The following is a 72,089-nucleotide window of genomic DNA, read 5'->3' as shown; positions in this document are numbered from 1 at the left end:
TAGAAACTCCTTCTTTGCTTTTGAATTTCCTACAATAGAAATATTCCCAGACCTGCTATACTTGCTGAATCTATTACTGTTCTAGCATCTATGACAACAATATTAGCATTTAAGACACTTATACCTACACATACGATAGATGTACAATCAATCCATGCTATAATTTCATAATTTTTAACAAGAAACTCCTCTTTATCCTCATCCATCATGCCATCTTCATCTTCATAGCATGCTTGTGATAATATATCAGCCACCCCACTGGATTGTTGCTCATTGCTATATGTTATAAATCAGGGTTGAGTGACTTAATATAAGCTATCCAACGCAATGTGGGAATGTCAAGAGTAGCGCAATTGGTTATCATACCGAATAACAATAGACAACATGCCTCCACCACTAGATGAGCACCCATTAAATACTCTATATCACATTTAACGGTTGTAACCACTCCTTGAAGCTTCGTCTGTACTTGCAGATACCTCCATTGCTTCTCATTCAGCAGCTTTGTTCCAAATCTAATTTCTATTCCCTTTAGCATCATCCTATCCCATTGCCCATCCAATACCAATAAAACTCGTATCGGCAATGAGGATGATAGGTCTTCCATTTTAATGATCCGCCTTCTTTCGATTTTAGCTTCTTTAGCTTTCGAATAGCCTTTACATGCTTGTGAAGGATTTTGGCCATATGGGCTACACATGCCCTACAATTAGCACCTCCTCAACACTAAAGATAGACTTTGCACTTGACAGAGTGAGATGCATTTCCTCTAACCAAGTAAAAATCTTCTTGCAATCAGTTATGTGGTCATCAACAAACATTTTGCAACCCCTATCATCCAACTCCTCATTCTTTTCTTGCACTTCACAGCTCTTAATAAGGACATCACCAAGAAAGGACATCATGAGAGCTATGGGATATAGTCTCTCAAGACCTTATGCATCACATTCATCATGTGGGCAACTGAGTTAGTCGCCCCCTATGGAAGGGTACACATGTAAATCAAGCCAAGTGGTGTTTTCATAGTAGTGATATCTCAGCTTTCTAATGCATTTTGGAATTGACCATGGCCAATCCCCCATGGAATAAATAGCCTTACTAGCAAAGGCTTTTGCAAAGTCATCTATAATAGGCTTTGCATCTACATTCCTTATCCCACGACCTTGCTGACTGGTTGCATATCCTATATAAATTGCAATGCCCCATTCTTCTTTGAGAATGTAAATCAACGATTAGAGTATGGAGCTAAAGATGGCTCCAAAATATTTGTCATGATTTTCTCATTTAGCCTCCATTAGCTTAGGCAAGTATGCGTGAGGCACACGAATCTATTTAAGATACCATGGAACATGCAATACTGTAAAGATCACCATTGAAGCCATATAGTTGAATCCACACAACCAATTTCAATTGGTTGAAATGCAAATCCTTTCCATGATTTGCTAACATTTGCATTGAAAAATTCATTTCTACTAGCAAGAGAAACCCATTACATCCAAAATTCAGCTCTTCCAATGTCTCTACAGTAAATTTATGCCCTACACCATTTGGATCACAAAGACTTGGTTGTTTAGACACTGTCATATTTAGCCAATCATTATCAAGGGGGTAAAGGCAAAGCTATGGCCTTAACCTTTTTGTCAACCATTTTATATTTTGTTTCCACCAATGCTTTATCCTTCTTTTGTAGAATTTTACATTCTTGTTTGGAGAATTCACTTATGACCTTAAGCATCTCCAAAGTACATACATGAATGACATGCTTTTCAGCCTTGTTTTCAGCATTAGTTACTGCAGAAATTTCAACCAATGTATTAGTAAAATTTAGCCCTACAAATAGTCATGAAATATAGTCATCTGCACAACCAAGATACTATATTTCTTCAACTCTTTTTCAGTTTAATATATGTGGGAGCTCTCGCTCAACTGCCAAGACCCACGGACCGCTTATTGCTTCAAGTGTTCCAAGCCAAGCACTAATGGCTACCTCTCACATAGCCGACATGCTATCTATCCATGAGTGTAGTGACCTTACCTCCATGCCGATCGAGTTACCTCCTCTCTCGTGCACTCCGATAGCTCCACGATCCAAGTGCAAGCTTCAAGCAAACTCCATCCTCAAGCTCCATGCTCCAAGCTCCATTGCCGCAAGCAAGAGAAGAGAAGAGAAGAGAAGAAGAGAGGAGAAGATGGAGAGCTTCTCCTCCCTGGTCCCTCACCCTCACACACTTACTCCCTCACACTCTCACACACCCTCTCTCAAGCACAAGCTCAAGCAAGCAAGAAGAAGAAGAAGAAGAAGAAGAAGAAGAAGAGAGCCACTTTTGGCCACACACAAGAATGAGCTTCTCATTCACTTTTCAACTTTATGTACAAAACCCTAAATCCCTTTTGGGCGGTCATCCCCTTATCCCCTTTTTTACATGGCCGACCATGGCCTAGGCCCTTTTTCCCATTGTCCTCCTATCTTCCTAGCTTTCTTTCCACCGCTCGTCTACATTTACAAATTTCACGGGTGAGAGCCTGACACTCTTAAAATAAATCATGGTGTGCCTTGTGCTTTTTTACAACAGTATAGACTCGCCCTTTTTCTCATGCACCTTTTTCCTTGATTTAGTGATTTTTTGCACTTCTTCTGTTTCCAGATTCTTATTGGCGTGCCTTTGTCTTCAGTTTCACTTTTTCCTTGGTCTTGTCTTCTACTTTAGATTTTCCAGCTTTTCCACCTTGTTCGTTTGAGGGTTAGCATTACCCCTCTCCTAGACAAGTGCCAGTCCCATGGCACTCACCGTTGTAGGTAGTAGGCTTTAGCATGCACTGAAGACGTGGGTGGCAAGGACGTATGTGGTTTCCTTTTTGGATTCCTGGTGGTGGGCAGATGAAGGTCATTGGGGTCACATTGTTGGCGTGGGTGGCTGGTGGGAGGGTAGTTGGAGTTGGGGGTAGATCTATTCATTGCTGGGAATTGCGCTTGGGATTGGTACAGTTGGTGGTTTGTGGGGATTCTCCATAGGCAGATTGTTTGGTGGGCTTGCATGATAGGAATGGTCAAGAGGTCAGAATTGAGTGATGGTGAAGAGCTGATGATGCATTTGATGGAGTCTTCAGTACCTTCGATTGAAAACCTCTCATATGTGGTCTCTCCCTCGGGGTAGTGCTAGTCTTCTTTATCATGCACAAGACGTAGTTCAATTAGTTTGGGAGACAGGTCAAACTCTAAGCAAGCTGAGAGTATTGTCCTGCACTTGAGGACCCAAACTGTGTATATATTTCGGTGCAGATATTATATGAGTGCTCGTGCATACTTAGATATTACATAGTTAGAAGACCGCGGGCTGGTTTCTCGTAACAACGTGTGGATGAAGCAAAGTTGTCCATGTTGAGAAGAAGTACACATGAAGGTGTATGAGACATCCTTTGCGTTGTGACAGCACAATGTAGCATAATCGAACACATTGACACTGAACTTTTGGTAGCTGGTAGCTACTGGGCTTGCTCGATGAGTATGATGTACTTTTCATGGCCATTCGTGCGGTGCTTACCACGATTGATTACAATGAGTGCAAAAAAGGAATCGTGCAAATGGGTTAGGGTGATAGGTCTAACCATAGGCGAGACAAGCTCCCTAGGTATGTCCTATCCTTGATGTGCCTTAAACAATTGTGAGGAATGTGTAGAGGGCTAGGGCGTACCTAATTTGAGGACCCCTAGGTGTCATGATGTGATTGTGAGTGCTTTTTTCTTTTCTTTTCTTTTCTTTTTTTTCCCTTTTTCTTCTTTCTTTTTCTTTTCCACTTTTTTTTAAAAAAGAATAATATGGGTACAACCATTGCAATACGTTGAGGCTATCAGCCTTTCAATTGGATCGGGAAATGTCGAGATTCAAAGGCTGAAAAACTGGATATTACAGTGATGATTGTGTCCTAGCCTCGTTGCCAAAGGAACAATTGTTGAGATGGGGAGATACACTGGAGATTTTGCAAAACCTCTTTGTAACGTGCGATGTTGGTACACAAGGTAACAGCTGCCATGACTTTGGCATTGAACACTTTTGTACAAAGACCTGTGTCGTCATGCATCCACTTGATACTTTGTGAGAGTATATGCAAGTCACATGCATCAATTATAATGAACAGATGCAAGATAAAAATATATTACTTTATCAAAATCCTATGGTTCTGACTGCGATGCATAACCTCGGCGCTTGTTAAAGACGTGACGTATATTAGTAGTAGGTAAGGGAGGTTTATACAGTTGGGGAGTCTGCCCCTTTAACCACTTAAGGACAAAAAGTCATGACAAAATGACATTTGGCAAACAACTTACACACATAGGGCCTATTCTATTTGTATGAGGCATGTTGAATTTGGGTGATCAGACGACTAGGGCTGTGTCAGTGGTGGGCTCCCGTTAGGCTGGGTAGGGAAGATATCGGCCAGGACCCGAATGGTGTAGTCCCTAGCCGCAGCTGTTCCAAGAATGCTTTTAAACAATTCATCAAATTTCTGCTTGTCTCTAACTGCCTTCTCCTCTTTCAAGCACCTAGTGCCCGAGCATCTGGTGGGGGCCTGCATGACCGGTGTGTTGCCACACCCCCGGTGCTCCCTTGAGTCTTCATCCTCTTGGCTGGGGTGTTGAGGGTAAAGGCGCCTCTACCTAGCCACCTGTGTATTACTACACTGACAGTCACTGCCACTGCACATTGCAAGTGGTGGCTGCCCGTCACTCACCGTCACTTTACTCTTTATTCTTTTAGTGACAGTTTGAATAAAGAAAGGCCCGTCACACATTGTGACTGTTGGAGTTCCCATTTCTAGTCTCTCCCTTTCTTGCTCTTGCTCTCCTGCCATAGCTCTCAAGTCCAACCTTCGATCCGTCGCTCTCTTTCAACTGGTATCAGAGCTTTGCTTTCCGACTCTTGAGCTTGGTTCGTGGCATTCTCAGCATCCCATCGACTCCCTACTTGCATTGGGTCTCCTTCCCCGTAGCCATATTCGACTCCTTCGAGCTCCCGTCACTCCCCGGCTTCCCGAGCACCTTCTCGGCATTGTTGAGCACCTTCAAGGCATTACATCAAATGTATTTGATCATTTTCTTCAGGGTCTACTTCAGTTCTTAAGTCTCACAAGTTGTAAACAAGATTGGGGCAGCCACCATTGAAGCTCCCTTGCTTCATATCTCACTTGCCTTTGAACAAGACTTGCTGGAGCTTGTTTGAGGCCTTCCTTGGCTTTAATCGGACCCCTCCAAAGCTTGGCCACCATTTAGCATTTACAATTGGCAGAATCATGCAGCCCTCCCATATGTGTCTTCAGCATTGACAGTCACAACAACAACTCTCCCCCTCCAATTGCACTTGGAAAGGCTCCATTTCGGGCATATGAACATGCTTTGATGCTTGGTTTTGATAGTTGATGTGTTGGCATAGCATTTGGACCGATTTAACACTATTTTGGAACTGTCATAACAGTCCATAGGCAGTTTATGACAGCGTTACACTGACATTTGATGCTACAGCTTGTTTGGCATTGTCATTTGATGCTCGGATGTTAGGGAAATGTATGCCTATTGTTTGGCAACCACTTGGAGCTGATTTTGGTGCTGAAATTCTCAGTTTTGAGCAGTCACCTAGCCAACGTGCCGTTGATCCTACGAGTGTAGTGAGCTTACCTTGATGCTTGATCGAGTACCCTCCTCTCCCTTGCACTCCGGTAGCTCCACAATTCTTGATGCTAATGTGGGAGCTTTCGCTCAACCGCCAGGACCCACGGACCGCTTATTACTTCAAGCATTCCAAGCGAGCTCTAATGGCTATCTCTCACCTAGCCGACGCGCCGTCGATCCTACGAGTGTAGTGAGCTTACCTTGATGCTTGATCGAGTACCCTCCTCTCCCTTGCACTCCGATAGCTCCACGATTCTTGATGCTAGCTCAAGCATCCTCAAGCCTCCTCCACCTCCAAGCTCCATCCTCCATAGCCATGCTCGCAAGAGAATAGAAGAGAAGAGGAGATGGTGAAGAGCTTCACCCTCTTGATCCCTCACTCCCTCACACTCTTATACTCCCTCTCTCAAGAGCACACACAAGCAAGAAGGAGAGAAGAAGAGAGGAAGAAGAAGACTCTTTTTGCCACACACCAAAGAATAAGCTTCTCATTCACTTTTCAACTTTATATACAAAGCCCTAAATCCTTTTTGGGCAGTCATCCCCTTTTCCCTCTTTTACATGGCCGGCCGTAGCCTAGGCCCTTTTTCCCATTTCCCACCATTCAATTTATCCTATCCCCAACTAATGCGTACACTTTGCACAGGAGCGAGCCTGGCACTCTTTTACAAAGATTCGGAGGTGCTCCCACATTTTAATGGTGCACCCTTTTTCTCTTTTGTTGTCTCGGGACGACACCGAGGCTTTCTGAGAGTCGTGCCCAAACATTTAAATTTTTCAGGGAGACTGGTTACCGGTCAAGGCGCCTTTTTCTGCTTTTATCCTGCACCTTTTTTGCTATTTCCCTTTTTTTTTTCCATTTTCCGCTCCTCTGTGCTGTGGGAAACACGGTAACATTACCCCCTCCTAGCCAAGTGCCAGTCCCATGGCACTGTGGTGGGACGTAGTGGCTAGTTAGGTCGGCTGCTAGGCAGAACAGGTAGGTGGATGGCACTACTTTCGAGGTGGTTGGGTGAATGAAAGGTGATGGAGTTTAAGGACGATGACCAGGAGAGATTCCAGCGTGCTTTATATTCCATGAAGATACGTGGCATCTTTCACACTGTTGTGATGCTTCTTATGTAGCCAGTCGTCCTTTGAGTATCAGAAACGCTTGATGCAATAAGCAATCCCTTAGGAGGATGGTATTGGAGGGATTTATTCTGGAGAAACCCCCCGAACGTTGTTTTCCTTAAAAATCTGTGGCTTTGATTGAAGTTCCTTGTCTTTGAGTTGAAGATCTTCATCTTTGAGTTGAAGGTCTTCAGGCTTGTGGAATCAATAAGCAATCCATAGATCTTGAGGCATTGGGCATGGATCATTGGAAGATGAGGTTCCAAGATCTATGCCAATGGCAGTTCTACCTTGACTTGGTTCAATCATGGTAGCCATCAACAGGCAGATGGCTGGATGCTGGCACATGAAAAGAAGTTTTGGTCATTAAAGGATGCCGTGGGTGATCCTCTTTCGTGGAGTAGCCATTTCTTGAAACTCGAACATAACCTGCAAGAAAATTTGTGCACTCCCTAAGGGGTGTGTCTGTCTCGCCGTGTAGTGTGTGGTGCTCGTGACAGTGGAACTGGGAGATGGGTCTAACCTTGGGCAAGCGCTTGGTAATGTCCCACCCTTGAGACTACTACAGTGGAGTTATAAATAATGGGATGTATGACTACCCCTACCCTTCAAGGGTACGCCATGTAGGTAGGGTTGTTTCGCTCGAATGGGGCAGGGTGTTGCAAAACGCCATCCAGGCGAGCATGCTGATGTCGCATACTCGTCTCCTCCACAGGGGTTGGCTTTTGTAGTTTTGTACAGTGTGTGGGATTTCAAAAACCTTATCTTGCCAGTAGTCGGCCGCTTCTGTGCCCCAAGAGGTCGAGGTCTTTTCCCGCTCTTTCAGTCGTTTTTGCCCCAACCGGCCACCAATTGCGATTACCTCGTCCATCACCTTGAGCGGCAGGACCCTCCACAGACTGTTGGGTAGGAGGAAACTGAAGGGGAATGGATCCTTTCCTAGTTCCTATATCTCCCACACCACCAGTTCTGTGTGGAATCCTACGGGAAGATCATCAGGGCATGGAGGGAGAGGTGCAGATGGTAGCACGGTTGGCTTGGCTCTCAGTTTTTTTCTGGCTTCCTCCACCAGCTTTTTGCGTCTTTCCCTAGCGACGGCTTTTCTTTCCGCAGATGGGTCCTCTTGTGGTGGCTCTTGAGACTGTGGCGAGGGGGGTTGTGGGACTACATCCTCCCTGAATCGATTCATATCAATTTCCAGCTCTACTTCTTCCCCCTGCTGTTCTGCGTGTGCTGCTTCTTCCTCGAATCTGAGGGCGTCGATCTCCTGGGGGGTTAGGCCGGCCATCATTAGGTATTTTCGTTATTCATCCAAGCTCAGCCTAACCTCCACAGGTAATGGTGGCATCTGCAGTCCAACGTGTAGGGCTCTTCGTGCCATGCCGAGCTTTGTTTGCATCGCCTCCAATGGCTCTCCTTGTGCTGCGTGGGTGGCGTCCAGGATGGTGTCGAGGAAGGCCTTCTGTTGAGTGCTGAAGAAAACTTGGGCTGCCTCTGCCTTGCTCTCTACGATGATTTTCTCTTTTTCTGTCAGAGCAAGGCACCGTGCCAGTGTCTTCACCCTCTTTTCATTGTGCGCAGCCCACTCCTCTGCTCTTTTGTTCATTACTTCCAAGCCCTCTCCCTGTCTTAGGGTTAGCATCATGAGTTTTTGCTCATAATCTTCCAATTCCCTGACTAGCCTCTCTTGTTCTCCTCTTTCAGAGGTCAGCTGGTCTGTCAAGCGCTCGAGTTCCTCCTGTTGTTCCTCCATGCCTCGTTTTTTTTCTTCGTCCCTAGCATTCAGCTCTGCCACAAGTGCATCAATCTGAGCAGATTTTGCAGTAAGCTCCTGGTATTGCACTATTAGGAGCTTGTGCTCTCTTTGCATTTTTACTATTTCATGTGTCTCGTTTTCGAGCAGCTGCTTCTAGTGTTCCTTCCTCTCATCCCTAGCCTTCAGTTCTTGTCTGAGATCTGCAATCTCCCGCTGCTGCAAGGCTATCATTCTTGTTTTATCCAGCTGGAAGGCGGCCACTAATTCCTTCTCGGCTGCCAACTCAGCCACGGCTATCTTGCATTCCTCCTTAGCTCTCTCCAATTGGGAGAGCAACTCGGCAACATATTCGTCGTAATTAGCCAATGGCATCATCGTTGTGTGGATGGGCAAGGTTGAGGCTTCGACTTTTTACTTTTTGGGCTCTTGCCTGGACTCCGCATCCATTTTAGCTAGCCTCTTCTGTCCTGTGGTCGTAGTCTCTGTGCTCTGTCCTTGGCCCATATCCTTGTTAATGAAATACTACATCCATGCCACGAAGTTGGACACATCTGCACTGGTCGGGATGCTGGGGGTGATGGTGGTGAGTTCAACGGAAGGCACTAGGAGGGTAGGGATCGGATGGAGCGGGGCCTTGCCCTTGCCTTCAGGGACTAGAGGTGGCACAAACTCTGGCACCTGTGTGCTAGACCCTGGCCCCTCTTCTCTACGTGGGCTCAGGCTCCTTAGTTCATCTGCTCGGCTCTGTTGTTCGATGGACCAGCAGGTGGCTTCCGCCAGGTCCTCTTCCTCCTTTCTTCATAGCTCTTCCTCTTCCTCGTCCGCTTTTCTCTTTCTTTCCTCCTCCGCTTTTCTCTGCTCTTCCTTCTTTTTCCCTTTTGTTCTTTTTCCCTCCTTTTCTTCTCTTCTGCTTCTTGTTTCGATGCCTCCTTTGCTTTCTGTAACTCCTCTTTTTCCCTCTCCTCCTCCTGTCTCTTTGTCCTCTCTATCTCCTTTGCTTCTTTCAGGGATTCTTTCTTCGCCCTTTCCAAGTCTTCCCTCTCCTTCTTCCTACCTTCGTCATTCTTCTTCTTCCTCTGCTTCATCTTCTTCTTGGTTTTCCTGATTGTCTTTTTACTAGTTTGTCCCTCCCCTTCTTCTTCTGTTTCAGTTCTATCGGTGGACCTGTCTTTGTCCTGGTGAGAAGGCGACCTCTCTGGCGTTTCTCCTTCTCCCTCTTCCGCCTCCTGTGCTTCCTTTACTGCCTCCTGGATGAGCGCAGTCAAGACTCCTCCATACCCAATGAAGGAGGCTTTGGAGGAGGCTTTCTTCCTTTCCATAACTTTAGAAGCCGGAGATTCTCCTCATGTTGGTGCACTTCCTAGGGCTAGCGCTTTGGCCGCTTGATCAATCGTTTTCCGCACGTACCCATTCCAATCTACTTCATCTAGGGTGTGGGCTGCTACATACTCCAGCACTGGCATGCTAATTCAATGCATTAAGGAATTGTAATGCTGGCTAGAGAAGAGCACATGCACCAACTTGGCTTGCAACCTGGCTTCTGTGTCAGGGATGTCCTGGATGCTTATGCCGTCATTCGTGAGCACCTCTTCCTTCTTCATTTTCAGCATGGCATAAACATCCCTTTTTTGTTTCCTTTTTGTCCTTGGTACCAATCCCAAAGCCTTCTCCACCAAGGGTGGATCCAACCGGACTTGTACCTGCTTTGCACCCTCTCCTCGGCCCACTGTTACCATACCATCTTCTTGGTCTGGGTTGTATGTTCTGAGGAATTCTACACACTTTAGGTGATCCGGTTCCTGCGAGAATTTTTCAATATACTTTCTGAAATTGCATTGTTCCACCACCCTCATGGCTGCTTCCTCCTTGGCCACCACGACTTCTATGTTGTGGATGGTTCGGAACTTGAGCTGACCGAAGGCACAGTTCTCTAGGTGGATGCGATACTGCTCCCTTTTCTCGTCTGTGAATGGGAGTCGATGGGCGCAGTCTTGCTGTGACATTTTATGTTCCTGCCATAATTCGTAACTTTCGTTAGCATTTTCCACATATCACTTTGCTAGTTACGTGAGAATAAAAACTCTTGAATGAATTTCTTAGGAGGCCATTTTTTCATACTATATGCTTATGCTTTTCAGTATCTTTACTTTACTGTATCCCCTTTTGATTCATTTCCCATCTGATTCCTTTTACCTTCACCACATACCCCCTCCCCTTCCGTCTTAGAAAAGAATCCTTCCTAGGATTGGGGGTCAAAAGGTTAGGGGCTTCGGGCTTGTTGGGGTAGGAGTTACTTGTGAAGGAGCCAAGTGTAGAAATTTGGATTGTATTCCAGTTGAGCGGCACGGTCCAGATCAAAGGGTCAAATTCCTACGTGTGTGATGTATGTGAGGACATCTGTGAGGAAGTCACCAGAGGCGACCCGACTTGCGATGTGGAGCTCTTCCTCTGTTAAGAGGCGGTCAAGATAGGGATGCCCCTTGATATGCTCGTCCATGGGTCGGCTTCAAAGAGTGGTTAACACTCTATACGAGGTAGGCGCGACGTAGGTGGGATCATATTCTGCCATTTTGATGGCTCGGCGTTAGTCATTATGCGACATCCGTCAACCTCCCATTGCAACCTAAGAGCGTACCACTGCCTCAAGAAGGGTGATCCAATATCAACAAGGTGGGACAACCTTGTGATCTCTTGGTCAGTGATAGCAGAAGTGATCCGTGGATCGTATGACGTGATGAGACGTTGCTTGATGGCTTGCTCTTTGGAGACCTTGCTGCCGAGCAACTCAGCAAAGCCGAGTGAGAAGCTTTTGCAAATGCGAATTCAAAAGTCTCCCATGAGCAAGGCATATTGCGCACTTCTATTGCAAAGGGTTCTTCTAATAGACCCAAGTCCAAATGGTCATAGCTGAGGGTGAGCGACACGAAGGTGGCATCGAGTCATTGAATGCAGTCCACCACATCATCGCCGGTGTCCTCGGCAAGATCAGCGGCTAGTGCTAGAAATGATTTTCGCTCATAGGAGGGAGTAAGGCCGACGGGCGATCGAGGTTTGCTAGAACTAGAGGCCTTGACAATGCATAGTTGTGGTTGGGAGTTTCCTTGAGTCTGCAGTCGGGTTGTTTGGAAGATGGGCGGGTTAGGGTCAGTCACAGCAGCTGGGTTGCTGCAGTCAGCTTTGTTGCGGAGAGTCGGATTGACTTGGTCGAATGATGCCACCTGTGATGGTGGCTGTTGCTTGGGCCGATAGGTTTGTGCGACTCTCTTGGGCCGAAGCATAGATGAGTCGGATGGCTAGGGCTCTGGAGAGCACTACAGCCTATGGTCTTGGGGTGTTAGGGGACGTGGGCTGATCAAGCTTGAGGGTGGCGTATGACTAGTGTCTTTGGCCGTGGGGGCCTTAGGGATCCACAGTGAGGCATTTCCCTCATAGTAGCCTTGTGCATGCAAGAGGGCTTTAGGGACCCATCTTTGCTTAATCACGCGGCTCTTCCTGCGATTGCGTCTTGGCCTCCTAGGTTTAGAGTTCTAGGTCTTATGTGGATAGGCACGTCGACTCCTAGGGGGTTATCGCAGGCTGTTTAGGCACCCATTGAAAATGAGGCTGTTGGATCTTTGCTTTGATCGTTGCAGGCTGCGATTTATGGAAGTCGGGGAGTGGCAGTCGCGCACTACCCCCCCTTAGTCTTGCCTACGGATGTTTCTATCGGTGGCCCCGCGGACAGCGATGGTGTCGCGCAGCCCTTGCTGAAAGCTGTGACAATGCGCACATTGCCGATTGCTAGGTGGATGCGCTGGGACTCATAATCAACATTGCAGTGAGTCTACTAATTGAAGGTTCGCCCGAGCAGTGACTCCATGCATGCGTCTGTAGTACTGGGCAACATGTAAAAAAGCATTGGAACAGTCTCAGACTCGATAGAAACGGCGACTCTGCACTTGCCGAGAAGTGCGTATGCTGAGCCCCATATGGGCTTAATTTGGCAGTTGTGGGTTGAAGTAGCGGTTTGCCAAGTTGGATCCAATGCTTGTGGGTTAGGACATTGAAGTCTGCTCCCTTATCGATCAAGGCGTTGAAAGCACATGTTTGCTTGGCAGTGGCCGTGACATGGAGGTAGGCAGGTTCTACAGCTTCCTCATCATTATCGTTGATTTCAGTGATTGTGGCTGCTCGTATTTTGACCGATGGTTCTAACATTGGTGGCTCATGCAAAGGATGAGTGGGAGGGAAGTACTTCTTGACACGACTGCCATTGAAGAAGCCTATTTCTTCACCATCCAGGGTCTCAAGCTCGACATTACCGGTTCGACTGATTGCCCGAACCTTGAAGGGTCCGAGACCTCTGAATTTCATCTTTTACTTATGTCCTTTAGCTGAGTAGAGGAGCACTAAGTCACCCTGTTCAAACTTGCGTTGCTTGACATGCTTGTCAAACCAGCTCTTTCGTCGGGCTTTCTCACAGATAAGCACATGGATGGCTAGAAGACAAGTCTCGGATAGGCGTTCCAACTCGACCAGGCATTGCGTCCATGCTTCCTTCCCTTCCCATCGTTCTTGGAGTGCTATTCTCAGGCTAGGGACGAAGAATTCTAACGATAGAATTGCCTCCGTTCCATAGGTCAGCCTAAAGGGGGTTTGGCCGACGGCCGTTTTATAAGCTGTGCGGTAGGCCCACAAGGCTGCCATCAACTTGTTATCCCAGTCGCTTCGTAAGGCTGAGACTACTTTAGTCAGGACGTTGATAAGAATTTTGTTAGTTGATTCTGCCTGACCATTAGCCTGAGGGTAGTATGGTGAGGATTTGCGATGAATGATAAGAAAGGTGGATAGGAGATGTGCTATCACTTCGTTGATGAAGTGTGTGCCTTGGTCACTAACTAGTTCGATGGGGCAACCGAAGCGCGAGATCACTTGCTCCCATAAAAACTTGGCGGTCGTCCTGGCGTCGTTTTTTCGTGTGGCTCTTGCCTCTACCCATTTTGTGAGGTAATCTATGGCCACTACGATGTAGTTGGCTTGTGAGTACTGCGCCGCAGGACTGATGGGTCCTATGAAGTCAATCCCCCATTTTTCGAAGGGTTGGCGAGCAATGATTGGGGTCAACTCCATTTGATCTTTACGAATCGGGACTTTTGTTTGTTGGCACTCGTCACAGTGCTTGACGAATCGCGTGGCGTCGCGAAAAAGCGTGGGCCACCATAGTTGAGACTGCAGCACCTTCCGTGCTATCATGTCTCCGCTAAAGTGTCCTCCCGCAATGCCGCTGTGCGCCTCCGAGAGCACATTGTGCATCTCATGCTCACACACACACCTACGCAGCAATCCGTCTTGTCCCAGTCTATAGAGTTGGCCTGCAATCAATTGGTAGGGCTGGATCTTCAAGATCGACCACGCTGCGTACCACCCCTTTGACTTGCAACTAGTGTCCGTCCTGTGCCCTCCAGCCAGGGTTCTGACACCCGCCAACTCGGCTGTACTCGTACTTGTACTTGCGCCTGTGCCTGTATCTATGCCTGTGGCTACCAGCTTGTCAACTCGACATTTCTGATGTATTTATGGCATTAGATCAGCCTTAAATAGATCTCTCTCATTGGACAGGTGGAATAAGTGGGCGTCAGGTAGCTCCTCAATGATGCCATGTCCAGCGGCTTCTCCTGTGGATATGTGGGACATGTGATCAACCATGTAATGCTATTTTCCCTTTCGTACCACCACGGAGAAATCGAACTCTAGGAGCAGGAGGAGCCATCGAGCTATGCGCCCTGTAGCGCAAGGTTTGTTCACTAAGTAGAGCAAGCTTGATGGTCCACGAAGAAGATGAAAGGTGTGGCCAATAGATAATGCCGGAATTTCTTCACGGCGAACACCATGGCTAATCCCTCCCTTTCTGTTGTCGAATAATTCATCTCCGTCTTAGTGAGTTGTATGCTAGCAAAGCTCACCGGGTAATCTAAGTTATGCTCACCAGGTTGGCACAACACTGCCCCCACGGCAAACTTAGAAGCATCGATGTGCACGTGGAAGGTAATGGTCCAATCTAGGGCTCGTAGAATTGGTGCTGTTGTTAGAGCCTTTTTCAAATCTTCGTATGCCCGTTGGCATGCCTCGGTCCACTCGAAGACAATCAGCAGCTTGTACAATGGTCTGGCAATCAACGCGTAATTCAATACAAATCGCCGATAGTATCCTGTATGGCCTAAAAAGCATTGAACTCCCTTGTAATTAATCGGGGGTGGAAGGTCAACAATAACCCTGACCGCAGTTAGCACAAGGTCTTGACCAAGGGTTTTGACACTCAGTCGGCAAGTGGTTTCCGCCACAGTACACGCATTGGACGCGCGGGCGCGTTGGTCGTCTCAACATGTCTTGTAGCTTGGCTAATTCCATCTTGACCTCAGCCAAGCCTTGGTCTGTCTCGGTGGCCTTCCCCTTGTCTTGGAATGATAGGATTGACCGCTCACTAGATGTTGATGTTCTCTCTGAGCTTCGCGGGTTGGTCTCTTCTAGATTTGAGCTCCTAGAGCTCCGCTCTTTTAGTTGGTCATCGACTTTGATGGCTTCCTCAAACACTCTAGCCACCACATCCCGCTGCAAGCTTGAATTGCCTACCAATGCCTTATATAACTCCTCGTCTCTAATTCCGCTAATGAATACAGTCGAAACTGCTCTGTCAGTCGGTCGCTCGCCTAGAGGGATTCTCTTAAGGAGACTCCTCACATGGGTTACGTAGTCGCGGATGTCCTCCTTCTCTTTCTGCTTGACATTCATCAAGCGTACTAGCAAGTTATCAGAGTATCCAGGCTCAGCGAACCTCTTGACGAAAAGATCCTTGAGATTATTGAAGTTAGCTCGTTTCACAACATCTAGGCTTGTATACCACATTCTACCCTTGTCGCCGAGGCAGAGCCCGAATGCTTGTGAACGTTGAGTCAGGTCATTGAGGCCGTTGGCTTCGCAGACTTGCTCGAACTGCTCAACAAAGCTGTATGGATCGTCATGCAGTTGGTACTTATCGAGCTACTTGGCAACAATGGGTATTTTGGCATGGCTCTTTGAGCCTTGGTTTGCCCCTAATCCTGCAAGCAAAGACGTCGCTAGTGCGGTGGCACTCTGCTCCACTGCGGTGTTATCGAGCAGTCGTTTCATGAGGAGCTCGCTCAATGTCAGGTCTCCTTTTAGCGCTCTCTCATGATCTGTTCGGTTTCGACAAGCCAAGTTCAGCACTTGTTGCACCTCATGCAGCTCCATGCTTTGCATTTGGCTCCTAGCCTGTTGATCCCTATTATAATCAGCTATGCTCTACAATGCCTTGCGGGCTAGCCTTCTCTCCTCCTCTAGGTCTGCAATGATTACGTCTGCTGTCCTGCCGCGGTGCTCGTACCGGGCGTGCGCGTCGTAACTGCTCACCATCTGCTGTATAGCATCTGGGAATACACTCAAATCGAGCTCCTCATTAGACTGATAGTCTGAGCTTTCTTTCGTCATGGTTGAATTCTTGCGCCTCGCTGCACTGTCGATCAGGCTGAATAGTCTTGACAGATCCTCGCCGTTGGCGCTCCTTGCTTGGTCCTACCCTGCGCTTCAATTGTTTGTCTATGTCTTAGGTCCTCCCCTATTGGTGGATTCCTTGAGTGATTTATCTGAGTGAGTTCCCTTGATTATTGAATACAAACCTTAATTTATGGTCACTCAGTGAGTGTGTCGTTTCTCGTGCACTTGTGCCCAATCAGGCTTTCAACTTTCTTAAGTGTACTTCAAGTGCAAACAGTCCATGCGAGTGCAGCGATCAATTCCCCAGCATCCTACACAGTATCGCTTGTTTCGGGCCTGATAGGCCATTTTCTGGCTATTAAGTTAGGGTTTAAGGTTTCCTTGTATGTTGCCTTGTTCGCTTCTGGTCGATTAGGTTTTACGGTTCAACGGCTCTCGTCCAAGTCTTTGGGTCCCTCAACTATCCACTTCTAACCGCTAAGCGACTGCGCACTACAATTTCTCTTATCACGTGTGCCAAAATCAAGTTCTGAGAGCCCGAAGGGTTTCGACAGGTTGCGCTAATGCATATTTGTTGGGTCGGGTCAAATTTCTGACAGATTTGATAAAAAGTTGCACTCGGACCAACTGGTCCGAATTGCAGGATCCGAGTAGGTCACTCGGACGGGCCGAGGCACGGGGTCGAGGGCCGAATTTCCGGATTTGACTGGGACAATTTTTATTCGGACGGGCCGAATGGCGGGTTTAAATAGGGAAATTCAGACGGGCTGAACGACGCTTGGCCGAGGGCCGAATCCCGGGTCTGGCCGAGGGCCGAATTTGAGACTCGGACGGGTCGATCGGACGGGCCGAGGCCGGATGTGCCACGTAGCAAAGAGCTTTGACTCGGACGGCCGAGTGGGCTGACTCAGACAATTGCCTCGGACGGTGGTCCAAGGGCCGACTAGGGTTTGGCCAAGTGGGCCAAGGGCTGATTCTGGGACTCAGCCCAGGAGAGGCCACTCGGACAGGCCGAATGCGGCGCGCGTAACCCGCGCGAATGCAATTTCGATCGTTTCACCCAATGTAGGCCGGCGCCATGGTCATGCACTTCCAGATCCTATCTAGGGAAGTAGAGGGAGAGGTTTGTATACCTGAACGGGCCGGTAAGTGTATCAGTGATGCGATCTGTTAAAGATACGGGATCTAGGACATGGCAGTGAGTTATGGTGGATGGAAGGAGAAGTGTGAACTCATGATGGTGAAGACAAAGACACTGTTTGTTACACAAGTGAATTAGGTTCCAAGATTAAGACTTGGACTCATAAACATAATCTTGTGTATGTGGACAATGACATTGACACTTCACTGAAAAGAAAAGAGTACTATCATTGCATTAAGAAAAGGAAGCAAGTATAATGCTTTATAGGAAAGTAGGAAACTATAGTAGGCACCACTGTGCATATGGGATAGGTAAGCCTGCATGTCCTTAGCCGTGAAGCTCCATACAAAGAGGCTGTTTAGTGAGTGTGATTGCTGAATCTCAACACCCCTCCTCAATCACAACTAGAAAGGCACAAAGTGTGTAGAGGCTGTAATGAGAACCACCTGCAAAGTGTGGGCACACCACAAACATTGTAGACACCAGAGGCTCGCAGAAAGGGCTAAGTGTGGACACCAAAACATGATGGACATCCAGAGGCTGTAACAGGGGCCTCACAAAGTGTACAGGGACTGTAATGCCAAGTTACATGAGGAGTTTACAGAGCTTATGGCAAGAAGCATTAGGGCAAGGAAGTACAAGGCTTTTTAAAACAGTCTATCAGAGTAATGAGAGTAGAAGGACTGATGAGTCTTGTCCTTCTGATCCTAGTGGTCTTCATCTTCATCTTCATCTTCATCTTTTGGTCCATGGTCTTCTTCTTCTTTCACAGCTGCAAGATAGGCCTTTTGGGACCTCTTCTTAGCATGACAGAACTTCTTAGTGTGTCCGGTCCTTTTGCAGAAGTCACAGAAGAGCGGTTCCTTTTTACCTTTGTATCTGTTGTTTACATATAATATTTGTTCATCCTTTGAAGTGCTAGGCTCTTCTTTGCTTTTGAGTTTCTTTTCTTCCTCTAGCAGAGAGGCTTTAATATCAACAAGTTGAGGAGCAAGCATATTGGTTAGAGTGGTTGATACATTATCATAGGCAGGAGGCAGACTTTTTAACAAGACACCAATACAAACATCTTCATCCATTTTTAGCTTTATTCCTGCAAGTTGAGTAAGCAGGCTTTCCATGTAGTTCAAATGGGATGCCAGGGATGTATGAGGCTTCATATCAAGTCAAAAAAATTCAATTAATAGACCATACTTAGACGACTTTGACTGTGCACCAAATAAGGTATCCAATTTATCCCAAGTGTCATGGGACGTGTCACAAGCATCCACATGATGGATGTAGCTGTCGTCCAATTCCAGTTTGATGATGGCTTATGCCTTGTCATCATTCTTCTGCCAAGTAACTGCAAGGTCCGCATCTCGAGGTTTCTTCTCTTTGCCATTTGTGATGGCCCAAAGACCCTTCTTCATCAGGATGAGCTTGATGCGGGTTTGCGAAGTGTGAAACCCGACTCCTTTGAATCGAGCATTTGGAGAGTCTTTTCCCATGTTGAGGTTGCAAGATCAACAGTAAAACAACACCAGAATTCTGAGATTTTATCAGTAGAAGAGCAGATTACAATGTGTCAAGAGACACAGGTAATGACAGTGTGAAAACACACTATGTCAGTGTTGATGTTGAGCTTGATTCTTCTTGTTCGGGATCGTTTGGTCATTCTTCAATCTTCTCAGGTCCTTCCCCTCCTTGATTTGATGCTGGGTCAATGGATTAGAGTGGGCTTTAGCTTAGTTTAGTGTTAGGAGTGAGAAAAATGAGGAAAAAAGAAGCTTAAGAGATTTTGGCTATGGTGGAATTAGGGTTTCTGAGGCAGGGGCCTGGTTTTTTTCAGATTGCAAGACTTGTAGTTGATCATTTTCAAAAATTTTACATGTCTAGGAAGCTTATGTCAAGGGCTATCAAAACCCCATGGAAATCGTCCAGATCGCGGACAGCACGGTGCACACAGAGGGCTCGAACAGACACGGCATAGATCTGTGTAGCGACGTCGAATTTCTGCAATGCCAGGGCTGTAGATCACCAATGTGCCTCTGTGATGTGCCAGGGAGAAGCACAGGGAGTAGGAGAACAATCCCCTAGAAGGAATCAGGAGCTGAAGTTGCCTGATTGAGGAGTTATGGAAGCTCCAAGTGAGATAGGTCCTGTCTGGCTATGGCAGACACAGGGCAGAGATTGAGAATTTTCACAATGCTAGAGCTATGCTTGCCCAAAGTCAGTGATTGATGTGTCAAGAAAAAGCTTTGGAACCAGGGGAACACTTTCCCAGAAGGAAGCTCCAGGAGGTTTGACCTGTGGAGTGAGATATAAGAGCTTGAAGCAGGTTTGGCTATGGCTGCCAAGCAGGGCAGTGAGAAGAAGGAGTAGGAGATGAGGTCCTAGACTTGGCCTGAGCTGGACTGAGCTCAAACTGAGCTAGATGAGAGTGAACTGGAGTTGGAGGAGCAGTGTCATGCCCGTCTGTGCTCTGATACCATGTTAAAGATACGGGATCTAGGACATGGTAGTGAGTTATGGTGGATGGAAGGAGAAGTGTGGACTCATGATGGAGAAGACAAAGCCACTGTTTGTTACACAAGTGAATTAGGTTCCAAGATTGAGACTTGGACTCATAAACACAATCCTGTGTATGTGGACAATGACATTGACACTTCACTGAAAAGAAAAGAGTACTATCATTGCATTAAGAAAAGGAAGCAAGTACAATAATTTATAGGAAAGTAGGAAACTACAATAGGCACCACTGTGCATATGGGATAGGTAAGCCTGCATGTCCTTAGCCTTGAAGCTCCATACAAAGAGGCTGTTTAGTGAGTGTGATTGCTGAATCTCAACACGATAGAATCAACACCGGCTGGAGCTCTCTCTCTCTCTCTCTCTCTCTCTCTCTCTCTCTCTCTCTCTCTCTCTCTCTCTCTCTCTCTCTCTCTCTCTCTCTCTCTCTCTCTGAAATGGCACAAATGAGCTCTCTTTTAGCCTCCTGGCTCTTATATGCCTTCCCAAATGTGGCATTGACGCCCCCAATCACTCACTTGCCGATCTTAGGCCTCATAGCGAGCATTTTGCACCTTTTGCACGATTTTTTCCCTGTTTTGCCCTGTTTTGAAACAGCAAACCCTACCCTTTTCCGGTTCGATTTCCTAACTCTAACCTATGCTAAATGCAACAAAGATAGAAGGCAAAAAACTGAAATAGATTCTCCATGCTTTCCAATCATCAAACAACCAAAATATCCCAAAATACTTACTTGTTTCGAAGATTAAAAACACCCAACTTCCTACCTATCTCAAGCTCCGTTTCGGGGATGAGTACCCTACTTCGATGCTCGATTTGAGGCGCACAAGCGCTCAAGCTTGAATCCATTGGTCCCGGCAACAATGGAACCAAAATGTGGGAGCTTTCGCTCAACCGCCAAGACCCATGGACCGCTTATTACTTCAAGCGTTCCAAGCGAGCTCTAATGGCTATCTCTCACCTAGCCGACGTGCCGTCGATCCTACGAGTGTAGTGAGCTTACCTTGATGCTTGATCGAGTACCCTCCTCTCCCTTGCACTCCGGTAGCTCCATGATTCTTGATGCTAGCTTAAGCATCCTCAAGCCTCCTCCACCTCCAAGGTCCATCCTCCATAGCCGCGCTCACAAGAGGAGAAGAGAAGAGAAGAAGAGAAGAGGAGATGGTGAAGAGCTTCACCCTCTTGATCCCTCACTCCCACACACACTCACTCCCTCTCTCAAGAGCACACACAAGCAAGAAGGAGAGAAGAAGAGAGGAAGAAGAAGACTCTTTTTGCCACACACCAAAGAATGAGCTTCTCATTCACTTTTCAACTTTATATACAAAGCCCTAAATCCTTTTTGGGTGGTCATCTCCTTTTCCCTCTTTTACATGGCCGGCCGTAGCCTAGGCCCTTTTTCCCATTTCCCACCATTCTAATTTATCCTATCCCCAACTAATGCGTACACTTTGCACAGGAACGAGCCTGGCACTCTTTTACAAAGATTCGGGGGCGCTCCCACATTTTAATGGTGCGCCCTTTTTCTCTTTTGTTGTCTCGGGGTGACACCGAGGCTTTCTGAGGGTCGTGCCTGAACATTTAAATTTTTCAGGGACTGGTTACCAGTCAAGGTATCTTTTTCTGCTTTTATCCTGTGCCTTTTTTGCTATTTCCCCTTTTTTTCCCCCATTTTCCGCTCCTCTGTGCTGCGGGAAACACGGTAACACTAGTACATCTTGTTGATGAAGTGAAGATTGCAGGACCATTGGTCCATACCTAGCAAAAATTCTTTTTAGAGTGCTTCATGAAAACTTTGAAAGGCTTTGTGTGACACTAGGCTCATCCAAAGGGCAGCATGGCTGAAGATCGTGGCTAGTGTTAGAGGTATTGGTGCATATCTCTGAGTGGCTATTGATGATGGATACATACAATAGGATGCTATGGATATTAAAGGATAATAAAAGACTAACTCAAGATGTGGTAGTTGAAAATGGGATAGAGAAGTGGATGGATGAAGCCATGGAGGAGAAGGTGGATTGTTTTTGTATATTACATCATGCATCCATAGACAAAGTGGCTGACTAGGTATAAGGTTGTTAGAAGGCAACAAGAGGCAGCACAATCAAAGTTTTGGCATAGTGCACATTAGCAACTTGTTTGATACCTTGAGAGCCTAGAGGAGTTGCTACAACTCATGCTTGCGAGATGATTTCGTGATGCACTAACAATAGCTTCACACTAAGGGGAGGATGTCACTGGAGAGGTGTGGGAGTTCTTTAGGGGATGCAATCCAAAGATAAGCATGTGCTTTCATTGTTGTTGCATCTAGCAATTGCAAAGAGACAAATAACCCCAAAGTTTCAATGTAGAGTACAATGTATGTAGCACACCCTCGTTACATGGGTGACATTTTCAAGTAGAGTGCATTGATAATTTGTGCTCACTGACAGATTGTGGTTTTGTCGCAAAGTTTAAGCAAGAAAGTTGATGGCAGGTCACAAATCCAAATCTTGTAATAAAAGACGATATGGAGTACTTTGGCAACTTATAAAGCATGATTTCAATAGATTATCGTAGCTTCTTCATGATCATATTTGATGTACAAAGGTTGAAAGTGGTATTGGAAGGAGTAGGGACAATTATTTGAAGAGGGCCATCTAGGTTCTTGGAGGTAGATTATGAGAAAATGTCTAATTATTTGTGAGACATATTTGTCTTGTTGGGTCATTGTGAGCATGTGTATGATCTTTTTTAAATTCTGATTAAACAAAATGAAGGCCACAAATCTATTTTATTTTGCAATACATTCTTAAATTATTCCAAACATGTAATCTTCTATCCTAACCCACAACAATCTAGTTGATGGTATGTTATGCCTGTAACATCTCAACAAAATAAAGGCCACAAATATGTTTTATTTTGCAATAAGTTCTTAATTGATTCCAAAAATTAATATCCCTACTGCAAACGTGGAGAGTGTACAGGTAGGAAAGTCATTGTTGCAAGAACTAAATGATGAGGAGGGTTTGCAGTAAGTGGAGGAGACAAGCACGAGCAATCCAACTAAAGAAACATGCATACAAGAATTCTTTGAGAGTGAAATAGACTCTTCTTTATGTAGAGACCTCTACATAGACCTTTTAGTGTAAGTTGAGCTATGCCAAAAGCTTGTTATGGAATCATAGAATCGATTGTATTTACTTTTGCTTGTTGTTAGAGCCATTGACTATTCGCTTATGTTGGTATAAACTTACTTGTAAATCAATAGATATATATTATTATCGTCTTCACTTTCACCTTTGTATTAAGTGTCATGACATCTAACCATTTTACCTTTGCATGCTCTGCGACACCTCGATCTCCAATAGGTGGAGTCGATGCTCTAGGTTGGCCGTGGAGGGAGGTAGCTTAGGTATGTCTCACTCGACTAGTGGAGATGGATGCTTTGGGGAGCTATGAACTTCCTCTCCTTCTCATTCTAGGGATGTTCCTATAGAGTGTTATGGAGATACAAATGCTATGATCCCATGGCTAGTTGGTACTCCTCGCTCTTTTCATAGTTCTAAAGAGGGTGACTTCCGGTGCTTCTTGTAGAGAGACACCAATTCAATGTCCCGCTCCCATTGATTGAGTGGATGCCCATCACCTGTTGGCATGGCTATACCAATAGGTACTCCACTCTTGTAATGCTAGGGTTTGCTTAGCTATCTATGGGTGCCATTCCTATGGGTCCTATCCCAAGGGGTGCCATTCCTGTACATGGGTCTCCTAGTTATGCTTATGAGAGTGGTCATATGTGGGATTGAACGCACATGGGGTCTCCTAGTTATGCTTATGAGAGTGGTCATATGTGGGATTGAACGCACATGGGGTCTCCTAGTTATGCTTAGGAGTGTGGTCATAGGTGGGAGAGGATGCACATTAGGTTACACGTACTTGATGGAGTAGAGTACTAATGTAGTATACATGCATGATGAGGATAAGAGATTAATTGTGCATATGCATAAGTTGTCCTAATACATTTTTGGCACAACATATATCAAATCACTCGAAAGATGTACCAAAGGATAGCAATGACTATGTAATAGCATCCTTGCATGAGGATTTTCCAATACTTCACAATAGCCGATCATTTCTCCACAAGATGGATGATGGAGCCGATATGTGCCTACATGTCCCATAGATAGTCAAATGCATGAAAGGTAGTGAAAAGTGATGTACGAAAGTTGAAATGGCTAGACCATGAGGATTGGAGGAGATGTAGAGAGGAGGTTGCAGACTCTTTAAGGCGATGGCAGTAACATCAAGAGAGGTGGCAAGGGCATGACTAGAGGTGGGAATCATGCACCACCTTGGGATGTAGCAGTCACAGGATGTACCTGGAGGACTTTGTAAGTTCTCTATTCACTTTCTTATTTTATGTGTTGCTTATAAGAATAACCTAATTCTAACAATATTAATATGTCTTTTTGGTTGTAGCATTCTTACAAATCACAATCCTACAGGCTTGGAGGTATGATGTTCAAAAAGACATGGTCTAACTACATTTATCGAGAAGCTATATGTGCGTGTCAATTTTGTAAGTCATGTCTCTTTAATGTTTCTAATTTTTAAGTCTTGTGATGCATTGTCTACTCTGGATTGATATTTGGTAATGTTATAGACTCCTTTCGATGATCCATTGCATTGGGACAAGCTATCAATTTGTGACTACTTGTAGCCATAGCTTGGATTCATGGAGCACCCTCTTTTTTGGCTTTGTGCTCCATCATACTTTTTTGTGGTCGTAGGTGGGAGATGATGCACATCAGGTTACACCTACTTGATGGAGGAAAGTAGTGATGTTGTATGCATGCATGTTGAGGAGAAGAGACTAATTATGGACATGCATAAGTTGTGGTAATACGTTTCTGGCACAACATATCGGATCACTTGAAGGGGAAGTCATTGTTGCATAACTAAATGATGCGGAGGGCTTGTGGCATGTGGAGGAGACAAGTAGGGAAATCCAACTAAAGAAACATGCATACAATAATTCTTTGAGAGTCAAATAGACTCGTCTTTTTGTAGAAACCTATACATAGACCTTTCAGTGTAAGTTGAGCTAAGCCAAGAGCTTGTTATAGAATCATAGAATCGATTGTATTTACGTTTGCTTGTTGCCAGAGCCATTGACTATTCTCTTATGTTGGTATAAACTTACTTGTAAATCAATAGATATATATTATTATCATCTGCACTTTCACCTTTGTATTTAGTGTCATGACATCTAGGAAATTTTCATTGGCATGCTCCGCGACACCTCGATCTCCAGTAGGTGGAGTCAATGCTCTGGGTTGGTCATGGAGGGAGGTAGCTCAGGTATGTCTCACTCGACTAGTGAAGGTGGATGCTTTGGGGAGATGCGAACTTCCTCTCGTTCTCATTCAAGGGGTGGTTCTATAGAGTGTTGTGGAGATATGGATGCTATGATCCCATGGCTAGTTGGTAATCCTCACTCTCATCATAGTTCTAGAGAGGGTGACTTTTGGTGCTTGTTGTGCAAAGACACCAATTCAATGTCCCCCTCTTGTTGATTGAGTGGATGCCCATCACCCATTGGCATGGCTATACCTATAGGCACTTCAAGTCTTGTAATGCTAGGGTTTACTTAGCTATCTATGAGTGTTATTCCTATGGATGCTATCCCTAGAGGTGCCATTCTTGTACATGGGTCTCTTAGTCATGCTTTATGAGAGTAGTCATATGTGGGATGGAATGCACATGGGGTCTCCTAGTTATGCTTAGAAGTGTGGTCATAGGTGGGAGAGGATGCACATTAGGTTACACATACTTGATGGAGTAGAGTAGTGATGCCGTGTACATGCATGGTGAGGAGAAGAGACTAATTGTGCATATGCATAAGTTGTGCTAATGCATTATTGGCACAACATATATTGGATCACTTGAGGATGTACCAAAGGATAACAAGGACTATGTAATAGAATCCTTGCATGAAGAGTTTCCAATACTCTACAATAGCCGATCGTTTCCCCACAAGATGGACAATGGAGTTGATATGTGCCTACATGTCCCACAGATAGTCTGATGTATGGAAGGTAGTGAAAAGTGACGTAAGGGAGCTTCCTCTCCTTCTCATTGTAGGGGTGGTTCTATGAAGTGTTGTGGAGATACGAATGCTATGATCCCATGGCTAGTTGGTACTCCTCACTCTTGTCATAGTTCTAGAGAGGGTGACTTCCGGTGCTTCTTGTGGAGAGACACCAATTCAATGTCCCCCTCCTGTGGATTGAGTGGATGCCCATCACCCATTGGCATGGCTATACCTATAGGCACTTCCACTCTTGTAATGCCAGGGTTTACTTAGCTATATAGGAGTGCCATTCCTATGGATGCTATCCCAAGAGGTGCCATTCTTGTACATGGGTCTCCTAGTTATGCTTATGAGCGTGGTCATATGTGGGATGGAACGCACATGGGGTCTCCTAGTTATGCTTAGAAGTGTGGTCATGGGTGGGAGAGGACGCACGTCAGGTTACAAGTACTTGATGGAGTAGAGTAGTGATGCCATGTACATGCATGATGAGGAGAAGAGACTAATTGTGCATATGCATAAGTTGTGCTAATATGTTTTTGGGACAACATATATTGGATCACTCGAAGGATGTACCAAAGGATAGCAAGGACTATGTAATAGAATCCTTGCATGAGGAGTTTCCAATACTCTACAACAACCGATCGTTTCTCCACAAGATGGATGATGGAGCTAATATGTGCATACATGTCCCATAGATAGCCAGATGCATGGAAGGTAGTTAAAAGTGATGTAGGGAAGTTGAAGTGGCTAGACCACAAGGACTGGAGAAGATGTAGAGAGGAGGTTGCAGACTCTTTAAGGCAATGGCAGTAACACCAGAGGTGGCAAGGGCATGACTGGAGGTGGGAATCACACACCACCTTGGAAGTGGTAGTCACATGACCTACTTGGAGGACTTTGTAAGTTCTCTATTCACATTCTTATTTTATGTGTTGCGTATAAGAATAACCTAATTCTAACAATATTAATTTGTCTTTTTGGTTGTAGCACTCTTACAAATCACAATCCTATAGGCTTGGAGGTATGATGTACAAAAAGACATGGTCTAACTACACTTATTGACAAGCTATATGTGCATGGTAGTTTGGTAAGTCATGCCTCTTTAACGTTTCGAATTTTTAAGTCTTGTGATGCATTGTCTGCTCTGCATTGATCTTTGGTTATGTTATAGACTCCTTTCAATGATCCGTTGCATTGGGACAAGCTATTGAATTGTGACTAGCTGTAGCCAGAGCTTGGATTCATGGAGCACCCCTCTTTTTTGGCTTTGTGCTCCATACACACTTTTCTTTGTTGATTGAATTTAGCTTTCTTTATACATATTTTTCAGTCATTGTGTGTGTCTCACATTGATTGACTTTTATAGATAGTTTTCCCTATTGTTGTTCCTCTTCCCTATCATTTGATATAGTACTATGGAATGTGATGTTATCATTATACTTATTTGCACATTGAATCAATGAATTACTTGTTCTTTGGAAAATCATGGTGTACAATTTTTGGACATTAGTTGTATACGATGTTGGCAAATGAATCATGAACAATATCTAGCCCATGTGGCTAGAAGGGGGGACAAGGTTGCATGCCTTAGAAGGGTGGCAAGGTTGCATGACTTGCCACCCTTTTTTTTTCTGGGGGGCGGGGGGGGGGGGGGGGCCTTGTAATAGTCGCCATTTGCATTGGAAATTTACCTACAAGCATTGCTATTAGCGTCGAATATTTATTGCAACTATTATTTTGCCTTGGTATTTGCATCATTTCGATGCATATATCAACCTAGATATGGATACAGATAGTGACGATTTTCCAAGTGATGCTAATAGCAACGATGGGGGCAAATTTTTTAGTTGCTTTGAATATCAATATTGGATCTATATATTGTAGTGTCAATTGAGAGAGAGAGAGAGAGAGAGAGAGAGAGAGAGAGAGAGAGAGAGAGAGAGAGAGAGAGAGAGAGAGAGAGAGAGAGAGAGAGAGAGAGAGAGAGAGAGAGAGAGAGAGAGAGAGAGAGAGAGAGAGAGAGAGAGAGAGTGTGTGTGTGTGTGCGTGTGTGTGTGTGTTGAACTAAAAGAGAGAGAGTGTGTATATTTATGTGTGTTTATTTGAGAGAGAAAGAGCGATATAATAGAAGATAAATATAACCCCCACTCATCCTTCAACCCTTTTTTTAAATTGAATAGCAAACTTCGCCTCCTTGTGCCACATAGGCTTGTGAGCCTTTTGATTGGTTTGAGATCCTTAAGGCAAACCTTTAATATATAGAAGAATAAAAATGGATATTTATTAGTATAAAGATAATATAACACAAAATTTACATGTTATGGTATATGTTATATCCTATCAAATAACATTAATATTATATTATATAATGTTAGTGATATTTTATAATGTTACTAATTATAATAAATCTCTCTCTCTATGGGCCACCATAATCAATACACTACATGACTATTATATATAATGTTGATAGTTGCAATGTTCAATATTAATAAAAAAAAATTCAATAATATTTTGAATATCTCATTAAGCATAAACAATATCTTTTGGTGCTTTTCTTGAATTAAACCTAATATTTTTTCCAAAAATTTTATAAACATATAGAACTTCTTATGATCGCTCTTGACATAGATACATGACAATTAAAAGAGGTGAGAGCTTCCTCAGGTTCAAGAAAGCTTTTGGTGGTTTGGAAAGAGAGGTTTGATAAACATTTCTATAATATATAGAATATTTCATTAAGCATATAAAGTACCTTTTGGTATCTTTGGGTAGAGTATATAGGGTCAACAAAACAAAGTGTTACCTAGGGTGTGAGGCGCTTTGCATTTTTGTAATGTTGCACGTTGTGCAGCCTAGGTGTGGAGTGCTTAATATATTAGTTTAATGTGAGTCCAGGATGGGGATGTTTCTTAGTTAGCAAAGCTAACATCTCTTGAGAGCCTTGTACATGGCTTTAAAAGGCCCTACAAGATTGTAAGTATCTCATTTCTAACTAGCGAAAACCAAATGGATTGAATTCCTATTGCCCGTATGATGTTCTAGAGTTGCAAAGAACCATCTCCAAACATTACTATTTTGCCTTGTTTATCATCACAAACTTGTACACAGTCCTACTTGAGAGCGTTTTGAGGGGGTAAGGCCCCAAACACTTTCTAGTAAGTGCCGAGTCGTCCCCCTCAAAAAATCTTTGGCTTTTGTTGATGTAAATACTTACGACAACTAATACATACACTTCTCATTATTTAAAATAAAAGTTTAATGTGAGCCAAATAGTTGGAACTTGGAGTCATGCAAATTCTTAGGATTTTGGACTTTGTAAAACCTTGGAGAGGTGCATCATTAAGGTTATAACTTGTGTGTCACGCTCATGTCGCTCTTTTGTGGACCCTTCGTTTATATTTATAACTAGTTTTAAAGGCTGATGCGGCTTCTGCAAACTGGAAGGTCTGTAACACGTGGCTTCTGCAAACTGGAAGGTCTGTAACACGTGGCATGTGGTGTGTGAAAAGTCCCAACGCATAACTAGATGCCAATTTCCAAAGGCTTTTTAAGCTACGAAGCCTTTGTAATAATCTACACTTTGTAATATTTAATGATATTTCAAAGGGAGAACGGGTCCAACAGTGCAGACTCCAGAGGGAGATCCGCCGAATCAGCTTCCGGCTCTTAGGCTGACAGGCGGTCTTTAGGGGGCGGTGTTTTGTCAAAACATATGATCGCGTGCAGGAGGAAGCTTCTTCCTCCTTCTCCGCTCCTCCATTTCCACTCCATTCGATCACCAGGAAGGCAGGCTTCCCATCACCCTCGTCCATCTCGTGCCTTTTTCACCAGAGCACACCCGCGAAGGCGTCCTCCTCTGGCCATTTCTGCCTTCCCCGGAGGAGATACCATGGGACTCAGCGTCAGAGCTGCCATAGCAGGTAGTGACGACCATAATATTCCCACCTCTGACACCTTCATCGATCCTTCCCTGCCTTCTCCTGACCTCGAGTCTCAAGTCAGGTAAGCAGATGAAGCTTTTCCTCGTACTTGTGACAAAATTTACGCATCTTTGATTGCAACAGTCAACATTCTGGATTTGCACATTCGTGAGCTCAAAACCGGGAGTCTCTGTGCATTTTACTAGGTTTGTTAATTCTGTTTGGATCTTTCACTTGGCCTGCTTGCCAACAAGCAGCCGGTTGCCATAGCGAGCACAGCCCGCAAGGGTTGGCCTTTTGGTGACAGTTGTGGCCTTCCTGCGAATTATTATTGGGAAGGATGCAGCATTGCATGGAAATTATGTAGATGAAATGCTCATTCCGATTGTACAAGGTTCTGTTTTTACTCCAATCAGACATTGTCTAGGATGTGGGATATCGACCAGAGAACTGCGCTTTTGTATTCTTGTATTTTTGGGATATTTTTGTGCGATGGTTTTGTTGGAGTTTTTCTAGTCTCCTTTGTTAGTGTGAAGTTGTATGGTGCATTCAGTAATCAGAACATTGTGTGACTTCTAAGCCAAACTTAGTTTGGCTGGAGACAACTTTACAGCTCACATTTTTATCAATGCAAAGCATGCAATGGATCTCCATGTTGAGGAGCATGGATGTTCTTCTGGATGTGCATAAATAAAAAAAATGCTTGAATGTATCTCTTAATTTGTACACTTGTTGGTACAGAGGAGTTTGTAGAGAGGCAATGGAGGGGTGGGCAAGCCTTAAGGACAACCAGATGGATGTGTCCCATGTGACTGGTGGCATCACAAACTTATGTAAGTAACTGTTTTGGACTTATAAAATCAGTGAGGTTCCCCTACCTCCCCCTCTCTCTTTTGTGTGTGTGTATTGGGGCGGGGAGCAGTCTTACCTTACCATATATTACTAGAAAACCGAGTAGATGACAGCTCTGTAGACAACACAACTCATTGCTTGAGGACATAGAAATTCAGTGTTATGTTCCTGGATGATATTCCTTTGGATGATAGTCATTTGGAATCCATGACATTGAACTTATTTTTTGCTTATGTGAAAGATCCTCTTGTGACTATCCTAGCTAACACTTAATCTCTGGAGTTTCTCCAGAACTTATTAGACTTTCCTAGTCATAACTGCAGCCTCAGGCATCCATACAATTCAGGTCAATTCATTATTTTTGCCGCTATAGTTTTTGTATCATCTGCAGGCTGCTGCTGTAGGGAAGGGGTTATAAAACTGCTTTTTCTGTACAAAAACAGCGCAAGGGTCATCTGTGCATTCAATTGGCTTTTACACCTTATAAAACCTTGTTGCTACAAAGCATAAATTACCCTTCCATTTCCCTCTTGAAATTTAACACTTTGAATGCCTTGACTGTGTTATGAGTGTTTAAAAGCAAAGGCTGCATGAAATAATTCTTCTTTTGAAGTTGTATTTATAAGCAGTACATTTAGAGAATTTGTGTTGGCAGTGTTAAAGGTTTCTGTCAAAGTCGCGGGTTTGGAATGTGAGTCAGTAACAGTCAGAATTTTTGGGCGCAATACGGATGCTGTCATTGACAGAAAACGGGAACTTAAGGTTGGTCTGCTGTAAACCATATTAGATTGCAATTTATTCTATGTGGGTAGGTTGCTCTTCGAGCACCAAAGGTCAAGATTTGCTACATCATTCTAGATGCACATTGAACATTGGAAATAGAAGCAATTACTTTTGAGCAACAAAGGTTTGCATGTATTAGTTGAAGGAATTAACATCTCGCTCTCTATATGTGTACAATGTGTGTACATGTGGATCATATAGATGTGTGGCTGTACATGTGCATTATATACATGTGGTTGTATATGACCGCATGTGTGCATTGCATAGATATGTTCATGGATGCACATATGAATGCGCCTGCATAGAATTATACTCATGCAAAATTATATATGTAATGTATGCATATGTATATTAACACACACGCATACATCTTTATGAAAACTAAATTTTATTTTGGAGAAGTAAAAATTTATGTTTATAATGTCTTCATGTAATAATGCATACATGCACACACATCACACTCAATTAATACCCACATTGGTAGAGAGCATGAAGAGAGATAAAAACAAGAAAGAAGGTTTATGACATGGTTGAAATGCTAGATGTTAGTTGATCACTTTTCACAGAGTGCCTTATAGGTTAATAGTGGCTTATAAGAAAGATATTTATAGGCAAATGATTGGTAGGAAGTTAATGGCAATAGAGACATAGAAGATGAGTGGATAATGAAAAGAGAATGAATGCAAAAAAATGGCAAAGGTGAACAAGGCTCCTAGGTTGTGAACCATAGGTGCAAAAATTACGAAGTGCAAATTGAAGTATACGCAAAGTGTAGCAGCCTACAAAATAGGCAAAAAAAGAGAAACTTGCCAAACTTGGACGACCATGAATGGACAAACCTAAATGCAGTTGCTACTTTGCAAAACTAGATGACCAAACTTTAGTGTGATCATGTTGTTACTGTAGTGTATATCACGTGTGCATTTTGGCTTGTTATCAACTTGTATATGGGTTTGTGAGTGGCCACTTTATGGATGGCTTGGTGGCATTTTAGTGGCTGTCCTTGCGTTCTCTATGTAAAGAAACGCCCTAACACTTGTGCGACAAAGCACAAATCGATAATAAAACATAGTTAGGGTAACTCAAATATGAAATGAATAAATCTGAATAAAATGTGATGCCCAATGCAGCAAACATTCTATGCAATGAATGAAAACTTGCCCTTGAACGCTCATATCTCAAGGACCAGGGCAGAGAGGATGAGTTGGAGAGTGTGTCGTACCTTTCTTGACGGATCTCAAAATGCAACAAGCAGCCTCCAAAGGTGTTTGGCAACAATAGACATAGTTCAAATGTGAGGTTAGTGACAAATAGGCTGAATTAAGGCAGAGTTAGCAAATACAACACAGCTACAGCAACTGCAATATGTGGAAACAAAATTGGGCTGAATGGAGGGCAGCTTGTCTATTTATAGAAATTTTGGGGTCTCCCAAATTAGGATTTGCATGTGGGACATAGAAGCTTTGTAGGACCGTGTTTCTTTTAATAAAGTTCGGTAAACTTTATTAATTAAGCATGTTTTGGATTTGTTGAAAAAAGTTAATGTAATTTTAGCTCAATGTCCCCTCTCAGGGCCAAAACTAGTATGAGGAGGGACTATAAACAAGCCGAAGTCTTTTTCTTTTCTTTTATCCTAAGGTGTTCCACCCTAAAGTAGTAGAGCATTGGGCAAAGGGTGCGCGTCTACTACCTAGTGACCTACCAAGACTACAAAGGTGATAGTAATCTTACCAAGGGAGCCCAAGTGTTCACCCAAATAGGCCAGAGCATTGGACAAAGGGTGCATGTCGGTTGGACTGTTTTTTTTTTTTTGGAGGGCTTTTGTTTTGTTTTTCAAGATGTAGCATTGAGTGAGTGTTTTCAAGCAGTTTTCAGCCGATTGAGTATTTGTGCCCCAAAGGGAGAAGGATAAGAGACGGTCATCCCCAATATTTCACAAAAAAAACAAGCTAGTCCTACCACTATAGGGTGTTGATGACAAGGAAGAGTGGAAAGTGGGGAGCATGTGATAGAGGCAAAGTGGAAGCAAGCTAGGCAAGCAAAGCAAGTAAGGGAGACTGTCCTTGGAGACTGTGAATCCCTTGTTTCCTTTTGTGCTTGGACATGCTTTATTGTGCCTCAAACGTTTGTACCTGCTTATGGAGATATATAAGCCCAATGTTCTAGTAACTGAAGCCATGTGATTGTTTTAAGGCAGTCCTATTCCAGCTAGGTTACCATTCAGTCTGTGTTTTGGATTCACATTTCTGAGTTTATGGAAGCCTTATTAATACTTTCAAAGCTACTGTCAATTTGCTTCTAATGGAGGTGTCTAAAACTGTGCTCAGCTGATGGGGATGGCATTGCTGAAGTTTGAATTTATATGTACTTTAATGGATCCAGGAGCAACTTACACCATTTGTATAGGCGATACGGTTTTTGTCTGATGCAGGCTTTGGTGCAAAACTTCTTGGAGTCTTTCAGAATGGCATGCTGCAATCATTTATTGAAGGAAAGACTTTGTCTACTGATGGTAATATGTTATACAATGCAATGCATTTCATACTTTACTGTGATAAAGCTGGCTTTATTTTCCTAGTATTGGATGTAAACTAATGTACTATTAAAAGAACTAATGAGTTGAAGGGATTTTATATTATTATGTTCGGTAATCTTGGTAGATATCAGGGGTATTTTACTGGCTAGTTATTAAGTCTGTAACAACTTACATTTTAGAAAGTCCAACAAGCAGTAAGGTACTTGTTCACTTTAACTCATCAAGAATTTGTGGAATGTTAAATCACAACTACACTTCTAAGTATGTAAAGTATCTACCCATATGTTTCTATGCTATTAAGTACTTAATGTATCTACCTACATGTTTTTCTAGTAATGAGTTGAAGGGATTTTATATTGTTATGTTCGGTAATCATGGTAGATATCAGGGGTATTTTGCTGGCTAGTTATTAAGCAGTAAAGTACTTGTTCACTCAAGCACATCAAGAATTTGTGGAATGTTAAATCACAACTACACTTCTATGCTTTTAAGTACGTAAAGTATCTAAGTACGTAAAGTATCTACCCATATGTTTCTATGCTATTAAGTACTTAATGTATCTACCTACATGTTTTTCTAGTAATGAGTTGAAGGGATTTTATATTGTTATGTTCGGTAATCTTGGTAGATATCAGGGGTATTTTGCTGGCTAGTTATTAAGTCTGTAACAACTTACATTTTAGAAAATTCCAACAAGCAGTAAGGTACTTGTTCACTTTAACTCATCAAGAATTTGTGGAATGTTAAATCACAACTACACCTCTATGCTTTTAAGTACGTAAATTATCTACCCATACGTTACTATGCTTTTAAGTACTTAATGTATCTACCTACATGTTTTTTTTTTCTTATGTTAGATATGAAAAGCTACAAGATGGCAGCATTGATTGCCAAAGAAGTTCGAAGACTGCATGAGGTAGAAATTCCTGGCTCGAAAGATGCTCAGCTGTGGACAGATCTTTCAAGGATCCTTGATAAAGGTAAAATAATACTGCTCTTATAACCAAAGCGTGGACTGTTTTTTCAGGTTATCTCACCTGACAGTTCACATCTTCATGCAGCATCTGGTCTAACCTTTGAGGACACAGCCAAACAGGAAAGATATGGTACCATATCTTTCAAGCATCTGAGAGAAGAAATACAAGCTTTACAGGTAGGAGGTGAAACAATTGCTTCCTTAATGTCAATTTGGCAGCCAGATCAGTAAGTTGAGATTGCAATGGCTTGTACACATTTTCAAGATTTATTTCAGATTAGTCTGGACAAATTTGAAGATGGAAAATGTGTTGTTCTAATACAGTATTTGATATATTCCTTTCAAAGGATGCCATGCCCCAGTAGATGATGTGGAAGGAATAAGACAGAAAAAGTGGAGGAACCCCCTCTACCCTTTAGTATTTTGGTTTTTAAATCTTACCACATTGGAGATTGAGATAGGAGAGGGCAGAGAGGAATTTGTTATTGCAATGAAGGTCACCTTGATAATTGATTACAATGCTATTTGCCTTGGCAAGAGGCACATCTTTTGTAGTCTAGTTAACTGCCCTTTTGGTAAGTGCTCTGTGGGCCTCTCCAATGAGCCATTGACTACCAGCTGCAAATGCTTTGCTAGATCTAGTGTCTTATATTGTGCAATGCTTGCATCATCCACCAATTGGAATCATCTTGTGTGCCTAGTCACAATGAAGTGCTTGACAATGACCCTTGTGGTGGTTGAGCCATCTTAGCCAAATAATTTCTTACTTGGTCACTTGCACCTGGTCACACATCTACTTCTTGAGGCCTATCTAAGCCGTGTCTCACTATCCCAAGCAGTGGATCACATGCCATGGTCTCCCATATGGTCGTCCTCTTGGCTGCGAGACTGGCTGCCCATCCTCTCGGCTGTCCTCTTGGCTGCTGATCCTCTTGGCTAGTCATATCCTGTGCCAAGGTATGTCATTTTCATGTGACATATTATGGTTTGCATGCAATTATGTTCGCTCAAAAAATAAACACTAATATCTTTAAGATGTGACTCTTCCCCACTAGAATTGTGGTTGCGCTAATCCCATTGCCTCCAAGTAGATGCAAAGTAGGGGCGGGGAACTTTTACTGAACTATGACTCATTCAGCCACACATGTTGTTTATAGAGAAACCCTTGAATTTCAGAAGGTATTGCAGCTCTTCCCTTTTGATACCCACTTTGGACTTGTGCAATTGAGTCTACTCTAGAACCAGTTTCTATGACTCTTTATGCCCAAAATTGCTGTGCACCAATTCATGTGGGTACGTGAGTGTGTAGCAACACTGCCCAGCTTGCAGGGGCAATGTTCTTGCTAAGATTCTCAATAAACTTGGGAATTTTCTTAAGAAATCTGTTGGTTGATTTCTTGATAAAGCTGTCTGGTGCCTCCTAGAAGACTGTTGCTGCTTCCATCTGGAGACTTGCTGAACCTTCAGGAAAGTCAAAGAGTGCTAAACTGGACCAGGTATCCATCTGTGTTCTTGATATTCTTGTGGAAGGACTATGGACAGGCAGGACTAAATCAAAACATGAGTTTTCAGGTTGATTGTAGAAGAGTGGCTGGGAAAGACTGTTGGTGCTGACCTCAGGTAAATGCAGCAAGACAGGTCTGATATATGGAGAGAGGAACTGAATAGAACTGTCAGGCTGGTGTCTTGGGGCAGTGATGCAGCAGGGCAGCTATTATTCAAGCTTGGACTGGGACTGATCTGATGTAAAGTGCAGGGTAGAAGATATTGCTGCCATGGCACCCAAGCTGGGGACTGCAAAAAGACAACCTTTCTAAGACTCAACTCCTTCAAATGCAGGTACAACTGCAATGTGGTAGTTGCTGTCCTGACTGTCTTGACAGTTCCCCTACTCGGACTGATCTGATGTAAAGTGCAGTGTAGAAGGTATTGCTGCCATGGCACCCCGGTTGGGGACTGCAAAAAGACAGCCTTTCTAGGACTCAACTCCTTGAAATGCAGGTACAACTGCAATGTGCTAGTTGATCTCCTGACTGCCTCAACAGTGCCCCTACTCTTGGCCTTACTGATTTACTGTTTTAACTTTTAAGTTAGTTGTGTTTGCAAAGTTTACACTTTGCCGCCCTATAATTTTCTGAAGGCTGTTCCAACAGCTGATACTCATGGTCTGCCTTGTTCTTTGTCATTGAGTAGATGGGGAAAGGGTTCTTGGCTCCTTTTTTGCCTTCAATATCAACATGATGGTGAGAGGGGGTGCTTTCTTTAGTCTACATTTAGGGATTGGTTTTTCTTCTATTGTCTTCAACATCGATATCCTTTTCATCTATACACATGCATTATATATTGTAAAAGGTTGTTTGGGCGAGTGATAATTCCCATATGATTGGCATTGCTCAAGTGGTACCTTGATGCACTAGCATTCATTCCCATCTTGCATTCTCGTATGCATTAGCACTATGCTTATATGATTTGGGCGATTGGAAGGGTGAAACTTTATTGGGTGGCCTTTTAGGCTAAAACCTTTTCATGAGAGAACCCTTTTAGGCGAAAATCCTTGCATACTTGTATGCTTGATCCGAGAAAAAAAGTCGAATGTTTTGGGATGTGACAATTTACACTTTGTTCTCTCGGCAATATATTCGTTGCTAATTTTGGAGCTGATTGCACTAAAATTGGGGTAAAAGTACCACAAACAAAGCAAAATTTGCCATAGACAGCTACAAACTTGAGACCATTTTGAAGTTTGTCAATTTTGTAACGCCTGTGCACTTGTGTAGAAAGGTTTAGGATGTAATTTTGCAATGCTTAGTCCTTAAGTAGTGGAATGTTGAAGCTTAAAAGTTACCTTGTACTTATTCTTGGAGTGAAAAATTATAGGACCATGTATGGTTTAGCTGGGGGCAATGAACCATACTTATTCCATAATTCTATATCTGTAGACGTATGCCATATGGAAATCTATGGAAAAAACTATGTTGTGTAAAATGCTTTCCCTTTTACCTTGTTGAGTAGGGTCTATCTTGGACAAGCTGGTAGTCATTATGCAACATTCCTTCCTTCCCTTACTTTATCTTCATTGACATTCTTGGGGGATGGTCTATCACTACAATTTCCTTTATAAGAGTGAAATTAGCTTGTAGATTTGATCTATGGGGTAGTGAACATAGACTTATAGCACACACACTAATCAATTCAGCAAAGACATTAAATGGCACAAAGAACTTGAGGGCTAAAGCGCTCTTGCACAATAGACAACACCAGATTGGGCTTCAAGGTGAGTGCCCTCTACGGTATTTTAGTAATATTAAAGAAGTGCCTTTAGATGAACCACTTGAGGCTCGCTTGTGTGATCAACATGGCTGTCACAGATCAGCATGCTCTTTGCTAATGGTTCTTCGTGTTCTTGGCTTTGTTAGAAGTCATGTTTGTCATGCCTTGTCATCTCTTGCATGTGAGCCTTAGTTTGAGTCAAATGAGAACTTTAGGAGCTTTGACCTGTTTGTCACTTGTTTTGATGGAGGAGGTAGTTCATTTTAGAGGAGTCGGTTTATTGCCTTTCAATGCATTTTTGGCATTTTTATTACCACATTAAATGCTGGTTGGCCACATTTTTGGCCCCAGATTGCAGTTGGCCAGATTTGGGGTTAGTTGGCTATATATAGCTTGCCCCTCCCATAGTTGGCGTTCTTCTTCCTCCTCCCTTGGCAGGTGTACACTCCTACTCCGTCATCTTCCTTCGTCTTTAGTGCTACCGTCATCATAAGCCTGATTTGGTGCCCTCACTAACATTGTGGGCTGTGTGGCAAGATTGATCAGTCTTCTTTCTGTATTCAGCATTCTTTCCTTGTTTAGTGCAGATTTCTTTCTTCTTTTCTTGCAGTCTCTTTGTGTTCCTTTGTCTTAGTGTTTGTATTCCTTTTTCCGTTGCGCACTCTCACACTTTAATGGACTAGATTTGCTCCAATTGCTATATGTCCTTACTTGCTCTCACAAACCTTGACTAATGAGCATTACACACTCAAATCACTATGTCTTCAAACATACAGAGCTGCAATCACTCCCATGTTGACCAACATGACATTGAAAAATGTATCCATGGTCTCTCACCATTGCCACACTGCAATCAATGGGGAATTCACACAAAACTTAGACCCACAATGGTTCAATTTGTCGAATGAAGCCTTTGCCCTGATTGTCCAACAATTTTAGAACTTTCCCTAACCACCAATGCACCCTTCAATTCACTATCAAATTGAAGTAATTCAGACCTGTCAAGCCTACTGTCCATAAACCTTAATCTTTGGCATGCATTTGCCCCGAGATTGGATGCTGAATTTAACATTTTCAGTGGCTGGAAAATCAGGCCTGCATGGCGAAATGCATTTGCCTTAATGTCTGCCCCAAATCTTTAATGACTTGGTGACCCAATACAAGGGACAAATTGGTGGTTTTAATTATTTTTCCTATGTGTGCCTTTTGGACTGCTAGGGGCTTATCCACTTGCACATGATAGTAATCCTAACACGCATGACGTGCTAGACTTTGGCTTTGAAAAGTGTTAAGCTCCTTGTAATCCAAGTTAAAGCAAGACTGGGGTGCATATATAATAATCATTCCTCATGGTGATAAGATGGTCAACACTTTCATCTTCTCAAGCTTCCTTATAGCTCTCATGGCTTCTTGCCAATTCTCTCACTATTTCCTCTATCGTCTCTTAGTATTCTCTTTCCTCTTTCTCTATTCACAATTTATTTTCTCTCTCTTCTCCATGTTCTCTCCTTATAAGTGGTATTAAAGTACAAGCCGTTCAAAGGATGTGACAGCTATGAGAAGCATGAAGAGTTGAATGAGCATGGATGTAGAAGATTTGTGGTTGATCATATAATTTGTTGATTGTGACAAGATTTTGAGCCATCTTGAAGAAGTAAATTTCACTCTATCAAGAGAAAATTCAGTTTTTTGAGTTGAGGAAGTATTAGTTATTGGACACATGTGTGGACCATATGGGAGAAAGACCTCACTAGTAAAGATTAATGCCATAAGCAGGATGTGGGAGACATGTTGGAATGTATCCACAATGAGTAAATTTTTGGGTGCATGTGTCTTTTACTTGATATGGATTCCACATTTTGCTCATGTGGCTGAAAGTTTATATTAGCTCTTGAGAAAAGGACAAAAGCTTTGGTGGGGTAAACAACATACGAAGGCAGTTCAAAAGTTAAAGAGCTTATTGATTTCATCCCCAACACTAAAGAGAGTAAATTATGAGAATGGAAAGCCTATTATTCTCAGTGTGGATACAAGCCCGATTGGGCACTTGAGATTAAAGATGATGAAGAATTAACTCTTTTTACAAGCTAATCCTACCATTGTACTGATCTTTGAGGTGGATGTTGAAGAAATTCTATCTAAATATAATGTGCTTACAGCAATACCATTGTAGGAAGCAACTTTACTATTGTAAGCAGAGAGGTTACCACTACAGGCAGCAGGTTCATCGTTGTAGGCAAATAGAGACTTGATATAGGAAAATAGTGTCCTGATATAGCAAAACACTAAACTAGATGGAGAAAGCAGTGATTGTCCTAATGGAAGTAAAGAAACTAATGTGGAGACTCTTAGAGAGTAGGAAAACATAAGCTTTCACTTATAATCCAGTTAAGCATGCAAAACCATTAAGAAGATACAATTCTTTATCTAAGTTGTCTTTAAAGGTAGTGCAGAGGCTTCCTCTCGTACAACTCACATTCTACATGCGAATCTGCAAGCTTTCTTGAAAATATCAAGCTTGAAAGTATCTTTCCTTTGGCACCCCCTCTAGAACAGCTGAATAGATGATGATGTATTTCCATTGTGATTATATTTTCCTTTGTAGGTAGTTGGATGTCGTACTCTAACTGTGTTTTCAGAGGCACATTTTTCTTATAATGACCTGTCTCAACATACATACTGAATCTTCGTCAACAGGAGACCAGTGATTTGCTGAAGGCACCCATTGTGTTCGCTCATAACGACTTACTGTCAGGAAACCTAATGTACAATGATACCGAGGGTGAGAGTGTTGATCTGATAGTCCACTTTTAGTTTCATCTGATTTTGCATGCCTGCTGGAAGGTCTAATCAGCCTGTAACTTATATAGGTTGGCATGGAAACTTGTAAATCACTTTTAATTTCCTTGTTCGTGTTTTACAGAGAAGCTTTACTTGATTGACTTTGAGTATGGATCATACAATTATCGTGGGTATGACATTGGCAATCACTTTGCAGAGTATGCTGGCTTTGAGTGTGATTACAACTTGTAAGTATATAATCTTACAAATTTGGAACAATCTGTAAGTTTATGAGTCGAACAGCTTTGCACTTGCTTTTACAAGCCTTTATAAAAGCATCTTATTTACAGATATCCCGACAAAGAAGCTCAATACCACTTTTTCAGGCATTACTTGAATCCTGAAAGGCCCGAGGAGGTAATGGTCTTCTTACTTATTTTTTGTTTTCACTACTGAGTGTTTTGATTTAAATATTCTCAAGTCTTAACATCTGTATACAGTGGGCCTTTGGCCTTGTTGTGGATGATAAAACTACAAATATTCATTCACTTCTTAAAAAAGTCCCAAATCTATAACTAACCAATATGCATGGTTAACATGATTTAAAATTAGAGGGAAAGGTCTTAGTTAATCAAAACACACATCCACGATGTAGGTGATTTGTTTTTCAGCAATTTTGCAGTCACTAAATGATGATTTATCGGAAAAATCAACCCATCCATTCAACAATGTAGCTGATTTATTTGCCAGTAATTCTGCAGTCATTAATGTTGCCTACAGGCTTGGCCTGAGTTGCACTTGATTTTGAGGCAAGTTTCTGGGATAGGTGGTACTCTGTTTGCTCTCCTTTTGGATGTCTTATTGGACATGGATTATCTTGAGCGGCGTGCTTGACAATCAAGATTGGGAATCTAGATCACAGGTTTATGCCCCTTTTGTGTATAATACCAGTTTTAGGGTGTTGCTTTTCTTAGAAGTTTTGGCTTCATGGCTTAGGAGGCACATGCCAAATCCTTGTGCAGATTATTTTGCATTGTGATTGCTGATTTAGGTGTAAAACATCAGTGAGGGTGTATACAATGATGGTCATTCTACAAACTAGAACGTAGAATCATTTGTGTGTTGCCACATCACTCATATGGAGTTCAAAACAAGTGCTACATGGTTTGTCATCAAGCATCGTTTTTGAAAAAACAAGTGCTATATTTCCAAACAAGAAATTAGTTTCAATCTAGAACTCGTTAGTGATAATCATTTTTAAGGTAAGCAATACAAAATTATACATTCAAGACAAAACATCTAATACAAGGGCTATAAATATGTTTAGTGTGTTGGTTTGTAATGCCAAACCTGTTAGAGTCATCACCTGGACAGGCAGGCAGGGCCACGCAGGCGCCACGTGGCAGCTGTCGGACTGCAGCAGTGAGCTGCATTAATTGCAGCCGACCATTAATTGCAGCTGACCTGCATTTTCTGTCCATTATTTTCAGCCTATAAATAGGCTCTGTGGTCAGTTGTCTCGCACAGATTTCAGGCTGCAGACCGCGGAGATTGCTCTCGAGGATGACGGAGATCGAGATCTTCGAGGTGGAGACATATGCAGATATTCTCTTTGCATCTGTGTTTAATTTGCATCCTTGTACAGCATTCTTCACTGCAGATTTTCTGTGTTTCACCGTCTCTTTCTCTCTCTCTCTCTCTCTCTCTCTCTCCTCTCTTGGTTCACTCTTTGTCTCGGTCATTTGCTTCCGCATTGCTTCACTTTGACATGGTATCAGAGCATTGAAGAACTGACCTAGGGTGGACCCATTTGAAGAGGAGATTTCAGCACGATGCAAGACTGTTTTCAGCGTTCAAGTGCGAGTAGGTGGACCGTGCATTAGAATGAGGCTGAGGCGAGCGTGGTCATGCAAGAAAAGAGAAGATTTGCTGAAGCTGCTGCTGTTTTTTTGCTGTCAACTAAGGAAGAAGGCTGAGTTTTGGGCCTTCAACTACAAATTTTACCTTTTCATCGCCTCTGGTGGGTGAAGGAGTGGGACGAGTGAACCATAGCCCTAGCAAGCTGTATTTTCATAGTTAGAGGGGGCTTCTCTTTGTGTTTTGTGTAGGCATTGTAGGTGAAGATGTCTTGTGAGACCAAGACAGAGTTTCAGGTGATCATGGACCGAAAGGTGCCCGTCCTACCGGCTCTTTCTTAAGATCAAAAGCTCGATGATGAGAACTACCACATCTGGCAAGACATGATGCTTGCCATATTGGAGTCCTATGATTTGGCGGAGCTTGTTACGGAGGCTATCAATCATTCTTCGCGTGACGATTCCCGACTCTCTTCCAGTGAGAAGGTGGAGTTGGCAAAGGCTCAGGCATGCTCGCATTCCCTCGTTTTTATTTCTCTCATGTACTACTGTTGTTCTCTCTCGTATAGAGCATTTGATGGTGGCTAGGGAGATATGGCTAGAGTTGGATCAGATGTATAATCGGATGATCGTCATGAAGCGAGTCTTTGGAAGTGCAAATGCAGACCATGAGTTTCAACAAGTCATCATTCATGCAGGAGCATATCAGCAAGCTAAGACAGCTTCAGATGCAGGTTCAAATTGCAGGGAAGGTGATCACTTCTGAAGACAGCGCGATAATGCTCCTTTCATAGTTACCGCCTTGCTTTAGTGGTTTTTATTCTGCCTTGATTGCTTCAGGGCTATCTGAGACTCTTCGGTGGGAAGAGTTGGAACTTGGTTCCTATGGTCTTGGACCAAGAGGAGCAACTGAAAGAAACCGATGCTTTGAAATCTGAGGCTTTGGTTGGTCAATCTTCTTAGAAGAAGGGGAAGGACCAAAAGAAGGAGGACAAATCTAAGAAGGACAAAGACATGTCACATTTGTGGCAAAACAAGTCACTGGAAGAAGAATTGCCTCGACAAGGAGGAGGAGGAGAAGAAGGAGAAATCTTTAAAGGATTTCGGAGCGGTGGCTGCTCCCTCATGAGTTGCTTTTCTCCATTTCGAGGTGGTTGAGGATTCGACCCTAACGGCTTCTAATGCTGCGTCAACGGTCCCATGCAGTCGGGAGTGAATTGTTGACAGTGGTGCCTCTCGGCACATGACTCCTTCCGTAGGTGTTACTCCTTTGCACCTTTTCATGGTCAGATTCTCATTGGTGATAGTTCGTCTATTCCTATTCAGGGACGGGGCAACATGCATCTTATTCCAGATGGGCGTGGTGGTGCCCATGCATCTGAGGTACTTTATGTGCCGACTTTGGGGTATCATCTTCTCTCGGTGCACAAGATTTGTGCCCTCAATCTTTTGGTTGAATTTGATGTGGATTCTTTTCGGATTCTTGATTGAGGATCGAGATAGGTTACTTCTTCAGGTTGTGAGGAGAATGGAGTCTACAAGTTTCGGTATTCTTTTGCCTTGACTTCTCTTCTTTTTACCTCTCAAACTTAGTCTGAGCTTTGGCATGCTCGGTTTGGCCATCTCAATTATGATTACCTTCGGAAGGCGTCTAAGAACCAGTTTGTTCGAGGTTTGCTAGATATTGTGGTGAGTCAGTAGCCTTGTGTATCCCGCATTCATGGAAAGCAGACTCGTGATGTTGTTCCCAACAAGGCTTCGAGTTGGTTTTCAGCATCCTTGGAGCTTGTTTCTACCGATCTTTGTGGACTAACGAGGGCGGAATCTCTTCGAGGGAGCATGTATTTCATGCTCGTTATAGAGGATTCCAACAGGATGACATGGGCCTTTCTTGAAGTTGAAATCGGAGGCTTTCTTCAACTTTAAGGATTGGTTGCTCTTTGAGGAGAACCGATTGGGGCGGAAGCTGAAGACCTTACGATTGGATAAGGGCGGAGAATTTGTTCCTAATGAGTTTACTTGGTTTTGTGCAGATCGTGGTATTCACCAGGAGTTTGCCAATACAAACACCCCTTACGAGAATGGCATCTTGGAGTAGAAGAATCACAGTGTGATCGAGATGGCCTGTACCATGATGGAGCATCGTAAGACCCCTCAGTGTCTGTGGGTTGAGGCTGTGGCTACTGCAGTTCACATCCTTGATCGTTTCCCTTCTTCCACTATTGTTGGTATGACTTCTTATGAGGCGTACTTTGAGTCAAAGCCAGATGTTTCTTATTTCAGGGTTTTTGGGTGTGATGCTTATGTTCAAATCCCAAGACACAACGTGACAAATTTGAAGCGTCTTTTAGAAGATAGGTGTTTGTGGGCTATAGCTCGCAATCTCAAGGCTACCGATTGTATGATATTGTAAAGCGGGATGTCTACACAAGCCGTGATGCTCGGTTCGTGGAGGTTCCAGCCCCAGAGGGGGGCGAGAACCACCGTGTACTTGGAGATCCTAGTGATAGCTGGGCTCCAACAAGTGTTCCTCTTGAGATTGTGTCTCTTGAGGACTCTTCTTCGGATGAGGAGCCTAGTTCCCAGCCATTGGATTTACTGATTGGTCCTCCGTTGTCGGTGGACCTTCCAGAAACTTCAGTAGATGGAGAGTGCCGAGGTGAGATTCGGCCTCCTCCTTGTTGGGCCTGTGACATGCTTCGAGATCCAGGGATCGAGGGGGTCCCTGAGGAATGGCAACTGTAGGATGGACCACGGAGATCACGGAGGCACTATGCACATACTATGGAGCTTGTTTGCTCTAACTACTATTTGATGTCCCGTGTTATGCAGGATAGAGAGCCTACCTCTGTGAAGGAGGCTTTACAGTCTGATCATTGGCGGAAAGCGATGAGAGTTGAGTTGGCGTCTATTGAGCAGAATGGCATTTGGTCCCTTGTGCCTCGTCCCTCTCATAAGAAGGTGATTGGTGTCAAATTGGTCTTCAAGACCAAGTACCATAGCACAAGGCTCGCCTTGTTGCTAAAGGTTTTACTCAATGCCCAGGTGTTGTTTTCCATGATACTTTTGCCCCTACTGCTCGTACGGGGACTATTGGTGCTGTTCTTGGCTCGGTTGGTCATAGGAGATGGCCCTTCTTTTAGTTGAATGTGAAGTCGGCCTACTTGAATGGTGATTTGAAGGAGGAGATCTATGTAGAGCAGCCTTCTGGCTCTGGTTTCTCAGATGGGAAGGTTTACAGGTTGAAAAGGTCATGTATGGCTTGAAGTAGGTTCCCCGTGCTTGGAACGAGAAGATAGATTCATTTCTTCAGGCAAAGTTGGGCTATCGACGCTCTAGTGCCGATCTGTAGCTTTATGCACACACTTCTGAGGGTGGTTGTGTATTGTTTGTTTTGTCTGTTGATGACTTGATTGTTACAGGTGAACCATGCCTAGAAGGTCGAGGAGAAGAAGGTAGCCTTACATTAGAAGTTCGAGATGACGGATTTAGGACTTCTCCATTTCTTTTTGGGCCACGAGATTTATCAGACTCAAAGGGGGATTTTCATCTCTTAGCAGAGATATGTATAGGAGGTTTTTGTGACTTTTGAGATGGCTCGGTCCATTTCTACTCCTATTGATCCGAACTGGAAGGCCACTTTAAACTCAGATTCTCCTTTGGCGGATGCCACTTGTTATTGTCATTTGATTGGATCATTGATTTGGCTCCTCAACACATGAGTTACTCTATGTTTTGTTGTGGGTCTTTTGGCTGGGTTCATGAGTGCACCTCAGTAGGTGTATTGGCAGGTTGCCTAGAGGATACTACGGTTTTTGAGGGCGACCTCCGACCTAGGGATTTCCTATCCAGCAGGTATAGGTTGTTCCGATCTTGTTCTTGTTGGTTGGAGTGATTTGGATTCGGCTAGTGATGTGGACCAAAGACGGTCTACTATAGGTTATTGTTTTACCTTGGGTGCTGGTGCTACTCTTGGAGTAGCAAGAAGTAGTCCACGATAGCCCTATCTTCGACTGAGGTGGAGTATCAGGCCGCGTCTTCTATCACATGTGAGAGTGGTTTTGGTGATTGTTGGAGGAGCTTGGCTGCCCCCCAGACTCGTCCTATTGTTCTGTGGTGTGACAATGAGAGTTGCATTATCTTGGCATGAAATCCCATCTTCCATGCTCGGACAAAGCACATAGAGATCCAGTACCACTTCATCAGGGAGAAGCTTTTGGATGAGACCAATGATGTGGAATACTGTAAGATTGAAGACAACCTTGCAGATTTGTTTACGAAGGCACTTCCCCAGGCTCTACTTCGCCGACATTCCAAATCCCTCTGTCTGTTGCCTTGTCTAGGATTTGAGAGGGAGTGTTAGAGTCATCACTCGGACAGGCAGGCAGAGCCACGTGGCAGGTGCCATGTGGCAGGCAGTTGGCTAGCTGCCACGTGGCAGTAGTCGAACTGCAGTAGTCGGCTGCATTAATTGCAGCCAACCTGGTTTTTCTGGTCATTATTTTCAGCCTATAAATAGGCTTTGTATTCAGCAGCCTTTGTCATTTGTCTTTCACAGATTTCAGGCTGCAGACCATAGAGATTGCTCTCAGGGCTGATGGAGACCGAGATTTTCGAGGTGGAGACATACACAGATATTCTCTTTGCTCTCGTCTCTCTTTCTCTCTTTGAAAGTTTTATCTTGGACACCACCCACACGCTCCCCCCTCCCCCGCCTTGTTTCCCTCCCCTCCAGCCCACCCCCCCCCCCCCCCCCCCCCCCCCCCCCCCCCACCAACACACACACAAGCCTCTTTTCACCCTTTTTATTCATCTCATGTCTAAAATTTTAAAATTATTTCATTGTTCGCTGTTGTTCGGAACACAATCACACACACGTGCGTATGCATGCATGCATATATGCATCTCATGTTCCCTTGTCCTAGGATCCTAACCTGCTCTCGCCCTCAGCTCTGCTCCCACTTTGCACTCCCTACCCTGTCCTTGCCCTACATTCCTTGCCTTTCCCCCAACTTGTACTCCTGCCCCTGCCTCCACCCTGTACTCCATCCTCTTGTATTTGCTGTGCCCTTGGTCTCAACCCATCCTCTTTTTGCTCCCACCTTCAACTCCTTGCCCTGACTTGACCCGACTTGAAAGGCCTTTAACTTCTGGACAGAGAGTTATATAGACACCTACGGATCAAGAGAAGATTAAGATCTATCATAGAGAGAGATGTGGATCTTAACTCGCTGTAAACGATGGGCATACAAGGACACACAGTATTGGGATTTGTACTATTTGTTCATGAGCAAAGATGTAGCTATAGCATGGTGCAAATTGTGAGAGGCACGCTGCTCCACACCCATTAGTGACCTAGAGACATGGTACTCCTATGTAGAGGGAGTATATGATGCACCACACCGGCCACTGATCCCTCACCCACTTGTGCCTCGCCCTACCACATCCAGCTTTTTCATACATGATATGGTGAGGAGAGTGACAGAGCACCTACAACATGGATGATCGATGGATCACAAAGGTATACAAGATGAATACTTCATTTATGCAATTGACATTTTGGCTTTTCTCCTTGCTTTTATGTTCAATAGGGCCCTAGTAGAAGGCTTCCTAGATGAGTGGACCATGCATACCATTGTGCCCATCCACAAGTCTAGAGACCCCCTAGATCTAAGTAACTACCGAACCATCATGGTGGGCCACACACTGGCAAAGATATATGGAGTAGTGATGGAGGCAGAACTTAGTGCATATGCAGAGAGAGGGAGATTGAGAGCAATAGGACAGGTTGGCTTCAAATGAGAAATTTCTACACTCCACCACATCTTCACCTTGAGAAGCATGATTGAGCAAGCAAAAAAAAGGAAGAAGAGACTCTATTGTTGTTTTGTGGATTTCCATAAAGCCTTTGATACGGTTCCACAAGATAGACTATTACAAAGGTTGCAAACCCTCGAGATCTCACTGGACATCTCTGGGGTATCTACACACTATACGAGATAGTGGTGGGTCGAGTAAGATGCCCAAGAGGACTTTTAGACATGATCTCTAGCACCATTGGAGTGAAGCAAGGATGTCGTCTGTTATCTACACTCTTCGGTCTCTACATCGATAAGATAGAAGATCACATCACATGAGGAGGCGGCAATGGAGTGGAGTTAGCAAGAATATTGGTCTCTATTATACTTTATGCTAACGATATTCTTTTGGTTTCTGAATCATAGGAGGGTCTACAACAACATCTCCATGCCCTTCATGACTTTTGTACACAATGTGGATTGATGATTAATCTTGGGAAAATCAAGATCTTGATCTTCCACACATCGGCCCCAGTGAGGAGGAGATTAGTCTTCACTGTAGGAGCTGGACAGGTGGAGGTTGTGGACTTATATGTCTACCTAGAGGTCACTTTCACTACATCCATTGGGAAATTCACCATGGCACAGCAGGCAACTAGAGACGGACTCACATGAGGATGTGTAGCATTGGCCATGATGGAGAGATAGCGCCACTAGGCACACTTCTAGGAGCCTTGCACACGGAGGTGGTAGTTGACACACTGGTCACACCAACCATGATGTATGGTGTACCTATTTGGACCCTTGGCTTGGCTACATACCTATGGGCATAGATCAAGAGACCATAGATCATTAGGCTCTTATGGATGATCCGCAGCAAACCATCAATACTGCATGAGATTATTAGAGCCGAGTTTGCTACACCCCCCATGTTGATGGAGGGCCTTTTTTAGACTATTAGCTTCATACATAGAGTACGTGACATGCACCCGGATAGACTACCTAGGAGGGCCTCTGAGGCCTCTAGGCAGCTAGCTTAGGTAGGACAAGAGACTTCATGGTATGCATAGGTTGAGCAGTGGCTTATAGGATATGGGAGTGAGCTAGTTCCTAGTCGAGTTTCATAGGCTTTGCACATCACTAGTATGGGTTGGCACTACAAAGAGAGGGGGATATCACAACTCATTGATTTCTTCCAGATAGTGGCCACATAGAGAGGGGTAACAATCTAGAGAGATGAGGAGATCAAAAGCAGCATGCCACCCGCTAATACAAGGGTACCAGACACAGATGCTACATTAGAGACAGATGAGGGAGATCCACCAGCGACATGAGCAGTAGCTGATAGAGTTGAGGGTATAGTGCGAATGCTGCCCTCATACTTTTTGATCCAGGATGTATGACATACTCTATCCACCGATCTTGATTGCGTGGAACTAAATATAGGGATACCATTCAGCCACACAGCTTGACATATATTGCTTCATCTCGTTTTATCCCTATATGAGCACAATTTTGTTTTGTACATCACCTTAGCTTCTTTTCATAGTATATCATTGACCATCCTTTAGCATGTCACACTTTGATATCTAGTGATGACTAGCATTGTAGATGGTTTTGTCTCATAGGCCTCCCCCTTCCTTTCCTCAACAAAAAATTATGCTGCTGATTTATCATTTACTTCAAGCTTATGTCTAAAAAGCAATTGAAGATTTGCAATGTCTCTGTCCTTTGATGAAGCATCTTTCTATTATTTGCCTAATAGTGTGCAGATGGAAAGAAAGGATGGAGGAGAATAGGAGTTTGTGGGTAGACGCAAGTACTGGGGAGAAGGATAATACATATGTAAATGTGAGTATTGTCGTCATAATTGGGATGGAGGATGAGAGCATACATCCTTGGACTCGAGGGCTATGGTTTGGACAAATGTGAAAATGAACATGACATGTGAAAGATGCTATGTGAAGGCTACATACAAAGGGTAATGTGCAAAACTTTGCAAAAGAGGTTGATGTGCAGGTGGTTGATTTGGGGACAGCCAGTGTTGATGCATTGCAAGGTGGTACTCAAATCGAGTCTTCACACGAGCCTTTGTAGAAGAAACAGAAGCTTTCGCCAAGGCATTGGGGTCACAGGCATGGAGTGAGGTATACATTGCTCTTTGTTGTAGAGGGCATTCCTTATTGAGAAATGAGGAGTTCGTACTTTGTGGACATGGTGCATGTTAATTGATAAAGCTAGATGTAGCTTTTTTAAGTCCCTATCCTATCATTAGTTGCGTATAAAGGAGTTGAACAAAGAGGTGTGATCAATAAGAATAGATTTGCTACAAGTGTGGGAAAAGTGGAAAAGATACGATTGTAGTATAGTTTGTGATCATTGGTCTGATACTCAATGTTGATTTATTATTCATGTCATTGTATCATGCATCTATGGGTCGATTTTCTTGAGGTGTGGGGATACCTTTGGGTAGTATAAGTTAGGGGAGTTCATCTATGAGATATTGAACGATTCTATTCTTAATGTTGAGTGAGATAGTGCAATATAAGTTTGCATGGACGATGTAGCAAATTGTTTGAGAAAAGGGTAGTTGCTAGAGTAGTAGCAGCCTCATATTTTTTTACACTCCATGCACATGCCATTGTCTTGATTTTTTGTTTGAGGATATTACATAAACAAGGTTTGCTTACATGTTTATCATGTTTGCAAATCTATTGGATGAAAGTACATACAATGGATTGTGCAGGATGGTTGTGAGCAATGAGAATGGCAAAAAGGTGGCCTCATATAGCAGCCATTGTTTTTGGCTTATCATTGTGGCAAGATGCTAAAGATATTGTGAAGATTTGCGCACCCATTTTGAAGATCCTTTGCCTACTTGATAGGAAAGGGGCCACCACAGGGGTTGTGTATGAGCTTACTGATCAAATGATGGACAAAATAGATAGTGTGGGTGGGATTGATCCCTCAATGCTAGTAGATGTCAAAGGGCTATGTGTGGATAGATGGGATATTATGCACCCTCCATTGCATGTAATAGCTTTTGTGCTTCATCCTTATTTTGAGAGAGAAACATTGAGATAGTGATAGAGGTGCATGATGGGTGGATGGATGTGATAGAGTGCATCACTAAGCATGATGTTGAAAAGCAACGACTTTTATGTGATGAATTGGATGTATACAAGTTGATGTCAGGTATATTTGCTCATCCTCTTGCAAAAGATGAGAAGAGAATGCATCAAGGATTGAATTGGTGGGAAACTTTTAGGGCTCACACACCAAATTTGCAGCATTTTCCTATTTGAGTGCTCTCATAAGGCACACATACTTCTCCTTATGAGAGGAATTGGAGCACATTCCCTCTTATCCACACAAAAAGAAGAAACATTAGTATAGATCCATACTAACTTACATCTCCTCTCTAAGCTTAAGGAAAGAGGAATTGAAAAGATGGTGGCTTTGTAGATGATCAACAAGGAGAAAGATGATGAGAGACTTTCTACTTTGCAGCTAATTAGTGAGGGAGAGGAGGCCATTTCAGCTCCTCTAGCTAGAGGAAGATTGAGTGGTGCTATAGCTTAGAGTAGGTCCAATGTTTTGCAATTAGGTAGAGAGGCAAATGAGGATTATAGTGATGATGAAACTGGCCTTCCTTTGGGGAAAGGGTGGTAATGACCTGATTTAACTCTGATTACAACAAGCAAATTAATTCACATAGATTGAAATGCAAATGTTACCACTCTAATCTTGGATATTCGACACCCGATTGGCCCCAAAACCTACCCCCCTTGCTATATTTCTTTAGCTTGAATTGTAAATGGATGGAGTACATTGTGATTCTTCACTCCACTAATCCAATTGCCTCTTACTATCACAAAAGACCAACAAGCCTTCTTGTTAGTTTGCCCCTTGGTTCACCTAGGGTTTGACCTTCGATTGACCATTGGTGTGTCAAATCTAGCCCCAAATCTGATTGGGGATGAGCTGGCTTCTAAAGTCCTTGGCAATTACTTTAATTTTGTTTGCTGATTTTAGTGTACTAAGCCTACAATCTCTCAAGTCCCAAGGTGGTTGCTAAACCCTAATTACTATTGTAAATTAGGGTTTACAGCAATAATCACTTTGTTGTCCATTGAATTTGGCTGAATTTTGCTACCAATAGCTGAGAATTATTAAGATATATTGAGGGGGACTGGCTTCTAAAGTCCTTGGCAATTACTTTAATTTTGTTTACTGATTTTAGTGTACTAAGCCTACAATCTCTCAAGTCCCAAGGTGGTTGCTAAACCCTAATTACTGCTGTAATTTAGGGTTTACAGCAATAATCACTATGCTGTCCACCAAATTTGGCTGAATTTTGCTACCAATGGCTGAGAATTGCTAAGATATATTGAGGAAAGGTTGGGGAATGAGTGAGTGTTGTAGAGATAAATTTTAGAGTTTTATCACGAAAAACTGATTAAATCAGTTGCCGCCTTTATTTAGCTTTTCCATTTGCGATCGCCCATTGCTAGGAAGTGGCAAACTACTCTCACCCAACTCAAAAGCTTGTTGCCTGCTGATGGACACCCTCGTGGAACCCCTAGCCTTGGACAACCTTATGTTGATTGGAATCACCCCCTCCAACTGTTGGTACCTATTGGTACGGTCTCTTCTCCCTCTCTCTCAACGTCCACCCAAATGGGATGACCATTCTCCAGCCTCTCTCAACGTCCACCCAAATGGGATGACCATTCTCCAACCTCCCACATCCTTTTTTCCACTTGCATGGGAAAGTTTTGTCAAGTGGTAGCCTTCCTAATCTATATTTTAGCAATTTTCAATCGCTAAATTAATTTTCGTAATTAATTATTTCAAAAAATTAATCGAGCCCTTTGACTTGCCCATAAAATTGGTTGTGTCTATCCATAATTAATTGGCTAGGCCATTTTGATCCCCAAGTGGTCCTATTCATTATTTGACCCTTCAACAAGTATTAGTTAATCAATCAATGCCTAGTTCCTAGTGTCACCACTAACACTTATTGGCCAAATAATTGCTCTAGTCCCAAAATGAGATCAAGTGCCACCTAGTAACTATCTTAATACAACTTTTGCCTTTGGCACCAACTAACGCCTTGGGACAGTCCTTGGTTCAATATTGTGAAATAACTTATTGGCATACCACATGTGCACCTCACATTTGCATTGACATTTGATTTGAATTAATCAAATGCCAAGCAAAGGAAGAGCAAAGCATCAAAATGTCACGTCCTTGTGACAAACCTTCCCTTGAAATCCCTTCAATCGTCCTTGATTGCATTGCAATGTGCCAAAAGCAAAGTATAATGTATTGGAATTTTCCAAGAGGGGTTTTAATCGAAACAATATTGGCCACTATTGCTTAAATATGCTATTGCCAACGCTTGCTGAAAATTTCCAGACAGCATAAGGAAAACAAGAAATTGAAAAACAATCTGAAACTGTTGCTAGAAACTTATAGGATGTATCCATTACTCGTATTTCTTAGTTGCTCTTGCTAAATAACCGTAGTAACACATAGATGCATCCATTACTCATATTTCTGAATTGTTCTTGCTAAATAACCATAGTAACACATAAATTGAGCATAAACCATGGTTGAACTAACAATGGCATAAATAAAACACACTACTGCCATAAAACTAGGTGAATGGCACTGGTAATTGATGATCATCCATTGAAAACCAGCCAATTAATAATCAATCTCTAATGATCATACACTGATGCAAATGTCCAGTTTTAGAGTTGCAAATGAAAAACCAAACCTTTTGCATACCAGTTGCAGTACCTTAGATGCATGCCCAATACATCCGAGATTCACTCAGGCAATGCTCCAGATCCTTGCTTTGCTGAACTTGAATGAGCCAGATCCAAAGTTGGTTCTAACTAAACATCATTGAGGTAAAGCTGTAAACATTGAGTGGTCTACCAAGCATAGTTGAGGGAAATGGAGAAACGGAAACAAAAATGGGAATGGGAATATCAAATTTTGAGGAGGGGGAAGCGTAAATGCCTTGTCATGTGCCTGTGTGGGGAGTGGGGGGGGGTTCACTTACAGTCTAGATGCTTAGAAGCTAAAACTTTGAATACAAGTTTCTTACTCAGAATCAAAGCTTTCTAATTTCCAAGTTTTAAGAGAGTTCTACAAAAGGTGCAAGCTCAAAGGAGCTTTGTGATGCATAAAGGATTTTGGCACATAATTAATATGCTGATTGCGAAGAAAGAACAATTGTAAATAAGTGCAAAACCATACAAAAGAGTGAGTGATAACTAATTATCATCTCTTAGTTCCGCTTCCTTACTATCTCCCTCTTCCTCATCCATGTCATACTCTTCAGTTGCTATAGGCAAATCCTCTTTATTAACGAAGAAAGTTCAAACGGATAGAAACGACTCTAAGCTTAATCATTTTAAATTGTTTAACATTAAATATTTAATGGTTTGAGCTTAATCAATGAAACATTTAACATTTAAACATTAAATATCAAAGGACTATATAACATTATGAGTTTTAAAGAAAACGCTACATTAAAACATTAAACATTTAACAATTAAACATTAATGATGCTTAAAGAACATGACTTGGGGTTTGGGTCCTTATAAAGGGGCATTTCAGGGCGTTTCCCACTCCTATGCTGCCATGTCACTCTCTTCCATCCATTCAACATTCATTGATGAGTAATTCTGAAACTTCACCAAGTATCTTCCGAGGATTTTACTTGTGATCTTTGTCTCTTTATGTGCTAAAATTTGCTCAGGTACCAATATCTCATCCAACTCCTCAAGCTTTGGCTGAATTTCGACAGACACATCCTTTGGCACATCATCACAAGAAGGCCTCAACAAGCTCACATGAAAGGCATTATGTATTCGCTGGTGTGCAAGCAGCAATCATAGAATTTTCATATGGCAATCATATGCCATACATAGATGGGTGTGAATTTTGAAAGTATGATTGGAGTATGATTTAGGCCCTATGATTGAATCATACATTGCCCTAATTTTAATTTTAAAAAATGTATCTAAATGTAGTGTTTTATACCAAAGTGAGTAATCAAGCTAACAAGCTGAATGAAAATTAGATTTTTTTCCTTTCAATAAATTTAGGTTGTATAAAATAGTCACTACCAATAAGGCATTCAATGATCAAGGCACAACATTGATTTGCCAAAGAACATTCAGATTCTGATTTCCAATCATTTGAGTCAAGAGAGGATTGAAGCATCGATGGCATGTGGCTGTTACTGATCTTATCTATAGGTAAGCGGCTGTTAGCCTGGCTTATTTAGTCTGTCAATTTGTCATCTCTTGGTTGTGAGCCCTAGTTAGAGTTTGGCAGGGACGTTTGGAGTTTTGACTCTGTTTTCTTCTCTGTTTAGTCTGCATTCTCAGTATTTTGCTGCACTGCCAGTTGCTATCCTGTCCTCAGACTGCTGCAACTTTTTCAAGGCCTGCCACATCATCATTTCACTGCATTTATTGCAGTTGGACTGCATTGAATGCAGTTGGCTAGTTTTTTTCAGGTTGGCCAGATCAGCAATCAGCCATATTTCAGGTTTTTTGCCATTTATAGCAGTGGGCATGGCTGGGCAGATCATTGTCCTTTGTCTCTTGCAGGTGCTATGACAGTTTGCTGTAGTCTTCTTTGTCTCCCTTATGGACTTCAGGTTGCACACTCTCCGTCTCCATCTCCGTTTCCATCACCGTCCCAAGTGCTGTCATCATTCTTTAGCCTGATTTGGTGCCCTCATTGACACCTAGGGTTGTGTGCAGGGACTGATTTATTCAGCTTTCCTTCATTGCTCAGTGCAGATTTCTCTTCTATTCGTGCTTTCTTTTCTACTCTCATTTTCTCCATGTTTATGATTCTCTTCCATTGCGCACTCACATGGTATCATCACCTACGTGAGGACACGAAGTTTCCAAGCAAAGAGGAGACCACACTATTGCTGAAAACTCAAATTTCAGCCTGTTGTTCTCTGTTGTAAATGCAAAATTTCTGCGGGTGGATGGGTGCTTTTGACAAAGGTGGGACATCCACAATTCTTCTTTTGTAGGTGTTGCTGATTTTCCCTCAGTTCAGGCTCTCCTACAGCAAAATGCAGCAACCTTTGTGTGTTTGTAGGTTGTACGAAGATATCTTACCACCGGTTCCAAGGCTTTGATGACTTGGACAAGGAGGTTTCCCATCACTCCTTTGAATGGCAGCATGATTATCGTGAAGATTGGAGGTCATTGAGCCCTTCTGTATGGTCTCATCATTCAAAGCAACCTTCTCCTCCCCCCTCTCCACGTTTCCCGTAAATAGTGCTTACACACTGTTTTATGCTCAGATACATAGCATCTCAAGAGATCTATCATTGTGGATTTTGCCTTTCAAATTGACCATCAATCTGTAGATGGAAGGTCGAAGAAAATTTCCGCATGGTACCCATGTTTTCAAATAGCCCCTCCCAAAACAAACTAGTCATCCGAGGGTCTCAATCATTGATGATTGACTTTGGCATGCCATCATACTTGAATACATGATATGGTCAATATCCCATCATTCCCCGTAGGTGTCCTAGGATTATCAAAAATGAAATCCACCACATACCATTTGTACACTCTTCTTAACTTCATTATCCAACCACCGTCCACAATAGGTAATATATTTAGCCATCATTGACTGCCTAGTGGAGATCTTCTTCATGACTCATGAGCATTCAGTTTGGCTTCCACCACTTGTAGCTGCCCCATCTTTAGGCTGCAATTGTCTTCATCTAGAGTAGCTCTTATATTCATCATTGTCCTCTCTATCAAAAGGATTGCATTTCACTCCCTTCATAGGTGTTGCCGCCTAGCTCGTGAAGATAGGTGTCTTTGAGCCTTCTCCAATGTCATTGGCTGGTCTTTGCTCACCTCACTTGGTCTACAAGACACAAGACCTTGAGGCTCCATTGTATAATTCATCATTTTTGCTCTTTGAGCTTCTAACTTCTTTGCTTGTGTGTTTGCTACACACATTGTGTTACTCCCCACAAACCCTAGCTTCTCCACATTGAGGTGAACTATCATTATGTTGGAGAGACTATATAGTTTACTTGATCTATGTGCCTTCATAGGACAACATAGGGGACATTGTTACAAAATCTATCTAGAAAAAATCTATAATCTTTTGCAACAATTTGGGCATGCTACCCCTTGGGGATTGATGAGTTACATCTGTGTCATGTACATATCATTTTATTGAGGGGTTCGTTCAATAGGTTGTATTCTTCTGAATTGTTTTTGTGCATATGCACCCTATTACTTGGCATTTTTGCCCTCTTGCATGGGAGGGTTTACAGTTATTCCCATCTATGTGAACACCCACTTTAGGTGTATGCTCTTTGAAGTTGGTTCTCTCATTTACTTCGGAAGACCATGACTAGTGGTCACTTAAATGTAACTTTTGGTATGCTTGCATAATTCAATTTCTTAGACTTGCTGTATGCGACTGTTGGATTGACTAATTGGACCAGTATAGCTGCGTCGAAGTGTTTCTTCCTTGTGTGGACCGCTTTCATGTAGTGAGTAATTTTTCGTGCTTATTCATTTCAAATTTCTTAGTCTTGTTGTATGTTTGGATTGACTAACTGATAGACTATTGCAGACGCAGAGGTCAACTAGGTTGCAAACTTCATGGTCTGATAACACTTTTCTTTGAGGATGTTGTGTTAGCCAACTCTCCCATATTTACTTGTCTTCAATTCCATTATCTGCTCACCTCTAGCACATTTGTAGTAGCTTCCCTGCAATGTAGACACTATAAATATCATCTATGCATGGGATGCTCCTACAAATCATGATCTTCACTGAAGGTGTCAGCAATGATATTCTGTTGATTGCTTGAATGTGCTTTTGCTAGTTTACAGGAAGCCAGATAGGGTTTTCAGTGTTATTGTCGAGACATGTGGGCATTCTCCAAAGTGTATCGGAAACACAAGACACTCACACTCCTTCCACTTTAAGGGGCTTGAGATGATGTGTAGAGTGTAGACTGTAGTGAATAGATGTAGAACACCATGCTGTTTTCTTCATTGCGATGTTGAGTTCTAGATTGAATCTAGAGGGTTTCATATTGGTTATGTATGGTGTGTATAGCTCTCTTAAAGAACTTTCCCACTTATAAATATAACATTGCCAATTGTGCATGTTTCTGTACAATTTAACTATGGCTGAGTGTGTAACAGGGGTCAGTTTGTCATTCGGTTCTAACATGGGTGATGCAGGTTACTGATGCTGAGCTTGAACAACTTTATGTGGAGTCAAATTTTTTCAGCCTTGCAAGTCATTTGTACTGGGCAGTTTGGGCTATTGTTCAGGTAAGGTTTGTATTACTGTGGAGTCCTTACACAAACCTATTTCATAAAAAAGGGAGAGATGTTTGGCATCATCACTGAACAGACTAAGGTCACACAGAAAATCAGAGTTGCATTGAAGTTTTATCTGTTTATCGTGCAGGCTAAGTTTTCTTCCATCGATTTTGACTATCTGGATTATTTTTTCCGGAGGTTTTCTGAGTATAAGAGACAGAAAAATGAGCTTCTGTCTCTTGTCACAATGTATTTGGCCAATGAGTAATAATTCACCCCTAGTGCCATGTTCCACAACAATGGGGAGTTGCCCATTCCCCATTCAAGGAAGAAAGAATCAAGTGTTGTCTCCTCGCAACCTATTCAAAAAGTGATGTTCTTACTGCCTTGTAATCATTCATTGATTGCCATTAAGTAGCTGTATTTTTTAATCGATTTCTCTGCCACACGTGCAGCAGATCTAAAAACAAAGTAGAGCTTGGCTGCTCTCAACTGCACTTTTGTACTTTATTCAATCTGCAAGTGGGTGTAAAAGACAAACCTGTAAAGTATTTGAACATAGCAGCCTCAGCCTATACCAAAAAGGTGATTTTGAGAGGCTAGATGTGCATTTGATTTTTTCATGTTTCCAGGCACTCTCACAAAAGAGGTCAGATGTCAATGTAGTGTACACCTGCAAAATGCTGGCAAAATGCACGTTCAATAGTAGTGAAGGGTCTTCAAATGCAGCTTTAAAATTAGGGCACAGAGTGTCTAGCTGAATAATATTCTAGGTATTTTCTTGTAACACATGGTGTTTTTCTTTGATTGTAACTCAGTGAACATATTTTCCTTACTGTTACACTCCATCTTATCTAAAGGCATCTTTATTTACCCACAACTGTCAATAACATCAACTTTTGTTCAAAACATTATGGCAAAATAGTATCCATAGACGAGAAATAAGAATGACACATTTTCCAAGTACATTCCCACACTCTGTTGCCTTGATCAAGATCAGTTCGATTAATCTTTGTTTTCTGCCATGTTTGAGACTTAGCAAATGAGGCTGGCTGTCTGGTCTTTATTTTTTTTCTACTTAAATATAGAGCACTGTATACCATTTCCAATTATTATGGTTCCTTATGCTTCCAAATATAAAGCAATTAGAGGAGAAATGTGTATTGAGAGAAAGGTGTGTAACAAATGAAATGAAAGTACGTTCAGCTTATCTATGTATCATCTATTTCTCTTGCACGTGGGGAGTAGGAATACATATATCAAACAAGCATGCTTATATGAGCGTAGAAAAAAGTGAGTGAGTCAAATGATCTTTTGAGTTACATTTCAAGCGTGAGCCAACCAATAATGTTTTCTATCAGCTAGGTGCTGTGAACCTATATTGACTTGATGCAATCGAGTATCCATAAAGGATTTCTCACCTTAACAATTAGGCTGATTGTTTGGTGTGATAATAATGTTTATTTTGAAAGACTATTAAAGTGACACCGAGTTGGCTTTGCACATCTTTAATCAATATAAGATACCTTTTGTATCTACATTCCAATTTGGATAACTATTGGTGCATTAGGACTATGTGGCAAGAACAGGGCAAGTTGAAGCCTTGGAAATTTTAGCTGGTAAGCATGCTTTCTAGGCTTTGCAATTGCTCACAAGTGTATTTGTAAGGTCATTTTCATTTTGGAGAAACAATTGTGTATGATATACTTCCTATGCTTGAAGCTCCCGCTTGCACCACCCATCATAGACTTGTTTAGTTGTCTCTATGGGGATATTGCTTGCAAACCCTTGCACTTGTTGAGCTAATGTGGGTCTTTATTTCATTTTTACTCATTATATAACAAGGTAGTTGTAATAAGGAGGTGCCCCCCTAATTAAGAGTTATTTTATTGTTTCAGGGGAGTGCCTTGAATGTAGCATGTGTAATGATATGTTAATCATCCCAAGTCAAGTTAGTCATGCATTGGACAAGAAGGTTCATGTGTCCTATAAGGGAAGGCATTGATCTTCATGAATCTTCCATTGCACATTGAGTTAGTCATGGATTGAATGGGAAGAGGCTTATGTGTCCTAAACTAGACAACTTTTGTAACATAGAAATCCAAGCAAGGCATTGATCTTCATGAATCTTCAATCACAATGTCTCAAAATTTTGGGGTGTTGGTATAGAGTTGGTGAAACAAAAGGTCCTTTGTTTCCATTTTTTCTTAATTTCCAAATATTTGGGAAGAAGTTTGTGGTCATATCTAGGTGATGGAGGACTAGCATAGCTACTCTAGATCATTGTTGTATGCCATGTCTGACCTTTAGTAGAAAACAAGAGTGCTTGTTTTCATGTGAGCAATTCGTAAATAAAGTCAATGTACAACACAATTTAGTTGGGGAGATTGAATCCAAAAAATTAACTTTATCCCATTGTTATTCCTCAAGTCCTTGGAGGATAAGGGAATTAGCTTGTTTATGAATTGATTACTTCTCTTGCATATTAGAGAGGAAAGTTCATATATCAAACTAGTGTACTTATATGGGTGAAGAGGAAATAAATGGGTTAATGTATTTCTTAGCTTTTGAACCAAATGATAATAATTTTTGATAGCTAGGTGCTACGAACTATGCTAATTTGATACTAGCAAGCACCCATAAAGGTTGTTTACCCTCAATGCTTATATAGGGGGACAATTCATATATCAAGCTAGTGTGCTTATATGGGCAAAGAGGAAATAAATGTGTTAGTGAATTTTTAAGCTTTTGAGCTAAATGACAATGATTTCTAATAGCTAGGTGCTACTAATTATGCTAACTTTATACAAGCAAGCATCCATAAAGGGTCTCTGCCTTCAATGTAAGATTGCTAGGTAAGGTTACAATCTTTGTTTTGAAAGACTATTATGATGAGTGACATTTTTAAAGATTTGTGCTTTGTATCTTCATTGAATATAAGATATCTTGAGTGACAATATGTTCCTATTTGGATTAATTGTCAATGCAATAGGTTTCTTTGAGAAGAATAGGCCAAGTTGAAGCCCTAATATCTTAACCATGAAGGCTTATAAACAAAATGAACATATTGTGGGCATGATTATTAGTCTAGGCCATTCAATTGCTCAATTGGATTTTAAAGATGATTTTGATGCTAGAAAAACCATCATTCTAAAGCACTAGATGTGCCTTCAAGAAATATCATACATGCATGAGACTTGGTAATGAGTTTATGGACTACATTATAAGTTGGTGGACCTATCAATTAGAAGCAAAGCTCCCACTTGCATTGTCCAACCTACACATCCTTATCGTTTTTCATGTAGATACCCACCCACTTGTCCTCCTCTTTCAATTAAGAGGTACACCTTAATCCTTCCATTGATGGGATTAAATGGAAAATAAGTAAGTACTGGTGTGAGAGAAATAAAAGAAGGGAGGGAGACCAAAACAAGAAATTCTAAATAGAGTGGTAGCAATATAGTGAAATGATAACTTATAAATAAATAAATATATTTACAAGATAATATTAAAATTTGATGTTATCCACCCTTATGGATTTTGCATATATCGACAATATAAAAACAAGTGGGTATATTATGTCCTATTTTTAACCAATGAGGCTTGCTATCTAGCTTTATTTCATTTGCTCCTATAGTAGAGCACCATATGCCTTTCTTCAACCTTTAGTCTAAAAGTGAAAGACATGTTTAAATGTGTTGGGGAAAGCATAATCCTTGTACAACACTGTAGATAAGAAAGATTGAATGGAAACATTACATGGGCCATGTTAATGCTCCTCCAATTTGCTAATGAAAAAGGAATTAGAGGAGAAATAGGCAAATGGAGAGATTGAATAGAAAAATTAAATGTACCAACATCGATGTTCCTCTAGTTTCTAAATGAAAAAGCTATTAGAGAAAAAATAGGCATTAAAAGAAAGTTGTGAAAATGAAACCATGTATAGAGTGTGAATGCTTTCAACTCATCCAACGTAAAGCTAGTTCTCTTACACATTGGGAGCATAAATGAATGCATCATATGCACAATTATAATGGGAAAAAAGAAAATTGGATGCACTTAATGGACTTTTAAGTTCCATTTCAAGCATGACTTGAATAAAAATGTTTTTCTAGCAATGTAGTTTTATGGAAGTAACATTCATTTGACATAAACTAGTATCCATAAAGGAATCATGTTCTCAATGCTTGTGCAAGATTGTGTGGTAAGACAACAATCTTTATTTTAAAAAGAACCATAACGAGTGACACTTTTCAAGAGTTATGATTTGCGTATCTTTAAGCAAAACAAGATATGTGCATATGCTTGTGTTCTAACATGAACACTTGTCATTCCAAAGCAAGTTGTTAGGCTATGCCATGCAATTGTTTCACATGTATTTGCAATGACATTTTGATGTTAGAAAAACCATAATGTATGATGTACTTGCATACTTTAGCAAAGTTCATAAAGAGCAATTAGACATTATAACCATGGATGACAATCACTAATAAATGCAAGAGCTACATGATAAGGTGGTGGTCTTATAGACTGGGGAAAAGAAGCTCCCACTTGCATCATCCAAACAATTGAGCGTGCGCGCGCGCGCGCACGCGCACGCGCGCGCACACACACACACACACACACACACATTTGTGAATGTGTGTGTGTATACATACAAATCAAATCTTAATTTGGCCATCAAATGTTTTGTGGTTTTCTAGACTAATGCTCCTTTGGTTCCACTAACAAATTTTCTTCTCATCGGAAAAGAACTAGTCCAACTCCATTCATGTTAGGACTTCTAGAATTGGCATTCTTCAAAGCAACTTTCTTGGTCATATGCTAGGTCAAAAATGAACAAGTTGCCTCATTAGGACTAGGATTTCCAAAACTATCTCCCTCCCCATTATTCTGTGAATGAGCATCCCTGTTGAATCCTTGACTAGCACCATGCCCATATGCACATCAAGAAGGCAAAAAAAAATCTAGCTGAGAAATAAGCCAATGGTTTCACATATTGTTGCGTTGGGAACATTCTTAGTGGATTCCATTGTTACAATTAAAATTACAATAAATTCTTTGTACAATAAGTACTTGGCCTACACAAGTGACACCTTATCAAAGCACAATCAATAGCCAAATGATAAGGATTTCTACACTTAGAACCACAATCATTGAGGAATCACACGAGGTTTTTCTTTCCAAAGATTGATCCTCAACTACCTTCCTACTTTGGGAACTTTTTACCTTCTTGCTTGACCTCTTCTTTCACTTTCACTTATCTTTTCTTACATTGATGCACACTGTCTCTCCAACCTTGGAGATTACAATTACAAAGAGTAAAGCATCAATGAGTTCTCATTTTACTTCTTGAGCCTTTTAGTAAGTTGAACACACTTTCATCATAAGAGTGGTGTATGTGAAAGAGTGGGATGACTGAGCAACCTTGGTGTGACAGATATATTGTGCTTGTGAAATCATGGAAACCCCTAAACAGTAAGGTAGTGTTGTCAAATCACATTAATTGAGACAGATTTCTTAACATTGTGATTCAATTATTTGTGTAATAAGGTGAGCATAGCATGCTGAAATGTATTGTGATTATAAAAAACATACCCCTCCTAATGACCTCATGTGATATACTTAATATTTTTTTAGCTGCACCGTATGAAAGATTTACATATAAATTGATTCAAATTTATGTTCCTTATTGTTTCTAAGCAGTAGACATTGTCTAGATAATGCAAGAACCATTTGCCTTGGAGTTTAGCCATCAAATGATAACTTATGACGGATGTAATAACTAGGAATACAAAGGGCTGAAGTGTATTTGGAGTCCCATACAAGGATTTTGTTTACCTTCTCAGGTTTTATCAATACATAGTGCTCTTGGAGAAGTATTTGGGCTTCTCCTAACAAGAAATCATCTAAATATATGTACATTTGGATTGTTTGGACTCTATGTCTTCGATGTACAATAGAGTTTACATGTAATACATGCAGATTCCAAATCATTAAGCTTTGTCTTTATATTATGTAAAGGCATCACTTAGTATGACACACCAAAGATTCTACATCAATTAATCTTAATCCAAAGTTTATTGAATTGGATTTTTATGATAAATAGATGCCATCTATCTTCCAAAAGACCAAAAAACATGAGAGGACTGGGGGAAGAGTATGACACACCAAAGGTTGTCAAGAGAGATTGTTTTGATAAAATATAGCCCCTTCATACATCTAGATGAGTAGCACAATCCATAGATATTGCAATCTTAGAAAATCACACACACACACACACACACACACACACACATGCACGCACGCACGCACGCACGCACGCACGCACGCACGCGCACGCGCACACGCACACACACACACACACACACACACTCTCTCTCTCTCTCTCTCTCTCTCTCTCTCTCTCTCTCAACTATACGAAAAAATATACTAAGATTCCATATTTGAACTTTGTGTGTGTGTGTGTGTGACTAGGATAGAGTTGTTTTTTCATTGCTTTATTGGTTTTATATATATATATATATATATATATATATATATATATATATATATATATATGGCCAAAAAGTTGGGGTAAGTTAGAAACTAGTTTTTCAAGGTAAGCAATCTATATTGACATTGTGGTAAGATTCATCCCAATTTTTCCAATTTCGATCCATTTGAAGGGGCACTCCCAAAAATCCTATTGAAGTGTATGAAGGGTCCAAATGAGAAGTACTTGCCTGGAAAACTAGGAAACTAAGGTTTGGTAGTCACCCAATTATGTGTTCTAAGTGACATTGCCCGAATCCCATAGAACACACATGATTAATTGATTAAATACTTTTGGGTCTATATGCAAATGGAAGTGCTTGGCTTGAGCCATGAGGATTGACCATTGTGTGATCAATTGAAACTCCAAGCCAGTAAACAATGCACTTGGTTCAATTAGAGTGAGAAATGAGCAAAAGTAGAACATTGCTTTGTTCATAAGGTATAGTCTCACATAGAACCCTAAAATTGTGTTATTCTAGGATCTAAGACCTGGACCCTAGGGAATTTTTTTTAGCTTTGGATCTAGACTTGTTGAGGAGCCACCCGACTAATCAGATCTACCCATTCTTAGGAAAACTTCCATTGGAAAAATCATCTATCCACTTCCCACGCATACACTCGAAGGCATTCTTTAGTTATTTAATTACCTATCATAGTTAAGTGGGATATTCAAAACCAACTTTCTTAATTGACTTGTTATGCATAAGTTTCTTCACATAATTTAATGCACCAACATGAAAAAAATTGAATACAATCCTTTAAAAACAATTTCTTTATTCCAAACAATAGCGAACACATTAATCCTGTTGGCCATCAATGAATAATCAAATATGGCTTATATAAGTCAAGTACAAAACCAACCAAAGATGAGCATCCACCATGCTTGTCTCTAACTAGTATGGGAACCTTTCAAACCAATTCTTGGCTCATAAGGCATTGATCCCATCCTAGGCCTTGCGAAATTCTCCTCAGAGTCTTGCTAGTTATCACAATTCTTGGGAAATCAGTCCTATCTTGTAGAGATCTCTCGTCTATAGTGTCCATCCTAGCAACTTATACACAATTAGAGTACCTTCTTGTGATGGAACTCAACAATGTGCTTAGAGATAGCTACACTCACTTCATGCACCATTTGTAGGAATGAAATCCTCAATAATTGCTTTTGGAAATCACAATCATGGAAACCAATATTTTCGTTTAAGGACATTCTTTTTAGGATAGCAAACAATTCTTTTCTGAACAATCATTTCCCTACCTGCTATTGAAATAATAATAATAAAATAAGAATCTCAGTGTTCCGTGATTACAATGAGAATTTCCTAAAGTTCTTATGGTCTTGGTTTAGTTCTTTCCATTGCTTGGGATTCTTAGATCCATCTTAAGTCCTTTCATTTCATATGATTTACATTGTTGGGATAGCACAATACATTCTATCCAAAGTTTCTCACTAAGTAGTAAGACAACTTTTGGTCTCATATCGATTTAGTCTAGGGGGAGCTCTTGTGAAAGAGGTGAGTCAAGGACTCACAATAAGAAGGATGTGGAATGCTTTGTTTGTTAATAATAAGGGATATATAAAGAATAATTGCTATTTGCAAAATGAAAAAAAACCAAAATGAAGATGATGGCAAAATGAAGAGAAGGGCAAGGCAAATATAGAGGAGATTAGTGCATGTAGTAATGATGATGGAGTTGTTTTGTATATATCCTCTTTTAGCGATTCGTTCTTAGTTACCATGAATAATGGCATGTCACAAAATTGGCTTTTGGGTTTTGGAGCATCATTTCATATCACCCTGCTACATAGAGGCTAGTTCACTACTTATGATGCTGGAAGACAAGGATGCATCCATCTTGACAAGATGTGGCATTGTTAGCATAGTGGATATACATTTGTCACTGCCTAATGAATCTTCTTTTATCTATAGAATGTATGGCATATTCTAGACTTGACTAAAAGTTTGATTAGTAAAGGAAAGCTTGATGATGGAGGTTACAATGATATTTTTGGAGATCATGACCGTTAAATTTGCAAAGAGTCTCTTGTTGCTTAAGGAACTAAATCTTTAATTTTGTATCCTTTGCATGATAAAAAAATTTACAAAGAGTCTCTTGTTGCTTAAGGGCCTAAATCTTCAATTTTGTATCCTTTGCATCTTTTTGGGGTTAAAGGGCACATTGTAGTTGTCATTGAACAACCATCTATTTCTTTATGGCATCATGGTTTTGGGGCACATGGTTTATTGGAATGAAAAATTTGTGCAATTGAAATTATCTTCTATGTTGAAAATTTTTGAACTTGGTTTTTGTGAGCATTGTCTTTTTGGTAAACAAATAAAAACTGTCTCATAAGAGAGTTAGATGATGGTACTAGAAGATCAAAATGCTTGGATTTAGTTCATAGTGATTTGTGTGGGCCTATGCTCATCTTATCGGGTGGAGATTCATATTTTGTCAATTTTGTAGATGACAGCACTAGTACGGTTCCTACATTCGAGACTTGCAAAGAGCCCTTGCTTGGCTGCACATGCTATATAGAAGCACTCAACCATACAAGGATATCCTCTAGCTTATCATCCTATTCGGGATTAAAGGCCACATGTACCTAGCCAACTATATTTACCTCTTGTACTCTACCAGCATACCTGTACAGTATGTTGAGATATGCAAGCTCAGTCACACTACCCTCTGGACTGTATTCAACAGTAGATTAGTTGGATGACATGTGTGTGTAATAAAGTTGACTAGTATAGTTAGACTAATTCTCTTTACACTACTTGACTTAGGTTGTAGTACATTGTACATTGGGTTACTCAGTTAGAAAGAGCGTGATGAATAATGAAGAAGAAGAACATTGAGAGTTGTCTGCTCTCTGTTGCCCCTATCTCTCTCTCATCTTTCTAACATGGTATCAGAGCCATGAGTCCCTATGAAACTGTGAAGATTGAGAAGCCTGGGAGCTCGGCATTGGCGTTGCGCTAGTTAGAGCCTGAATTCAGGAGTTGGAATGAAGATATCTGAAGTGGTCTACAAGAGAAAAGAGAGTTGTCCTGAAATGTCTTGCAAAAATTGTAGCCATATCTTTGTTCATTGGTATGTATCTTGTGCCTGAGGAGCCTACAACTTGTTGAGGATTTTCAAGAGGGTTCTTTGCCACTTGAATGAGCTCTATTGCATGAGCATTCAGTAGAAGAATAGCACAAAACCCAAAAACATGGGCAGATTCGCGCCTGTTTTAGAATGGGTAAATGGATAGCTTGAAGGGTTGATATGATGAAGGTTATGTAGCTCAGAAGCTAATCAAAGCAACCATTATTGGCAGCACTAATCACAGTAGGAGCAATCCCCATTTGAACCTCGAAACCATTTGTAACAAGCTAAAACTGTGCTTGTACTTGCTTGGAATTGTGGGAAGTATTCAACCCTAAAGTGCTTGTGTTGGGGACATAGACAAGTACATGATATGTTTGGAAATGTATATGCATTGAGCTTTCTGCATTTTGCATGATTAAAAGGGGTTGAGAATTCAATTTTGGAATACTTTACAGATCTAAAATTGCAGGCTGAAAATTGTCATTGAATATATGAGAGCTTACACTTGCAGTTTTGGGGCATCCTGACACCTATTTGGTACTCGTAAATACTTGAATGATGGTGCATGAATGTAAGATGGGTTTTGAATATAAAAGAGCATTAAATGCACTGATTTGGATTGAAATATTGCTGGTTATAAGAGTGGACTGGCTGTAAACAACCTCTGGGAAGAATATTTGGCACTGCTACTTGCATATGGTGGAAGCATTGATGCTTGTCTAATCATGTATTGAATCCTTGATGTAATGGGACATGTCTATGATGTCTTGAGGATGTTTTGGGCTGAGAATACCATAGTTTACATAGGGAATTGACTACTCATCATTACAGACTGCTTGTCTGTCTACTGTTACATAGCTTGGTTGCATACAAGATATGCAAGAGATGAAGTCTACATGAACATGCTATCATGTCTAGATGCCTTACCATTGCCATAGAATGTATTGAGCTGATTGTGAGGTTACTCACAACTTGTTTCTGAAATAGGAAAACTATCCTAAAACTGTAGGGAAACTATCCTGAAACTGCAAGAAAACTGTTCCTGAAACTGTAGGAAAACTATCTTGAACTGCAGGGAGTTTGATCTTGAATTGTAGGGAGTTAGGCATTTACAGGTTGTATACTGCATTGAATACATAGTTGCAATAGATGAAAAATACTAAGAGAATTGATAACATAACTCAAATAGAGGGTGGAAAATTAGGCAACAACAACTATGCTATCTGGAAGTTCAGGATGGAGAACTTTCTCATTAGCAAGCGCTACTGGGACTTGGTTACAAGTGCAGAGGCTAAGCCCAAATGCCTCAATAGGAATGCAACTCTTGATTAGCTTAGGGCACATCGAGCATGGACTAAGAGAGCTTGTAGGGGTACTGCATTGACTATCCCTATGTATTTCTAATGCTATACTTATGCAAATAATGAATTGCAGCTCATTGAAGGATGCATGGGATATTTTGATGAGATACTATGGTACTACCACTAGTGCCATAAAAATACAGCTAAAGCAAAAGTTTAACACAATGGATAGGAAAGGAGGGTCCATTCAGAACTATGTGACTGAGATAAAGACAATTGTGGATCAGCTACTAGCATCCATTGGGAACTGAGGTAGATGATGAGGATTTGGTGGTTATGACCCTGAATGGTCTAGGGCGGCCGAAATATAAGTCCTTTGATACGTCATTTAGTTAGGACTGAAATGCATGACTTTAATGAAATTGTATCCTTGGTTATCCATGAGAAGTGAAATTAGGTTTGGCTACAAGCTCAAGTAGCTCTAAAAGCAAAGATGTAGCTTTTTACTCTAATTAGAGAGGTTCTAGGTGTGGCAAGGAAACTTAGCAGCATGCATCTCAGCATGGACAAGGTTAGTAGAGGGATTTGCTGGTAGAGGTGGTGGATACTCCTTTGTGCGAGGGGGAGATCTTGGTCTAGGGATAGAGGATCCTGGAATACTTAGTCTAGTCATGAAAATGCTAATAAGGATTAAGATTTCCATTACTGTGGCAAGCATAGCCACATTGCAAAAGAGCGTTGGAAGAAGCACGCTGATTAGAAGGGTAGACAACAAGGTTACTATGCATCTTCTAGTCATGTAGAGATTGAGACTGGTGAAAGACTCTTTGCTATGACTCATGTATGCAACACGGGCAAGCAGCAAGGAGAGTCTAATGATATTTGGTATATAGATTATGGTGCCTCAAACCACATGACATCACATGGCGAGTGGTTTGTTGAGCTGAAATCAGGTGCTAATGGCTATGTTTGTACTGGAGATTGTTCTTAGCATGACATAGCATACACATGGATTGTTCCTTTGGTTATCCCTGATGGTAGGAAAAACCACTTACATAATGTATTGCATGTATCGTGGATTACCAAGAATCTGTTATATGTAGGTCAGATGGTTGAGTAGAACATGCAGGTACGATTTAATAGAGATAGTTGCTTCATAGAGGAGTATGGCAAAGGATGTGGGTTGGTTGCTAAAGGCCAAAGACATGGCAAAATGTTTACATTGGATGCAAACATACCCGAGTTGAATGCTACCACGTTTGCTCATGATAAGGCAAGTATCCGAGACATTGATATATGGAATAAATGGATTGGACATATAAATGTTCAAAAGTTGAAAAATATGCAGCATACGGAGTCTATTACAGGGCTACTAAGGTTTAAGTATGCTGATTTGGGACATGTATGCTCATTAGCATGTTAGTTTGGGAAAGAAGCTAGATTTGTATCACTTCATGGATCTTGATACTATGTGATATTTGTGGATGACTATAGGAGGTACACACGTATATACATTTTAAAGGATAAAGATGAGGTGTTGGATAGCTTTATGGATTTTAAAGCTCATGTTGAAAAAGAGCTTAACTATTATGTCTCATGCTTACAATCTGGTGGTGGTGGAGAGTACGTCTCAAAGGAGTTTGATAAATACTTAGCAAAGCATGGAATTAGGTGGCAATTGACTTGCAGCTACATTGCATAGCAAAATGGAGTTGTTGAAAGAAAGAATGGGGTGATTATGGAGGTAGCCAAGACCATGTTAAATGAGAAGGATATGCCTTTGTCTTATTGGGCTAAAGCAACACTTACGGCTGTCTATATTATGAATAGAACACCTATTGCTTGCAGGAATACATTAAAAGAAACCTAATGGGCAGCTATATGGCTACAAGCTTGACATATGACATTTGAAAATATTTGGTAGTATTGCCTATGTTCATGTTCTAGATGAAAAACGGAAGAAACTTGACCCTAAAGTAGTGAAGTGTATTTTCCTTGGATACTCCCAAAAAAGAAAGACATATAATTGCATTGTTTTGACTACATGAGAGATATTGCTCATCCGTGATGTCGTATTTGATGAGTATCTTGGTATGGTTCTAAGCAGCAATATATGATGACACTTCACAGGGCACATATGCTAAAAATGGACATCAAGGACTTCTTCTATCAATGGACCTACTCAAATGAATTTGGCAGTGTAAGTCCTTGAATGACAGGCAAGCTGAATATGAGACTTTGCTAAAAAATAGAACATGGGATTTGGTTGAGTTG

General features: G+C 41.9%; 1 protein-coding gene, 1 long non-coding RNA gene and 1 pseudogene across 2 annotated transcripts; all 3 read left to right on the top strand.

The window, feature by feature from the left end:
* The first annotated feature begins 29,347 nt into the window (after positions 1 to 29,347).
* EMB1187 (Protein kinase superfamily protein) lies at positions 29,348 to 59,717 on the top strand. The gene is made up of 11 exons (XM_087686674.1): positions 29,348 to 29,757; positions 30,417 to 30,508; positions 31,183 to 31,289; positions 33,717 to 33,822; positions 34,704 to 34,826; positions 34,908 to 34,999; positions 40,790 to 40,874; positions 41,016 to 41,121; positions 41,224 to 41,290; positions 58,801 to 58,893; positions 59,033 to 59,717. The coding sequence occupies exons 1-11, from the start codon at positions 29,468 to 29,470 to the stop codon at positions 59,150 to 59,152; spliced, it is 1,281 nt and encodes a 426-aa protein (XP_087542800.1). The 5' UTR covers positions 29,348 to 29,467; the 3' UTR covers positions 59,153 to 59,717.
* On the top strand, positions 35,013 to 36,813 carry LOC148030357 (uncharacterized). The gene is made up of 3 exons (XR_015692183.1): positions 35,013 to 36,442; positions 36,579 to 36,661; positions 36,741 to 36,813. It is a non-coding gene; the product is annotated as an uncharacterized LOC148030357 (long non-coding RNA).
* Positions 48,016 to 48,732, top strand: LOC148030356 (uncharacterized; annotated as a pseudogene).
* Positions 59,718 to 72,089: the final 12,372 nt, after the last annotated feature.

The sequence above is a fragment of the Lygodium microphyllum genome, chromosome 10, assembly GCF_053477565.2.
Source record: "Lygodium microphyllum isolate KBCC chromosome 10, Lygodium_microphyllum_v1.1.10, whole genome shotgun sequence".
Classification (NCBI taxonomy): domain Eukaryota; kingdom Viridiplantae; phylum Streptophyta; class Polypodiopsida; order Schizaeales; family Lygodiaceae; genus Lygodium; species Lygodium microphyllum.
Note: the sequence above shows the minus strand (reverse complement) of the source record. Positions and strands in the feature narration are given on the sequence as shown.

Bases quoted from the DNA above. Each gene is read 5' to 3' on its own strand.
- EMB1187 (XM_087686674.1), top strand. From the start codon at position 29,468: ATGATCGCGTGCAGGAGGAAGCTTCTTCCTCCTTCTCCGCTCCTCCAT. The intron at 35,000-40,789 runs GTAGGAGGTGAA...CTTCGTCAACAG, and splicing joins AAGAAATACAAGCTTTACAG to GAGACCAGTGATTTGCTGAA. The intron at 40,875-41,015 runs GTGAGAGTGTTG...CGTGTTTTACAG, and splicing joins AATGTACAATGATACCGAGG to AGAAGCTTTACTTGATTGAC.